This window comes from Coffea arabica, chromosome 1e (genome assembly GCF_036785885.1).
Source record: "Coffea arabica cultivar ET-39 chromosome 1e, Coffea Arabica ET-39 HiFi, whole genome shotgun sequence".
NCBI classification, from domain to species: domain Eukaryota; kingdom Viridiplantae; phylum Streptophyta; class Magnoliopsida; order Gentianales; family Rubiaceae; genus Coffea; species Coffea arabica.
The window spans coordinates 31,075,849-31,147,937 of NC_092311.1; positions in this window are offsets into that span (position 1 = coordinate 31,075,849).

Genomic DNA, 72,089 nt, shown 5'->3' on the forward strand with positions numbered 1-72,089 from the left:
TATGGAGTAGAAACAAATTTCAGCACTTGGGTTGGATGATTTGAGCTAGATGTTAGCTAAAATGGTGAAGAGCTCTCTTCCTTTCTTCCTTAAGGTTGGTCGGCCAAAGAAGAGAAAGAAATGGTGATTTTTGTGGTAAATTTGAGATATTTAATCAACAATTGGTAAGAAAGGTCAAAAGTCAAATAAGTCAAATAAGTGGCAACCTCTCTTAAAGTGACACATGTCACTCCATTTAAAGCATCTCTATCCTTTTTCTCTCTCACATCAATCACATCACAACCTCTACTTATCTCTTAACACCCGATAAATTTCACCCAGTGTCCGGAACTTAACCTAATTGGCCGAATTTTTCCGAACATTTCGCACTAGCGGGTCGCACGTCCGTTATATATCCTTAATTTCTCAAAAACTAACCGATACTAGAAAAATCATCTAAAACCTATATTTACTCATAAGAATTATCTGGGAAAAGTTCTAGTAAAGAAAAATGTAGAAAAGGCGGGCGATTTAATAAAATAAACCCTAGAAAATTAGAAAATTTCTGGGTTCACACACTTATACTTTTCGGGGCGTCACAATCTCCCCTCCTCAAAAGAATGTCGTCCTCGACATTCCCTCTTGTACCAAATCAAGTCGAGACATCCCGCAAGAATCACTAATAACCAAACCCACAGTCCGGCATCCTAAACTTGAAGCCTAGGATACACTACAGAGATCTGAAGCCTAAGCTCTGATACCAATTGTGACAGCCCCACCTCCCCCTAAGGCGAACCAGAGGGTTCGGCGGGCCGCCTGCCCGGCTCTCGCCGGGACTCAGTCGTTCACTACATCCCTCAAACAAATACAAGATAAAACTCAAATATTACATCAAATTCTCCAATAAATAATTACATATCAAAAGCGAAGCGGAAACAATTCCCAACTATACATAAAATGATTCCAAATCCAAACGGTACAAGATATATGCGCCTTCCTTCGTCATGAGCCCTGTGGAGGGGAATAAAACATTTTGGGGTGAGCTAGAAGCTCAGCGAGTAACCAGTAAAATCAGTAATCAAATCTGTTTAACAATAGTTCATTTCAATGATGTCATTTCAATATGGAGTATCAATAATTCACGAAACATTTACAATGGAAAGCGATAGTAACATTCATGAAAAGGATACGTTCGTTCTCCTGTCATTTCATTGCATTTGGTTTCATTCGTGCATTCATTCACCCCGTCCCTGGCTTTTGGCCAGGCTCCACCAACCTACAAGGTAATACTCGAGTATACCGAAACGTTCACCCAAGTCCCTAATCGCCCGACCGAGTCCGTTTCTGGCTCGAGACGACCGGTAACAAGGGGCAATGGCCAGTTCAGCCCAAAAGGCTTACATTCATGCGCAAGTAGCATTTAATCATAATCATTGAAAATTTCATATTTATTTAGGTCGAGTACGATAAAGTACACACTCGCCTAGAAAACTCGTTTTAACAATCATTGAAAGCAATATCAATAATAACAAGACACTCATATGCAAGCACGCATGATATGCAAGAAAACAGTTCAAAAGTAACTTTGAAAACAGTTTAAAGGTAAATAATGCGGGAAAGCGGTTCGAAAGTAACTTTGGAAACAATTCAAAAGTAAATAATGCAGGAAACGATTCATAAGTAACTTTAGAAATAGTTTGAGGTTACTCACCTCAATGGCTCAGAAATCATCCATCATATAACATTGCCTTGCTCAAACCCAAGTCTTAGATCACAAATTCAATGCAATCAAGTCCTTTCAAAGTTCGGACAGCACTTCCCCTGAATTTGCTTACTTTTCCAGCCGTCATGGCTTCATTATATCCTCAGCCAGTCCCAAAGGTACACACACAACAACAAGTTCATCCAATAGCCATTCAGCAAGCTCCAAGTAGTACTAGTACAAGTCAAGTTAGGGAAAAGTCCGGAAATGAAAGTTAAGCTCAAAACCAGAAAAACAGTTTTGACGTCATTTTGCGGTAATGGTACCAAAGGCACATCGAGTATCGGATGAAGGTGAAAGATACACCGTTTCGAAGCTAAAAGACAGGGCTACAAAATTGTAGAAGGTCACTCAGTCCAAATCCCAACACAACTAAGTCAAATATGCCAAATAACAAACCAGAACCGTAATTGCAGGTTTACAAATTACACTATGCTGTAATCAGTACAACTCAGTCTAAACAGGTCCAAATGCAGAAATTCCAAAGGCATATGGTAGCTAGGACATCAAGCTACATTTCATCAGAAGACCTCAAGAACCAAATCCAAAGCAATTCCAGTCAAAACAACCCATTACAGGCGCAGTTCTTACATCCTGATGAACCCAGAACAGCAACAGTAAATTCGGCTTATTTCATTCTACACTACTCCAATTGCCCTGACATTTTACAGGCACCCTTAAAACATCAATACCTACAACTTTCATGTTTTGAGCCAAGGCCAATTCGGCCTCTATCTAGGACCTAAAATTTCGGACAGAATGAAGAACCAAGAACCCTAATTTTCCAGATTTCTTCCAAAACAGAATTTACTTTCAATCTTCCACTTTTTCCACCTTCTAGAATCATTAAACATCAATTCCCATCATCAAGGATAGCCACAACATCACATTCATATTAAACCAGAAAATTCATCAATAAATTGAAAACTTCACCAATTCATCTCAAACCAAGAAATAAACCACAAATTTCAGCACTTTAGCTACCACTAAGCACAACTTAAGCTTCATTAAGTGTAGGAGGAAGTTCAATCACCACTCACCTAGTAAACAAGAGAAGAGGAGTTAATGGACACCTTAGCTTCCTTGAACACTTCCACAAAATCACTTACTAGCACCAAATGGAAGGATCGTATGGAGTAGAAACAAATTTCAGCACTTGGGTTGGATGATTTGAGCTAGATGTTAGCTAAAATGGTGAAGAGCTCTCTTCCTTTCTTCCTTAAGGTTGGTCGGCCAAAGAAGAGAAAGAAATGGTGATTTTTGTGGTAAATTTGAGATATTTAATCAACAATTGGTAAGAAAGGTCAAAAGTCAAATAAGTCAAATAAGTGGCAACCTCTCTTAAAGTGACACATGTCACTCCATTTAAAGCATCTCTATCCTTTTTCTCTCTCACATCAATCACATCACAACCTCTACTTATCTCTTAACACCCGACAAATTTCACCCAGTGTCCGGAACTTAACCTAATTGGCCGAATTTTTCCGAACATTTCGCACTAGCGGGTCCCACGTCCGTTATATATCCTTAATTTCTCAAAAACTAACCGATACTAGAAAAATCATCTAAAACCTATATTTACTCATAAGAATTATCTGGGAAAAGTTCTAGTAAAGAAAAATGTAGAAAAGGCGGGCGATTTAATAAAATAAACCCTAGAAAATTAGAAAATTTCTGGGTTCACACACTTATACTTTTCGGGGCGTCACAATCTCCCCTCCTCAAAAGAATGTCGTCCTCGACATTCCCTCTTGTACCAAATCAAGTCGAGACATCCCGCAAGAATCACTAATAACCAAACCCACAGTCCGGCATCCTAAACTTGAAGCCTAGGATACACTACAGAGATCTGAAGCCTAAGCTCTGATACCAATTGTGACAGCCCCACCTCCCCCTAAGGCGAACCAGAGGGTTCGGCGGGCCGCCTGCCCGGCTCTCGCCGGGACTCAGTCGTTCACTACATCCCTCAAACAAATACAAGATAAAACTCAAATATTACATCAAATTCTCCAATAAATAATTACATATCAAAAGCGAAGCGGAAACAATTCCCAACTATACATAAAATGATTCCAAATCCAAACGGTACAAGATATATGCGCCTTCCTTCGTCATGAGCCCTGTGGAGGGGAATAAAACATTTTGGGGTGAGCTAGAAGCTCAGCGAGTAACCAGTAAAATCAGTAATCAAATCTGTTTAACAATAGTTCATTTCAATGATGTCATTTCAATATGGAGTATCAATAATTCACGAAACATTTACAATGGAAAGCGATAGTAACATTCATGAAAAGGATACGTTCGTTCTCCTGTCATTTCATTGCATTTGGTTTCATTCGTGCATTCATTCACCCCGTCCCTGGCTTTTGGCCAGGCTCCACCAACCTACAAGGTAATACTCGAGTATACCGAAACGTTCACCCAAGTCCCTAATCGCCCGACCGAGTCCGTTTCTGGCTCGAGACGACCGGTAACAAGGGGCAATGGCCAGTTCAGCCCAAAAGGCTTACATTCATGCGCAAGTAGCATTTAATCATAATCATTGAAAATTTCATATTTATTTAGGTCGAGTACGATAAAGTACACACTCGCCTAGAAAACTCGTTTTAACAATCATTGAAAGCAAAATCAATAATAACAAGACACTCATATGCAAGCACGCATGATATGTAAGAAAACAGTTCAAAAGTAACTTTGAATACAGTTTAAAGGTAAATAATGCGGGAAAGCGGTTCGAAAGTAACTTTGGAAACAATTCAAAAGTTCAGCGAGTAACCAGTAAAAGTTCAGCGAGTAACTAGAAGCTCAGCGAGTAACCAGTAAAATCAGTAATCAAATCTGTTTAACAATAGTTCATTTCAATGATGTCATTTCAATATGGAGTATCAATAATTCATGAAACATTTACAATGGAAAGCGATAGTAACATTCATGAAAAGGATACGTTCGTTCTCCTGTCATTTCATTGCATTTGGTTTCATTCGTGCATTCATTCACCCCGTCCCTGGCTTTTGGCCAGGCTCCACCAACCTACAAGGTAATACTCGAGTATACCGAAACGTTCACCCAAGTCCCTAATCGCCCGACCGAGTCCGTTTCTGGCTCGAGACGACCGGTAACAAGGGGCAATGGCCAGTTCAGCCCAAAAGGCTTACATTCATGCGCAAGTAGCATTTAATCATAATCATTGAAAATTTCATATTTATTTAGGTCGAGTACGATAAAGTACACACTCACCTAGAAAACTCGTTTTAACAATCATTGAAAACAAAATCAATAATAACAAGACACTCATATGCAAGCACGCATGATATGCAAGAAAACAGTTCAAAAGTAACTTTGAATACAGTTTAAAGGTGAATAATGCAAGAAACGATTCATAAGTAACTTTAGAAATAGTTTGAGATTACTCACCTCAATGGCTCAGAAATCATCCATCATATAACATTGCCTTGCTCAAACCCAAGTCTTAGATCACAAACTCAATGCAATCAAGTCCTTTCAAAGTTCGGACAGCACTTCCCCTGAATTTGCTTACTTTTCCAGCCGTCATGGCTTCATTATATCCTCAGCCAGTCCCAAAGGTACACACATAACAACAAGTTCATCCAATAGCCATTCAGCAAGCTCCAAGTAGTACTAGTACAAGTCAAGTTAGGGAAAAGTCCGGAAATGAAAGTTAAGCTCAAAACCAGAAAAACAGTTTTGACGTCATTTTGCGGTAATGGTACCAAAGGCACATCGAGTATCGGATGAAGGTGCAAGATACACCGTTTCGAAGCTAAAAGACAGGGCTACAAAATTGTAGAAGGTCACTCAGTCCAAATCCCAACACAACTAAGTCAAATATGCCAAATAACAAACCAAAACCGTAATTGCAGGTTTACAAATTACACTATGCTGTAATCAGTACAACTCAGTCTAAACAGGTCCAAATGCAGAAATTCCAAAGGCATATGGTAGCTAGGACATCAAGCTACATTTCATCAGAAGACCTCAAGAACCAAATCCAAAGCAATTCCAGTCAAAACAACCCATTACAGGCGCAGTTCTTACATCCTGATGAACCCAGAACAGCAACAGTAAATTCGGCTTATCTCATTCTACACTACTCCAATTGCCCTGACATTTTACAGGCACCCTTAAAACATCAATACCTACAACTTTCATGTTTTGAGCCAAGGCCAATTCGGCCTCTATCTAGGACCTAAAATTTCGGACAGAATGAAGAACCAAGAACCCTAATTTTCCAGATTTCTTCCAAAACAGAATTTACTTGCAATCTTCCACTTTTTCCACCTTCTAGAATCATTAAACATCAATTCCCATCATCAAGGATAGCCACAACATCACATTCATATTAAACCAGAAAATTCATCAATAAATTGAAAACTTCACCAATTCATCTCAAACCAAGAAATAAACCACAAATTTCAGCACTTTAGCTACCACTAAGCACAACTTAAGCTTCATTAAGTGTAGGAGGAAGTTCAATCACCACTCACCTAGTAAACAAGAGAAGAGGAGTTAATGGACACCTTAGCTTCCTTGAACACTTCCACAAAATCACTTACTAGCACCAAATGGAAGGATCGTATGGAGTAGAAACAAATTTCAGCACTTGGGTTGGATGATTTGAGCTAGATGTTAGCTAAAATGGTGAAGAGCTCTCTTCCTTTCTTCCTTAAGGTTGGTCGGCCAAAGAAGAGAAAGAAATGGTGATTTTTGTGGTAAATTTGAGATATTTAATCAACAATTGGTAAGAAAGGTCAAAAGTCAAATAAGTCAAATAAGTGGCAACCTCTCTTAAAGTGACACATGTCACTCCATTTAAAGCATCTCTATCCTTTTTCTCTCTCACATCAATCACATCACAACCTCTACTTATCTCTTAACACCCGACAAATTTCACCCAGTGTCCGGAACTTAACCTAATTGGCCGAATTTTTCCGAACATTTCGCACTAGCGGGTCCCACGTCCGTTATATATCCTTAATTTCTCAAAAACTAACCGATACTAGAAAAATCATCTAAAACCTATATTTACTCATAAGAATTATCTGGGAAAAGTTCTAGTAAAGAAAAATGTAGAAAAGGCGGGCGATTTAATAAAATAAACCCTAGAAAATTAGAAAATTTCTGGGTTCACACACTTATACTTTTCGGGGCGTCACAATCTCCCCTCCTCAAAAGAATGTCGTCCTCGACATTCCCTCTTGTACCAAATCAAGTCGAGACATCCCGCAAGAATCACTAATAACCAAACCCACAGTCCGGCATCCTAAACTTGAAGCCTAGGATACACTACAGAGATCTGAAGCCTAAGCTCTGATACCAATTGTGACAGCCCCACCTCCCCCTAAGGCGAACCAGAGGGTTCGGCGGGCCGCCTGCCCGGCTCTCGCCGGGACTCAGTCGTTCACTACATCCCTCAAACAAATACAAGATAAAACTCAAATATTACATCAAATTCTCCAATAAATAATTACATATCAAAAGCGAAGCGGAAACAATTCCCAACTATACATAAAATGATTCCAAATCCAAACGGTACAAGATATATGCGCCTTCCTTCGTCATGAGCCCTGTGGAGGGGAATAAAACATTTTGGGGTGAGCTAGAAGCTCAGCGAGTAACCAGTAAAATCAGTAATCAAATCTGTTTAACAATAGTTCATTTCAATGATGTCATTTCAATATGGAGTATCAATAATTCACGAAACATTTACAATGGAAAGCGATAGTAACATTCATGAAAAGGATACGTTCGTTCTCCTGTCATTTCATTGCATTTGGTTTCATTCGTGCATTCATTCACCCCGTCCCTGGCTTTTGGCCAGGCTCCACCAACCTACAAGGTAATACTCGAGTATACCGAAACGTTCACCCAAGTCCCTAATCGCCCGACCGAGTCCGTTTCTGGCTCGAGACGACCGGTAACAAGGGGCAATGGCCAGTTCAGCCCAAAAGGCTTACATTCATGCGCAAGTAGCATTTAATCATAATCATTGAAAATTTCATATTTATTTAGGTCGAGTACGATAAAGTACACACTCGCCTAGAAAACTCGTTTTAACAATCATTGAAAGCAATATCAATAATAACAAGACACTCATATGCAAGCACGCATGATATGCAAGAAAACAGTTCAAAAGTAACTTTGAAAACAGTTTAAAGGTAAATAATGCGGGAAAGCGGTTCGAAAGTAACTTTGGAAACAATTCAAAAGTAAATAATGCAGGAAACGATTCATAAGTAACTTTAGAAATAGTTTGAGGTTACTCACCTCAATGGCTCAGAAATCATCCATCATATAACATTGCCTTGCTCAAACCCAAGTCTTAGATCACAAATTCAATGCAATCAAGTCCTTTCAAAGTTCGGACAGCACTTCCCCTGAATTTGCTTACTTTTCCAGCCGTCATGGCTTCATTATATCCTCAGCCAGTCCCAAAGGTACACACACAACAACAAGTTCATCCAATAGCCATTCAGCAAGCTCCAAGTAGTACTAGTACAAGTCAAGTTAGGGAAAAGTCCGGAAATGAAAGTTAAGCTCAAAACCAGAAAAACAGTTTTGACGTCATTTTGCGGTAATGGTACCAAAGGCACATCGAGTATCGGATGAAGGTGAAAGATACACCGTTTCGAAGCTAAAAGACAGGGCTACAAAATTGTAGAAGGTCACTCAGTCCAAATCCCAACACAACTAAGTCAAATATGCCAAATAACAAACCAGAACCGTAATTGCAGGTTTACAAATTACACTATGCTGTAATCAGTACAACTCAGTCTAAACAGGTCCAAATGCAGAAATTCCAAAGGCATATGGTAGCTAGGACATCAAGCTACATTTCATCAGAAGACCTCAAGAACCAAATCCAAAGCAATTCCAGTCAAAACAACCCATTACAGGCGCAGTTCTTACATCCTGATGAACCCAGAACAGCAACAGTAAATTCGGCTTATTTCATTCTACACTACTCCAATTGCCCTGACATTTTACAGGCACCCTTAAAACATCAATACCTACAACTTTCATGTTTTGAGCCAAGGCCAATTCGGCCTCTATCTAGGACCTAAAATTTCGGACAGAATGAAGAACCAAGAACCCTAATTTTCCAGATTTCTTCCAAAACAGAATTTACTTTCAATCTTCCACTTTTTCCACCTTCTAGAATCATTAAACATCAATTCCCATCATCAAGGATAGCCACAACATCACATTCATATTAAACCAGAAAATTCATCAATAAATTGAAAACTTCACCAATTCATCTCAAACCAAGAAATAAACCACAAATTTCAGCACTTTAGCTACCACTAAGCACAACTTAAGCTTCATTAAGTGTAGGAGGAAGTTCAATCACCACTCACCTAGTAAACAAGAGAAGAGGAGTTAATGGACACCTTAGCTTCCTTGAACACTTCCACAAAATCACTTACTAGCACCAAATGGAAGGATCGTATGGAGTAGAAACAAATTTCAGCACTTGGGTTGGATGATTTGAGCTAGATGTTAGCTAAAATGGTGAAGAGCTCTCTTCCTTTCTTCCTTAAGGTTGGTCGGCCAAAGAAGAGAAAGAAATGGTGATTTTTGTGGTAAATTTGAGATATTTAATCAACAATTGGTAAGAAAGGTCAAAAGTCAAATAAGTCAAATAAGTGGCAACCTCTCTTAAAGTGACACATGTCACTCCATTTAAAGCATCTCTATCCTTTTTCTCTCTCACATCAATCACATCACAACCTCTACTTATCTCTTAACACCCGACAAATTTCACCCAGTGTCCGGAACTTAACCTAATTGGCCGAATTTTTCCGAACATTTCGCACTAGCGGGTCCCACGTCCGTTATATATCCTTAATTTCTCAAAAACTAACCGATACTAGAAAAATCATCTAAAACCTATATTTACTCATAAGAATTATCTGGGAAAAGTTCTAGTAAAGAAAAATGTAGAAAAGGCGGGCGATTTAATAAAATAAACCCTAGAAAATTAGAAAATTTCTGGGTTCACACACTTATACTTTTCGGGGCGTCACAATCTCCCCTCCTCAAAAGAATGTCGTCCTCGACATTCCCTCTTGTACCAAATCAAGTCGAGACATCCCGCAAGAATCACTAATAACCAAACCCACAGTCCGGCATCCTAAACTTGAAGCCTAGGATACACTACAGAGATCTGAAGCCTAAGCTCTGATACCAATTGTGACAGCCCCACCTCCCCCTAAGGCGAACCAGAGGGTTCGGCGGGCCGCCTGCCCGGCTCTCGCCGGGACTCAGTCGTTCACTACATCCCTCAAACAAATACAAGATAAAACTCAAATATTACATCAAATTCTCCAATAAATAATTACATATCAAAAGCGAAGCGGAAACAATTCCCAACTATACATAAAATGATTCCAAATCCAAACGGTACAAGATATATGCGCCTTCCTTCGTCATGAGCCCTGTGGAGGGGAATAAAACATTTTGGGGTGAGCTAGAAGCTCAGCGAGTAACCAGTAAAATCAGTAATCAAATCTGTTTAACAATAGTTCATTTCAATGATGTCATTTCAATATGGAGTATCAATAATTCACGAAACATTTACAATGGAAAGCGATAGTAACATTCATGAAAAGGATACGTTCGTTCTCCTGTCATTTCATTGCATTTGGTTTCATTCGTGCATTCATTCACCCCGTCCCTGGCTTTTGGCCAGGCTCCACCAACCTACAAGGTAATACTCGAGTATACCGAAACGTTCACCCAAGTCCCTAATCGCCCGACCGAGTCCGTTTCTGGCTCGAGACGACCGGTAACAAGGGGCAATGGCCAGTTCAGCCCAAAAGGCTTACATTCATGCGCAAGTAGCATTTAATCATAATCATTGAAAATTTCATATTTATTTAGGTCGAGTACGATAAAGTACACACTCGCCTAGAAAACTCGTTTTAACAATCATTGAAAGCAAAATCAATAATAACAAGACACTCATATGCAAGCACGCATGATATGTAAGAAAACAGTTCAAAAGTAACTTTGAATACAGTTTAAAGGTAAATAATGCGGGAAAGCGGTTCGAAAGTAACTTTGGAAACAATTCAAAAGTTCAGCGAGTAACCAGTAAAAGTTCAGCGAGTAACTAGAAGCTCAGCGAGTAACCAGTAAAATCAGTAATCAAATCTGTTTAACAATAGTTCATTTCAATGATGTCATTTCAATATGGAGTATCAATAATTCATGAAACATTTACAATGGAAAGCGATAGTAACATTCATGAAAAGGATACGTTCGTTCTCCTGTCATTTCATTGCATTTGGTTTCATTCGTGCATTCATTCACCCCGTCCCTGGCTTTTGGCCAGGCTCCACCAACCTACAAGGTAATACTCGAGTATACCGAAACGTTCACCCAAGTCCCTAATCGCCCGACCGAGTCCGTTTCTGGCTCGAGACGACCGGTAACAAGGGGCAATGGCCAGTTCAGCCCAAAAGGCTTACATTCATGCGCAAGTAGCATTTAATCATAATCATTGAAAATTTCATATTTATTTAGGTCGAGTACGATAAAGTACACACTCACCTAGAAAACTCGTTTTAACAATCATTGAAAACAAAATCAATAATAACAAGACACTCATATGCAAGCACGCATGATATGCAAGAAAACAGTTCAAAAGTAACTTTGAATACAGTTTAAAGGTGAATAATGCAAGAAACGATTCATAAGTAACTTTAGAAATAGTTTGAGATTACTCACCTCAATGGCTCAGAAATCATCCATCATATAACATTGCCTTGCTCAAACCCAAGTCTTAGATCACAAACTCAATGCAATCAAGTCCTTTCAAAGTTCGGACAGCACTTCCCCTGAATTTGCTTACTTTTCCAGCCGTCATGGCTTCATTATATCCTCAGCCAGTCCCAAAGGTACACACATAACAACAAGTTCATCCAATAGCCATTCAGCAAGCTCCAAGTAGTACTAGTACAAGTCAAGTTAGGGAAAAGTCCGGAAATGAAAGTTAAGCTCAAAACCAGAAAAACAGTTTTGACGTCATTTTGCGGTAATGGTACCAAAGGCACATCGAGTATCGGATGAAGGTGCAAGATACACCGTTTCGAAGCTAAAAGACAGGGCTACAAAATTGTAGAAGGTCACTCAGTCCAAATCCCAACACAACTAAGTCAAATATGCCAAATAACAAACCAAAACCGTAATTGCAGGTTTACAAATTACACTATGCTGTAATCAGTACAACTCAGTCTAAACAGGTCCAAATGCAGAAATTCCAAAGGCATATGGTAGCTAGGACATCAAGCTACATTTCATCAGAAGACCTCAAGAACCAAATCCAAAGCAATTCCAGTCAAAACAACCCATTACAGGCGCAGTTCTTACATCCTGATGAACCCAGAACAGCAACAGTAAATTCGGCTTATCTCATTCTACACTACTCCAATTGCCCTGACATTTTACAGGCACCCTTAAAACATCAATACCTACAACTTTCATGTTTTGAGCCAAGGCCAATTCGGCCTCTATCTAGGACCTAAAATTTCGGACAGAATGAAGAACCAAGAACCCTAATTTTCCAGATTTCTTCCAAAACAGAATTTACTTGCAATCTTCCACTTTTTCCACCTTCTAGAATCATTAAACATCAATTCCCATCATCAAGGATAGCCACAACATCACATTCATATTAAACCAGAAAATTCATCAATAAATTGAAAACTTCACCAATTCATCTCAAACCAAGAAATAAACCACAAATTTCAGCACTTTAGCTACCACTAAGCACAACTTAAGCTTCATTAAGTGTAGGAGGAAGTTCAATCACCACTCACCTAGTAAACAAGAGAAGAGGAGTTAATGGACACCTTAGCTTCCTTGAACACTTCCACAAAATCACTTACTAGCACCAAATGGAAGGATCGTATGGAGTAGAAACAAATTTCAGCACTTGGGTTGGATGATTTGAGCTAGATGTTAGCTAAAATGGTGAAGAGCTCTCTTCCTTTCTTCCTTAAGGTTGGTCGGCCAAAGAAGAGAAAGAAATGGTGATTTTTGTGGTAAATTTGAGATATTTAATCAACAATTGGTAAGAAAGGTCAAAAGTCAAATAAGTCAAATAAGTGGCAACCTCTCTTAAAGTGACACATGTCACTCCATTTAAAGCATCTCTATCCTTTTTCTCTCTCACATCAATCACATCACAACCTCTACTTATCTCTTAACACCCGACAAATTTCACCCAGTGTCCGGAACTTAACCTAATTGGCCGAATTTTTCCGAACATTTCGCACTAGCGGGTCCCACGTCCGTTATATATCCTTAATTTCTCAAAAACTAACCGATACTAGAAAAATCATCTAAAACCTATATTTACTCATAAGAATTATCTGGGAAAAGTTCTAGTAAAGAAAAATGTAGAAAAGGCGGGCGATTTAATAAAATAAACCCTAGAAAATTAGAAAATTTCTGGGTTCACACACTTATACTTTTCGGGGCGTCACAATCTCCCCTCCTCAAAAGAATGTCGTCCTCGACATTCCCTCTTGTACCAAATCAAGTCGAGACATCCCGCAAGAATCACTAATAACCAAACCCACAGTCCGGCATCCTAAACTTGAAGCCTAGGATACACTACAGAGATCTGAAGCCTAAGCTCTGATACCAATTGTGACAGCCCCACCTCCCCCTAAGGCGAACCAGAGGGTTCGGCGGGCCGCCTGCCCGGCTCTCGCCGGGACTCAGTCGTTCACTACATCCCTCAAACAAATACAAGATAAAACTCAAATATTACATCAAATTCTCCAATAAATAATTACATATCAAAAGCGAAGCGGAAACAATTCCCAACTATACATAAAATGATTCCAAATCCAAACGGTACAAGATATATGCGCCTTCCTTCGTCATGAGCCCTGTGGAGGGGAATAAAACATTTTGGGGTGAGCTAGAAGCTCAGCGAGTAACCAGTAAAATCAGTAATCAAATCTGTTTAACAATAGTTCATTTCAATGATGTCATTTCAATATGGAGTATCAATAATTCACGAAACATTTACAATGGAAAGCGATAGTAACATTCATGAAAAGGATACGTTCGTTCTCCTGTCATTTCATTGCATTTGGTTTCATTCGTGCATTCATTCACCCCGTCCCTGGCTTTTGGCCAGGCTCCACCAACCTACAAGGTAATACTCGAGTATACCGAAACGTTCACCCAAGTCCCTAATCGCCCGACCGAGTCCGTTTCTGGCTCGAGACGACCGGTAACAAGGGGCAATGGCCAGTTCAGCCCAAAAGGCTTACATTCATGCGCAAGTAGCATTTAATCATAATCATTGAAAATTTCATATTTATTTAGGTCGAGTACGATAAAGTACACACTCGCCTAGAAAACTCGTTTTAACAATCATTGAAAGCAATATCAATAATAACAAGACACTCATATGCAAGCACGCATGATATGCAAGAAAACAGTTCAAAAGTAACTTTGAAAACAGTTTAAAGGTAAATAATGCGGGAAAGCGGTTCGAAAGTAACTTTGGAAACAATTCAAAAGTAAATAATGCAGGAAACGATTCATAAGTAACTTTAGAAATAGTTTGAGGTTACTCACCTCAATGGCTCAGAAATCATCCATCATATAACATTGCCTTGCTCAAACCCAAGTCTTAGATCACAAACTCAATGCAATCAAGTCCTTTCAAAGTTCGGACAGCACTTCCCCTGAATTTGCTTACTTTTCCAGCCGTCATGGCTTCATTATATCCTCAGCCAGTCCCAAAGGTACACACACAACAACAAGTTCATCCAATAGCCATTCAGCAAGCTCCAAGTAGTACTAGTACAAGTCAAGTTAGGGAAAAGTCCGGAAATGAAAGTTAAGCTCAAAACCAGAAAAACAGTTTTGACGTCATTTTGCGGTAATGGTACCAAAGGCACATCGAGTATCGGATGAAGGTGAAAGATACACCGTTTCGAAGCTAAAAGACAGGGCTACAAAATTGTAGAAGGTCACTCAGTCCAAATCCCAACACAACTAAGTCAAATATGCCAAATAACAAACCAGAACCGTAATTGCAGGTTTACAAATTACACTATGCTGTAATCAGTACAACTCAGTCTAAACAGGTCCAAATGCAGAAATTCCAAAGGCATATGGTAGCTAGGACATCAAGCTACATTTCATCAGAAGACCTCAAGAACCAAATCCAAAGCAATTCCAGTCAAAACAACCCATTACAGGCGCAGTTCTTACATCCTGATGAACCCAGAACAGCAACAGTAAATTCGGCTTATTTCATTCTACACTACTCCAATTGCCCTGACATTTTACAGGCACCCTTAAAACATCAATACCTACAACTTTCATGTTTTGAGCCAAGGCCAATTCGGCCTCTATCTAGGACCTAAAATTTCGGACAGAATGAAGAACCAAGAACCCTAATTTTCCAGATTTCTTCCAAAACAGAATTTACTTGCAATCTTCCACTTTTTCCACCTTCTAGAATCATTAAACATCAATTCCCATCATCAAGGATAGCCACAACATCACATTCATATTAAACCAGAAAATTCATCAATAAATTGAAAACTTCACCAATTCATCTCAAACCAAGAAATAAACCACAAATTTCAGCACTTTAGCTACCACTAAGCACAACTTAAGCTTCATTAAGTGTAGGAGGAAGTTCAATCACCACTCACCTAGTAAACAAGAGAAGAGGAGTTAATGGACACCTTAGCTTCCTTGAACACTTCCACAAAATCACTTACTAGCACCAAATGGAAGGATCGTATGGAGTAGAAACAAATTTCAGCACTTGGGTTGGATGATTTGAGCTAGATGTTAGCTAAAATGGTGAAGAGCTCTCTTCCTTTCTTCCTTAAGGTTGGTCGGCCAAAGAAGAGAAAGAAATGGTGATTTTTGTGGTAAATTTGAGATATTTAATCAACAATTGGTAAGAAAGGTCAAAAGTCAAATAAGTCAAATAAGTGGCAACCTCTCTTAAAGTGACACATGTCACTCCATTTAAAGCATCTCTATCCTTTTTCTCTCTCACATCAATCACATCACAACCTCTACTTATCTCTTAACACCCGACAAATTTCACCCAGTGTCCGGAACTTAACCTAATTGGCCGAATTTTTCCGAACATTTCGCACTAGCGGGTCCCACGTCCGTTATATATCCTTAATTTCTCAAAAACTAACCGATACTAGAAAAATCATCTAAAACCTATATTTACTCATAAGAATTATCTGGGAAAAGTTCTAGTAAAGAAAAATGTAGAAAAGGCGGGCGATTTAATAAAATAAACCCTAGAAAATTAGAAAATTTCTGGGTTCACACACTTATACTTTTCGGGGCGTCACAATCTCCCCTCCTCAAAAGAATGTCGTCCTCGACATTCCCTCTTGTACCAAATCAAGTCGAGACATCCCGCAAGAATCACTAATAACCAAACCCACAGTCCGGCATCCTAAACTTGAAGCCTAGGATACACTACAGAGATCTGAAGCCTAAGCTCTGATACCAATTGTGACAGCCCCACCTCCCCCTAAGGCGAACCAGAGGGTTCGGCGGGCCGCCTGCCCGGCTCTCGCCGGGACTCAGTCGTTCACTACATCCCTCAAACAAATACAAGATAAAACTCAAATATTACATCAAATTCTCCAATAAATAATTACATATCAAAAGCGAAGCGGAAACAATTCCCAACTATACATAAAATGATTCCAAATCCAAACGGTACAAGATATATGCGCCTTCCTTCGTCATGAGCCCTGTGGAGGGGAATAAAACATTTTGGGGTGAGCTAGAAGCTCAGCGAGTAACCAGTAAAATCAGTAATCAAATCTGTTTAACAATAGTTCATTTCAATGATGTCATTTCAATATGGAGTATCAATAATTCACGAAACATTTACAATGGAAAGCGATAGTAACATTCATGAAAAGGATACGTTCGTTCTCCTGTCATTTCATTGCATTTGGTTTCATTCGTGCATTCATTCACCCCGTCCCTGGCTTTTGGCCAGGCTCCACCAACCTACAAGGTAATACTCGAGTATACCGAAACGTTCACCCAAGTCCCTAATCGCCCGACCGAGTCCGTTTCTGGCTCGAGACGACCGGTAACAAGGGGCAATGGCCAGTTCAGCCCAAAAGGCTTACATTCATGCGCAAGTAGCATTTAATCATAATCATTGAAAATTTCATATTTATTTAGGTCGAGTACGATAAAGTACACACTCGCCTAGAAAACTCGTTTTAACAATCATTGAAAGCAATATCAATAATAACAAGACACTCATATGCAAGCACGCATGATATGCAAGAAAACAGTTCAAAAGTAACTTTGAAAACAGTTTAAAGGTAAATAATGCGGGAAAGCGGTTCGAAAGTAACTTTGGAAACAATTCAAAAGTAAATAATGCAGGAAACGATTCATAAGTAACTTTAGAAATAGTTTGAGGTTACTCACCTCAATGGCTCAGAAATCATCCATCATATAACATTGCCTTGCTCAAACCCAAGTCTTAGATCACAAATTCAATGCAATCAAGTCCTTTCAAAGTTCGGACAGCACTTCCCCTGAATTTGCTTACTTTTCCAGCCGTCATGGCTTCATTATATCCTCAGCCAGTCCCAAAGGTACACACACAACAACAAGTTCATCCAATAGCCATTCAGCAAGCTCCAAGTAGTACTAGTACAAGTCAAGTTAGGGAAAAGTCCGGAAATGAAAGTTAAGCTCAAAACCAGAAAAACAGTTTTGACGTCATTTTGCGGTAATGGTACCAAAGGCACATCGAGTATCGGATGAAGGTGAAAGATACACCGTTTCGAAGCTAAAAGACAGGGCTACAAAATTGTAGAAGGTCACTCAGTCCAAATCCCAACACAACTAAGTCAAATATGCCAAATAACAAACCAGAACCGTAATTGCAGGTTTACAAATTACACTATGCTGTAATCAGTACAACTCAGTCTAAACAGGTCCAAATGCAGAAATTCCAAAGGCATATGGTAGCTAGGACATCAAGCTACATTTCATCAGAAGACCTCAAGAACCAAATCCAAAGCAATTCCAGTCAAAACAACCCATTACAGGCGCAGTTCTTACATCCTGATGAACCCAGAACAGCAACAGTAAATTCGGCTTATTTCATTCTACACTACTCCAATTGCCCTGACATTTTACAGGCACCCTTAAAACATCAATACCTACAACTTTCATGTTTTGAGCCAAGGCCAATTCGGCCTCTATCTAGGACCTAAAATTTCGGACAGAATGAAGAACCAAGAACCCTAATTTTCCAGATTTCTTCCAAAACAGAATTTACTTTCAATCTTCCACTTTTTCCACCTTCTAGAATCATTAAACATCAATTCCCATCATCAAGGATAGCCACAACATCACATTCATATTAAACCAGAAAATTCATCAATAAATTGAAAACTTCACCAATTCATCTCAAACCAAGAAATAAACCACAAATTTCAGCACTTTAGCTACCACTAAGCACAACTTAAGCTTCATTAAGTGTAGGAGGAAGTTCAATCACCACTCACCTAGTAAACAAGAGAAGAGGAGTTAATGGACACCTTAGCTTCCTTGAACACTTCCACAAAATCACTTACTAGCACCAAATGGAAGGATCGTATGGAGTAGAAACAAATTTCAGCACTTGGGTTGGATGATTTGAGCTAGATGTTAGCTAAAATGGTGAAGAGCTCTCTTCCTTTCTTCCTTAAGGTTGGTCGGCCAAAGAAGAGAAAGAAATGGTGATTTTTGTGGTAAATTTGAGATATTTAATCAACAATTGGTAAGAAAGGTCAAAAGTCAAATAAGTCAAATAAGTGGCAACCTCTCTTAAAGTGACACATGTCACTCCATTTAAAGCATCTCTATCCTTTTTCTCTCTCACATCAATCACATCACAACCTCTACTTATCTCTTAACACCCGACAAATTTCACCCAGTGTCCGGAACTTAACCTAATTGGCCGAATTTTTCCGAACATTTCGCACTAGCGGGTCCCACGTCCGTTATATATCCTTAATTTCTCAAAAACTAACCGATACTAGAAAAATCATCTAAAACCTATATTTACTCATAAGAATTATCTGGGAAAAGTTCTAGTAAAGAAAAATGTAGAAAAGGCGGGCGATTTAATAAAATAAACCCTAGAAAATTAGAAAATTTCTGGGTTCACACACTTATACTTTTCGGGGCGTCACAATCTCCCCTCCTCAAAAGAATGTCGTCCTCGACATTCCCTCTTGTACCAAATCAAGTCGAGACATCCCGCAAGAATCACTAATAACCAAACCCACAGTCCGGCATCCTAAACTTGAAGCCTAGGATACACTACAGAGATCTGAAGCCTAAGCTCTGATACCAATTGTGACAGCCCCACCTCCCCCTAAGGCGAACCAGAGGGTTCGGCGGGCCGCCTGCCCGGCTCTCGCCGGGACTCAGTCGTTCACTACATCCCTCAAACAAATACAAGATAAAACTCAAATATTACATCAAATTCTCCAATAAATAATTACATATCAAAAGCGAAGCGGAAACAATTCCCAACTATACATAAAATGATTCCAAATCCAAACGGTACAAGATATATGCGCCTTCCTTCGTCATGAGCCCTGTGGAGGGGAATAAAACATTTTGGGGTGAGCTAGAAGCTCAGCGAGTAACCAGTAAAATCAGTAATCAAATCTGTTTAACAATAGTTCATTTCAATGATGTCATTTCAATATGGAGTATCAATAATTCACGAAACATTTACAATGGAAAGCGATAGTAACATTCATGAAAAGGATACGTTCGTTCTCCTGTCATTTCATTGCATTTGGTTTCATTCGTGCATTCATTCACCCCGTCCCTGGCTTTTGGCCAGGCTCCACCAACCTACAAGGTAATACTCGAGTATACCGAAACGTTCACCCAAGTCCCTAATCGCCCGACCGAGTCCGTTTCTGGCTCGAGACGACCGGTAACAAGGGGCAATGGCCAGTTCAGCCCAAAAGGCTTACATTCATGCGCAAGTAGCATTTAATCATAATCATTGAAAATTTCATATTTATTTAGGTCGAGTACGATAAAGTACACACTCGCCTAGAAAACTCGTTTTAACAATCATTGAAAGCAAAATCAATAATAACAAGACACTCATATGCAAGCACGCATGATATGTAAGAAAACAGTTCAAAAGTAACTTTGAATACAGTTTAAAGGTAAATAATGCGGGAAAGCGGTTCGAAAGTAACTTTGGAAACAATTCAAAAGTTCAGCGAGTAACCAGTAAAAGTTCAGCGAGTAACTAGAAGCTCAGCGAGTAACCAGTAAAATCAGTAATCAAATCTGTTTAACAATAGTTCATTTCAATGATGTCATTTCAATATGGAGTATCAATAATTCATGAAACATTTACAATGGAAAGCGATAGTAACATTCATGAAAAGGATACGTTCGTTCTCCTGTCATTTCATTGCATTTGGTTTCATTCGTGCATTCATTCACCCCGTCCCTGGCTTTTGGCCAGGCTCCACCAACCTACAAGGTAATACTCGAGTATACCGAAACGTTCACCCAAGTCCCTAATCGCCCGACCGAGTCCGTTTCTGGCTCGAGACGACCGGTAACAAGGGGCAATGGCCAGTTCAGCCCAAAAGGCTTACATTCATGCGCAAGTAGCATTTAATCATAATCATTGAAAATTTCATATTTATTTAGGTCGAGTACGATAAAGTACACACTCACCTAGAAAACTCGTTTTAACAATCATTGAAAACAAAATCAATAATAACAAGACACTCATATGCAAGCACGCATGATATGCAAGAAAACAGTTCAAAAGTAACTTTGAATACAGTTTAAAGGTGAATAATGCAAGAAACGATTCATAAGTAACTTTAGAAATAGTTTGAGATTACTCACCTCAATGGCTCAGAAATCATCCATCATATAACATTGCCTTGCTCAAACCCAAGTCTTAGATCACAAACTCAATGCAATCAAGTCCTTTCAAAGTTCGGACAGCACTTCCCCTGAATTTGCTTACTTTTCCAGCCGTCATGGCTTCATTATATCCTCAGCCAGTCCCAAAGGTACACACATAACAACAAGTTCATCCAATAGCCATTCAGCAAGCTCCAAGTAGTACTAGTACAAGTCAAGTTAGGGAAAAGTCCGGAAATGAAAGTTAAGCTCAAAACCAGAAAAACAGTTTTGACGTCATTTTGCGGTAATGGTACCAAAGGCACATCGAGTATCGGATGAAGGTGCAAGATACACCGTTTCGAAGCTAAAAGACAGGGCTACAAAATTGTAGAAGGTCACTCAGTCCAAATCCCAACACAACTAAGTCAAATATGCCAAATAACAAACCAAAACCGTAATTGCAGGTTTACAAATTACACTATGCTGTAATCAGTACAACTCAGTCTAAACAGGTCCAAATGCAGAAATTCCAAAGGCATATGGTAGCTAGGACATCAAGCTACATTTCATCAGAAGACCTCAAGAACCAAATCCAAAGCAATTCCAGTCAAAACAACCCATTACAGGCGCAGTTCTTACATCCTGATGAACCCAGAACAGCAACAGTAAATTCGGCTTATCTCATTCTACACTACTCCAATTGCCCTGACATTTTACAGGCACCCTTAAAACATCAATACCTACAACTTTCATGTTTTGAGCCAAGGCCAATTCGGCCTCTATCTAGGACCTAAAATTTCGGACAGAATGAAGAACCAAGAACCCTAATTTTCCAGATTTCTTCCAAAACAGAATTTACTTGCAATCTTCCACTTTTTCCACCTTCTAGAATCATTAAACATCAATTCCCATCATCAAGGATAGCCACAACATCACATTCATATTAAACCAGAAAATTCATCAATAAATTGAAAACTTCACCAATTCATCTCAAACCAAGAAATAAACCACAAATTTCAGCACTTTAGCTACCACTAAGCACAACTTAAGCTTCATTAAGTGTAGGAGGAAGTTCAATCACCACTCACCTAGTAAACAAGAGAAGAGGAGTTAATGGACACCTTAGCTTCCTTGAACACTTCCACAAAATCACTTACTAGCACCAAATGGAAGGATCGTATGGAGTAGAAACAAATTTCAGCACTTGGGTTGGATGATTTGAGCTAGATGTTAGCTAAAATGGTGAAGAGCTCTCTTCCTTTCTTCCTTAAGGTTGGTCGGCCAAAGAAGAGAAAGAAATGGTGATTTTTGTGGTAAATTTGAGATATTTAATCAACAATTGGTAAGAAAGGTCAAAAGTCAAATAAGTCAAATAAGTGGCAACCTCTCTTAAAGTGACACATGTCACTCCATTTAAAGCATCTCTATCCTTTTTCTCTCTCACATCAATCACATCACAACCTCTACTTATCTCTTAACACCCGACAAATTTCACCCAGTGTCCGGAACTTAACCTAATTGGCCGAATTTTTCCGAACATTTCGCACTAGCGGGTCCCACGTCCGTTATATATCCTTAATTTCTCAAAAACTAACCGATACTAGAAAAATCATCTAAAACCTATATTTACTCATAAGAATTATCTGGGAAAAGTTCTAGTAAAGAAAAATGTAGAAAAGGCGGGCGATTTAATAAAATAAACCCTAGAAAATTAGAAAATTTCTGGGTTCACACACTTATACTTTTCGGGGCGTCACAATCTCCCCTCCTCAAAAGAATGTCGTCCTCGACATTCCCTCTTGTACCAAATCAAGTCGAGACATCCCGCAAGAATCACTAATAACCAAACCCACAGTCCGGCATCCTAAACTTGAAGCCTAGGATACACTACAGAGATCTGAAGCCTAAGCTCTGATACCAATTGTGACAGCCCCACCTCCCCCTAAGGCGAACCAGAGGGTTCGGCGGGCCGCCTGCCCGGCTCTCGCCGGGACTCAGTCGTTCACTACATCCCTCAAACAAATACAAGATAAAACTCAAATATTACATCAAATTCTCCAATAAATAATTACATATCAAAAGCGAAGCGGAAACAATTCCCAACTATACATAAAATGATTCCAAATCCAAACGGTACAAGATATATGCGCCTTCCTTCGTCATGAGCCCTGTGGAGGGGAATAAAACATTTTGGGGTGAGCTAGAAGCTCAGCGAGTAACCAGTAAAATCAGTAATCAAATCTGTTTAACAATAGTTCATTTCAATGATGTCATTTCAATATGGAGTATCAATAATTCACGAAACATTTACAATGGAAAGCGATAGTAACATTCATGAAAAGGATACGTTCGTTCTCCTGTCATTTCATTGCATTTGGTTTCATTCGTGCATTCATTCACCCCGTCCCTGGCTTTTGGCCAGGCTCCACCAACCTACAAGGTAATACTCGAGTATACCGAAACGTTCACCCAAGTCCCTAATCGCCCGACCGAGTCCGTTTCTGGCTCGAGACGACCGGTAACAAGGGGCAATGGCCAGTTCAGCCCAAAAGGCTTACATTCATGCGCAAGTAGCATTTAATCATAATCATTGAAAATTTCATATTTATTTAGGTCGAGTACGATAAAGTACACACTCGCCTAGAAAACTCGTTTTAACAATCATTGAAAGCAATATCAATAATAACAAGACACTCATATGCAAGCACGCATGATATGCAAGAAAACAGTTCAAAAGTAACTTTGAAAACAGTTTAAAGGTAAATAATGCGGGAAAGCGGTTCGAAAGTAACTTTGGAAACAATTCAAAAGTAAATAATGCAGGAAACGATTCATAAGTAACTTTAGAAATAGTTTGAGGTTACTCACCTCAATGGCTCAGAAATCATCCATCATATAACATTGCCTTGCTCAAACCCAAGTCTTAGATCACAAATTCAATGCAATCAAGTCCTTTCAAAGTTCGGACAGCACTTCCCCTGAATTTGCTTACTTTTCCAGCCGTCATGGCTTCATTATATCCTCAGCCAGTCCCAAAGGTACACACACAACAACAAGTTCATCCAATAGCCATTCAGCAAGCTCCAAGTAGTACTAGTACAAGTCAAGTTAGGGAAAAGTCCGGAAATGAAAGTTAAGCTCAAAACCAGAAAAACAGTTTTGACGTCATTTTGCGGTAATGGTACCAAAGGCACATCGAGTATCGGATGAAGGTGAAAGATACACCGTTTCGAAGCTAAAAGACAGGGCTACAAAATTGTAGAAGGTCACTCAGTCCAAATCCCAACACAACTAAGTCAAATATGCCAAATAACAAACCAGAACCGTAATTGCAGGTTTACAAATTACACTATGCTGTAATCAGTACAACTCAGTCTAAACAGGTCCAAATGCAGAAATTCCAAAGGCATATGGTAGCTAGGACATCAAGCTACATTTCATCAGAAGACCTCAAGAACCAAATCCAAAGCAATTCCAGTCAAAACAACCCATTACAGGCGCAGTTCTTACATCCTGATGAACCCAGAACAGCAACAGTAAATTCGGCTTATTTCATTCTACACTACTCCAATTGCCCTGACATTTTACAGGCACCCTTAAAACATCAATACCTACAACTTTCATGTTTTGAGCCAAGGCCAATTCGGCCTCTATCTAGGACCTAAAATTTCGGACAGAATGAAGAACCAAGAACCCTAATTTTCCAGATTTCTTCCAAAACAGAATTTACTTTCAATCTTCCACTTTTTCCACCTTCTAGAATCATTAAACATCAATTCCCATCATCAAGGATAGCCACAACATCACATTCATATTAAACCAGAAAATTCATCAATAAATTGAAAACTTCACCAATTCATCTCAAACCAAGAAATAAACCACAAATTTCAGCACTTTAGCTACCACTAAGCACAACTTAAGCTTCATTAAGTGTAGGAGGAAGTTCAATCACCACTCACCTAGTAAACAAGAGAAGAGGAGTTAATGGACACCTTAGCTTCCTTGAACACTTCCACAAAATCACTTACTAGCACCAAATGGAAGGATCGTATGGAGTAGAAACAAATTTCAGCACTTGGGTTGGATGATTTGAGCTAGATGTTAGCTAAAATGGTGAAGAGCTCTCTTCCTTTCTTCCTTAAGGTTGGTCGGCCAAAGAAGAGAAAGAAATGGTGATTTTTGTGGTAAATTTGAGATATTTAATCAACAATTGGTAAGAAAGGTCAAAAGTCAAATAAGTCAAATAAGTGGCAACCTCTCTTAAAGTGACACATGTCACTCCATTTAAAGCATCTCTATCCTTTTTCTCTCTCACATCAATCACATCACAACCTCTACTTATCTCTTAACACCCGACAAATTTCACCCAGTGTCCGGAACTTAACCTAATTGGCCGAATTTTTCCGAACATTTCGCACTAGCGGGTCCCACGTCCGTTATATATCCTTAATTTCTCAAAAACTAACCGATACTAGAAAAATCATCTAAAACCTATATTTACTCATAAGAATTATCTGGGAAAAGTTCTAGTAAAGAAAAATGTAGAAAAGGCGGGCGATTTAATAAAATAAACCCTAGAAAATTAGAAAATTTCTGGGTTCACACACTTATACTTTTCGGGGCGTCACAATCTCCCCTCCTCAAAAGAATGTCGTCCTCGACATTCCCTCTTGTACCAAATCAAGTCGAGACATCCCGCAAGAATCACTAATAACCAAACCCACAGTCCGGCATCCTAAACTTGAAGCCTAGGATACACTACAGAGATCTGAAGCCTAAGCTCTGATACCAATTGTGACAGCCCCACCTCCCCCTAAGGCGAACCAGAGGGTTCGGCGGGCCGCCTGCCCGGCTCTCGCCGGGACTCAGTCGTTCACTACATCCCTCAAACAAATACAAGATAAAACTCAAATATTACATCAAATTCTCCAATAAATAATTACATATCAAAAGCGAAGCGGAAACAATTCCCAACTATACATAAAATGATTCCAAATCCAAACGGTACAAGATATATGCGCCTTCCTTCGTCATGAGCCCTGTGGAGGGGAATAAAACATTTTGGGGTGAGCTAGAAGCTCAGCGAGTAACCAGTAAAATCAGTAATCAAATCTGTTTAACAATAGTTCATTTCAATGATGTCATTTCAATATGGAGTATCAATAATTCACGAAACATTTACAATGGAAAGCGATAGTAACATTCATGAAAAGGATACGTTCGTTCTCCTGTCATTTCATTGCATTTGGTTTCATTCGTGCATTCATTCACCCCGTCCCTGGCTTTTGGCCAGGCTCCACCAACCTACAAGGTAATACTCGAGTATACCGAAACGTTCACCCAAGTCCCTAATCGCCCGACCGAGTCCGTTTCTGGCTCGAGACGACCGGTAACAAGGGGCAATGGCCAGTTCAGCCCAAAAGGCTTACATTCATGCGCAAGTAGCATTTAATCATAATCATTGAAAATTTCATATTTATTTAGGTCGAGTACGATAAAGTACACACTCGCCTAGAAAACTCGTTTTAACAATCATTGAAAGCAAAATCAATAATAACAAGACACTCATATGCAAGCACGCATGATATGTAAGAAAACAGTTCAAAAGTAACTTTGAATACAGTTTAAAGGTAAATAATGCGGGAAAGCGGTTCGAAAGTAACTTTGGAAACAATTCAAAAGTTCAGCGAGTAACCAGTAAAAGTTCAGCGAGTAACTAGAAGCTCAGCGAGTAACCAGTAAAATCAGTAATCAAATCTGTTTAACAATAGTTCATTTCAATGATGTCATTTCAATATGGAGTATCAATAATTCATGAAACATTTACAATGGAAAGCGATAGTAACATTCATGAAAAGGATACGTTCGTTCTCCTGTCATTTCATTGCATTTGGTTTCATTCGTGCATTCATTCACCCCGTCCCTGGCTTTTGGCCAGGCTCCACCAACCTACAAGGTAATACTCGAGTATACCGAAACGTTCACCCAAGTCCCTAATCGCCCGACCGAGTCCGTTTCTGGCTCGAGACGACCGGTAACAAGGGGCAATGGCCAGTTCAGCCCAAAAGGCTTACATTCATGCGCAAGTAGCATTTAATCATAATCATTGAAAATTTCATATTTATTTAGGTCGAGTACGATAAAGTACACACTCACCTAGAAAACTCGTTTTAACAATCATTGAAAACAAAATCAATAATAACAAGACACTCATATGCAAGCACGCATGATATGCAAGAAAACAGTTCAAAAGTAACTTTGAATACAGTTTAAAGGTGAATAATGCAAGAAACGATTCATAAGTAACTTTAGAAATAGTTTGAGATTACTCACCTCAATGGCTCAGAAATCATCCATCATATAACATTGCCTTGCTCAAACCCAAGTCTTAGATCACAAACTCAATGCAATCAAGTCCTTTCAAAGTTCGGACAGCACTTCCCCTGAATTTGCTTACTTTTCCAGCCGTCATGGCTTCATTATATCCTCAGCCAGTCCCAAAGGTACACACATAACAACAAGTTCATCCAATAGCCATTCAGCAAGCTCCAAGTAGTACTAGTACAAGTCAAGTTAGGGAAAAGTCCGGAAATGAAAGTTAAGCTCAAAACCAGAAAAACAGTTTTGACGTCATTTTGCGGTAATGGTACCAAAGGCACATCGAGTATCGGATGAAGGTGCAAGATACACCGTTTCGAAGCTAAAAGACAGGGCTACAAAATTGTAGAAGGTCACTCAGTCCAAATCCCAACACAACTAAGTCAAATATGCCAAATAACAAACCAAAACCGTAATTGCAGGTTTACAAATTACACTATGCTGTAATCAGTACAACTCAGTCTAAACAGGTCCAAATGCAGAAATTCCAAAGGCATATGGTAGCTAGGACATCAAGCTACATTTCATCAGAAGACCTCAAGAACCAAATCCAAAGCAATTCCAGTCAAAACAACCCATTACAGGCGCAGTTCTTACATCCTGATGAACCCAGAACAGCAACAGTAAATTCGGCTTATCTCATTCTACACTACTCCAATTGCCCTGAAATTTTACAGGCACCCTTAAAACATCAATACCTACAACTTTCATGTTTTGAGCCAAGGCCAATTCGGCCTCTATCTAGGACCTAAAATTTCGGACAGAATGAAGAACCAAGAACCCTAATTTTCCAGATTTCTTCCAAAACAGAATTTACTTGCAATCTTCCACTTTTTCCACCTTCTAGAATCATTAAACATCAATTCCCATCATCAAGGATAGCCACAACATCACATTCATATTAAACCAGAAAATTCATCAATAAATTGAAAACTTCACCAATTCATCTCAAACCAAGAAATAAACCACAAATTTCAGCACTTTAGCTACCACTAAGCACAACTTAAGCTTCATTAAGTGTAGGAGGAAGTTCAATCACCACTCACCTAGTAAACAAGAGAAGAGGAGTTAATGGGCACCTTAGCTTCCTTGAACACTTCCACAAAATCACTTACTAGCACCAAATGGAAGGATTGTATGGAGTAGAAACAAATTTCAGCACTTGGGTTGGATGATTTGAGCTAGATGTTAGCTAAAATGGTGAAGAGCTCTCTTCCTTTCTTCCTTAAGGTTGGTCGGCCAAAGAAGAGAAAGAAATGGTGATTTTTGTGGTAAATTTGAGATATTTAATCAACAATTGGTAAGAAAGGTCAAAAGTCAAATAAGTCAAATAAGTGGCAACCTCTCTTAAAGTGACACATGTCACTCCATTTAAAGCATCTCTATCCTTTTTCTCTCTCACATCAATCACATCACAACCTCTACTTATCTCTTAACACCCGATAAATTTCACCCAGTGTCCGGAATTTAACCTAATTGGCCGAATTTTTCCGAACATTTCGCACTAGCGGGTCGCACGTCCGTTATATATCCTTAATTTCTCAAAAACTAACCGATACTAGAAAAATCATCTAAAACCTAGATTTACTCATAAGAATTATCTGGGAAAAGTTCTAGTAAAGAAAAATGTAGAAAAGGCGGGCGATTTAATAAAATAAACCCTAGAAAATTAGAAAATTTCTGGGTTCACACACTTATACTTTTCGGGGCGTCACAATCTCCCCTCCTCAAAAGAATGTCGTCCTCGACATTCCCTCTTGTACCAAATCAAGTCGAGACATCCCGCAAGAATCACTAATAACCAAACCCACAGTCCGGCATCCTAAACTTGAAGCCTAGGATACACTACAGAGATCTGAAGCCTAAGCTCTGATACCAATTGTGACAGCCCCACCTCCCCCTAAGGCGAACCAGAGGGTTCGGCGGGCCGCCTGCCCGGCTCTCGCCGGGACTCAGTCGTTCACTACATCCCTCAAACAAATACAAGATAAAACTCAAATATTACATCAAATTCTCCAATAAATAATTACATATCAAAAGCGAAGCGGAAACAATTCCCAACTATACATAAAATGATTCCAAATCCAAACGGTACAAGATATATGCGCCTTCCTTCGTCATGAGCCCTGTGGAGGGGAATAAAACATTTTGGGGTGAGCTAGAAGCTCAGCGAGTAACCAGTAAAATCAGTAATCAAATCTGTTTAACAATAGTTCATTTCAATGATGTCATTTCAATATGGAGTATCAATAATTCACGAAACATTTACAATGGAAAGCGATAGTAACATTCATGAAAAGGATACGTTCGTTCTCCTGTCATTTCATTGCATTTGGTTTCATTCGTGCATTCATTCACCCCGTCCCTGGCTTTTGGCCAGGCTCCACCAACCTACAAGGTAATACTCGAGTATACCGAAACGTTCACCCAAGTCCCTAATCGCCCGACCGAGTCCGTTTCTGGCTCGAGACGACCGGTAACAAGGGGCAATGGCCAGTTCAGCCCAAAAGGCTTACATTCATGCGCAAGTAGCATTTAATCATAATCATTGAAAATTTCATATTTATTTAGGTCGAGTACGATAAAGTACACACTCGCCTAGAAAACTCGTTTTAACAATCATTGAAAGCAAAATCAATAATAACAAGACACTCATATGCAAGCACGCATGATATGCAAGAAAACAGTTCAAAAGTAACTTTGAAAACAGTTTAAAGGTAAATAATGCGGGAAAGCGGTTCGAAAGTAACTTTGGAAACAATTCAAAAGTAAATAATGCAGGAAACGATTCATAAGTAACTTTAGAAATAGTTTGAGGTTACTCACCTCAATGGCTCAGAAATCATCCATCATATAACATTGCCTTGCTCAAACCCAAGTCTTAGATCACAAACTCAATGCAATCAAGTCCTTTCAAAGTTCGGACAGCACTTCCCCTGAATTTGCTTACTTTTCCAGCCGTCATGGCTTCATTATATCCTCAGCCAGTCCCAAAGGTACACACACAACAACAAGTTCATCCAATAGCCATTCAGCAAGCTCCAAGTAGTACTAGTACAAGTCAAGTTAGGGAAAAGTCCGGAAATGAAAGTTAAGCTCAAAACCAGAAAAACAGTTTTGACGTCATTTTGCGGTAATGGTACCAAAGGCACATCGAGTATCGGATGAAGGTGAAAGATACACCGTTTCGAAGCTAAAAGACAGGGCTACAAAATTGTAGAAGGTCACTCAGTCCAAATCCCAACACAACTAAGTCAAATATGCCAAATAACAAACCAGAACCGTAATTGCAGGTTTACAAATTACACTATGCTGTAATCAGTACAACTCAGTCTAAACAGGTCCAAATGCAGAAATTCCAAAGGCATATGGTAGCTAGGACATCAAGCTACATTTCATCAGAAGACCTCAAGAACCAAATCCAAAGCAATTCCAGTCAAAACAACCCATTACAGGCGCAGTTCTTACATCCTGATGAACCCAGAACAGCAACAGTAAATTCGGCTTATTTCATTCTACACTACTCCAATTGCCCTGAAATTTTACAGGCACCCTTAAAACATCAATACCTACAACTTTCATGTTTTGAGCCAAGGCCAATTCGGCCTCTATCTAGGACCTAAAATTTCGGACAGAATGAAGAACCAAGAACCCTAATTTTCCAGATTTCTTCCAAAACAGAATTTACTTGCAATCTTCCACTTTTTCCACCTTCTAGAATCATTAAACATCAATTCCCATCATCAAGGATAGCCACAACATCACATTCATATTAAACCAGAAAATTCATCAATAAATTGAAAACTTCACCAATTCATCTCAAACCAAGAAATAAACCACAAATTTCAGCACTTTAGCTACCACTAAGCACAACTTAAGCTTCATTAAGTGTAGGAGGAAGTTCAATCACCACTCACCTAGTAAACAAGAGAAGAGGAGTTAATGGGCACCTTAGCTTCCTTGAACACTTCCACAAAATCACTTACTAGCACCAAATGGAAGGATTGTATGGAGTAGAAACAAATTTCAGCACTTGGGTTGGATGATTTGAGCTAGATGTTAGCTAAAATGGTGAAGAGCTCTCTTCCTTTCTTCCTTAAGGTTGGTCGGCCAAAGAAGAGAAAGAAATGGTGATTTTTGTGGTAAATTTGAGATATTTAATCAACAATTGGTAAGAAAGGTCAAAAGTCAAATAAGTCAAATAAGTGGCAACCTCTCTTAAAGTGACACATGTCACTCCATTTAAAGCATCTCTATCCTTTTTCTCTCTCACATCAATCACATCACAACCTCTACTTATCTCTTAACACCCGATAAATTTCACCCAGTGTCCGGAATTTAACCTAATTGGCCGAATTTTTCCGAACATTTCGCACTAGCGGGTCGCACGTCCGTTATATATCCTTAATTTCTCAAAAACTAACCGATACTAGAAAAATCATCTAAAACCTAGATTTACTCATAAGAATTATCTGGGAAAAGTTCTAGTAAAGAAAAATGTAGAAAAGGCGGGCGATTTAATAAAATAAACCCTAGAAAATTAGAAAATTTCTGGGTTCACACACTTATACTTTTCGGGGCGTCACAATCTCCCCTCCTCAAAAGAATGTCGTCCTCGACATTCCCTCTTGTACCAAATCAAGTCGAGACATCCCGCAAGAATCACTAATAACCAAACCCACAGTCTGGCATCCTAAACTTGAAGCCTAGGATACACTACAGAGATCTGAAGCCTAAGCTCTGATACCAATTGTGACAGCCCCACCTCCCCCTAAGGCGAACCAGAGGGTTCGGCGGGCCGCCTGCCCGGCTCTCGCCGGGACTCAGTCGTTCACTACATCCCTCAAACAAATACAAGATAAAACTCAAATATTACATCAAATTCTCCAATAAATAATTACATATCAAAAGCGAAGCGGAAACAATTCCCAACTATACATAAAATGATTCCAAATCCAAACGGTACAAGATATATGCGCCTTCCTTCGTCATGAGCCCTGTGGAGGGGAATAAAACATTTTGGGGTGAGCTAGAAGCTCAGCGAGTAACCAGTAAAATCAGTAATCAAATCTGTTTAACAATAGTTCATTTCAATGATGTCATTTCAATATGGAGTATCAATAATTCACGAAACATTTACAATGGAAAGCGATAGTAACATTCATGAAAAGGATACGTTCGTTCTCCTGTCATTTCATTGCATTTGGTTTCATTCGTGCATTCATTCACCCCGTCCCTGGCTTTTGGCCAGGCTCCACCAACCTACAAGGTAATACTCGAGTATACCGAAACGTTCACCCAAGTCCCTAATCGCCCGACCGAGTCCGTTTCTGGCTCGAGACGACCGGTAACAAGGGGCAATGGCCAGTTCAGCCCAAAAGGCTTACATTCATGCGCAAGTAGCATTTAATCATAATCATTGAAAATTTCATATTTATTTAGGTCGAGTACGATAAAGTACACACTCGCCTAGAAAACTCGTTTTAATAATCATTGAAAGAAAAATCAATAATAACAAGACACTCATATGCAAGCACGCATGATATGCAAGAAAACAGTTCAAAAGTAACTTTGAAAACAGTTTAAAGGTAAATAATGCGGGAAAGCGGTTCGAAAGTAACTTTGGAAACAATTCAAAAGTAAATAATGCAGGAAACGATTCATAAGTAACTTTAGAAATAGTTTGAGGTTACTCACCTCAATGGCTCAGAAATCATCCATCATATAACATTGCCTTGCTCAAACCCAAGTCTTAGATCACAAACTCAATGCAATCAAGTCCTTTCAAAGTTCGGACAGCACTTCCCCTGAATTTGCTTACTTTTCCAGCCGTCATGGCTTCATTATATCCTCAGCCAGTCCCAAAGGTACACACACAACAACAAGTTCATCCAATAGCCATTCAGCAAGCTCCAAGTAGTACTAGTACAAGTCAAGTTAGGGAAAAGTCCGGAAATGAAAGTTAAGCTCAAAATCAGAAAAACAGTTTTGACGTCATTTTGCGGTAATGGTACCAAAGGCACATCGAGTATCGGATGAAGGTGAAAGATACACCGTTTCGAAGCTAAAAGACAGGGCTACAAAATTGTAGAAGGTCACTCAGTCCAAATCCCAACACAACTAAGTCAAATATGCCAAATAACAAACCAGAACCGTAATTGCAGGTTTACAAATTACACTATGCTGTAATCAGTACAACTCAGTCTAAACAGGTCCAAATGCAGAAATTCCAAAGGCATATGGTAGCTAGGACATCAAGCTACATTTCATCAGAAGACCTCAAGAACCAAATCCAAAGCAATTCCAGTCAAAATAACCCATTACAGGCGCAGTTCTTACATCCTGATGAACCCAGAACAGCAACAGTAAATTCGGCTTATTTCATTCTACACTACTCCAATTTCCCTGACATTTTACAGGCACCCATAAAACATCAATACCTACAACTTTCATGTTTTGAGCCAAGGCCAATTCGGCCTCTATCTAGGACCTAAAATTTCGGACAGAATGAAGAACCAAGAACCCTAATTTTCCAGATTTCTTCCAAAACAGAATTTACTTGCAATCTTCCACTTTTTCCACCTTCTAGAATCATTAAACATCAATTCCCATCATCAAGGATAGCCACAACATCACATTCATATTAAACCAGAAAATTCATCAATAAATTGAAAACTTCACCAATTCATCTCAAACCAAGAAATAAACCACAAATTTCAGCACTTTAGCTACCACTAAGCACAACTTAAGCTTCATTAAGTGTAGGAGGAAGTTCAATCACCACTCACCTAGTAAACAAGAGAAGAGGAGTTAATGGGCACCTTAGCTTCCTTGAACACTTCCACAAAATCACTTACTAGCACCAAATGGAAGGATTGTATGGAGTAGAAACAAATTTCAGCACTTGGGTTGGATGATTTGAGCTAGATGTTAGCTAAAATGGTGAAGAGCTCTCTTCCTTTCTTCCTTAAGGTTGGTCGGCCAAAGAAGAGAAAGAAATGGTGATTTTTGTGGTAAATTTGAGATATTTAATCAACAATTGGTAAGAAAGGTCAAAAGTCAAATAAGTCAAATAAGTGGCAACCTCTCTTAAAGTGACACATGTCACTCCATTTAAAGCATCTCTATCCTTTTTCTCTCTCACATCAATCACATCACAACCTCTACTTATCTCTTAACACCCGATAAATTTCACCCAGTGTCCGGAACTTAACCTAATTGGCCGAATTTTTCCGAACATTTCGCACTAGCGGGTCGCACGTCCGTTATATATCCTTAATTTCTCAAAAACTAACCGATACTAGAAAAATCATCTAAAACCTATATTTACTCATAAGAATTATCTGGGAAAAGTTCTAGTAAAGAAAAATGTAGAAAAGGCGGGCGATTTAATAAAATAAACCCTAGAAAATTAGAAAATTTCTGGGTTCACACACTTATACTTTTCGGGGCGTCACAATCTCCCCTCCTCAAAAGAATGTCGTCCTCGACATTCCCTCTTGTACCAAATCAAGTCGAGACATCCCGCAAGAATCACTAATAACCAAACCCACAGTCCGGCATCCTAAACTTGAAGCCTAGGATACACTACAGAGATCTGAAGCCTAAGCTCTGATACCAATTGTGACAGCCCCACCTCCCCCTAAGGCGAACCAGAGGGTTCGGCGGGCCGCCTGCCCGGCTCTCGCCGGGACTCAGTCGTTCACTACATCCCTCAAACAAATACAAGATAAAACTCAAATATTACATCAAATTCTCCAATAAATAATTACATATCAAAAGCGAAGCGGAAACAATTCCCAACTATACATAAAATGATTCCAAATCCAAACGGTACAAGATATATGCGCCTTCCTTCGTCATGAGCCCTGTGGAGGGGAATAAAACATTTTGGGGTGAGCTAGAAGCTCAGCGAGTAACCAGTAAAATCAGTAATCAAATCTGTTTAACAATAGTTCATTTCAATGATGTCATTTCAATATGGAGTATCAATAATTCACGAAACATTTACAATGGAAAGCGATAGTAACATTCATGAAAAGGATACGTTCGTTCTCCTGTCATTTCATTGCATTTGGTTTCATTCGTGCATTCATTCACCCCGTCCCTGGCTTTTGGCCAGGCTCCACCAACCTACAAGGTAATACTCGAGTATACCGAAACGTTCACCCAAGTCCCTAATCGCCCGACCGAGTCCGTTTCTGGCTCGAGACGACCGGTAACAAGGGGCAATGGCCAGTTCAGCCCAAAAGGCTTACATTCATGCGCAAGTAGCATTTAATCATAATCATTGAAAATTTCATATTTATTTAGGTCGAGTACGATAAAGTACACACTCGCCTAGAAAACTCGTTTTAACAATCATTGAAAGCAAAATCAATAATAACAAGACACTCATATGCAAGCACGCATGATATGCAAGAAAACAGTTCAAAAGTAACTTTGAAAACAGTTTAAAGGTAAATAATGCGGGAAAGCGGTTCGAAAGTAACTTTGGAAACAATTCAAAAGTAAATAATGCAGGAAACGATTCATAAGTAACTTTAGAAATAGTTTGAGGTTACTCACCTCAATGGCTCAGAAATCATCCATCATATAACATTGCCTTGCTCAAACCCAAGTCTTAGATCACAAACTCAATGCAATCAAGTCCTTTCAAAGTTCGGACAGCACTTCCCCTGAATTTGCTTACTTTTCCAGCCGTCATGGCTTCATTATATCCTCAGCCAGTCCCAAAGGTACACACACAACAACAAGTTCATCCAATAGCCATTCAGCAAGCTCCAAGTAGTACTAGTACAAGTCAAGTTAGGGAAAAGTCCGGAAATGAAAGTTAAGCTCAAAACCAGAAAAACAGTTTTGACGTCATTTTGCGGTAATGGTACCAAAGGCACATCGAGTATCGGATGAAGGTGCAAGATACACCGTTTCGAAGCTAAAAGACAGGGCTACAAAATTGTAGAAGGTCACTCAGTCCAAATCCCAACACAACTAAGTCAAATATGCCAAATAACAAACCAGAACCGTAATTGCAGGTTTACAAATTACACTATGCTGTAATCAGTACAACTCAGTCTAAACAGGTCCAAATGCAGAAATTCCAAAGGCATATGGTAGCTAGGACATCAAGCTACATTTCATCAGAAGACCTCAAGAACCAAATCCAAAGCAATTCCAGTCAAAACAACCCATTACAGGCGCAGTTCTTACATCCTGATGAACCCAGAACAGCAACAGTAAATTCGGCTTATCTCATTCTACACTACTCCAATTGCCCTGAAATTTTACAGGCACCCTTAAAACATCAATACCTACAACTTTCATGTTTTGAGCCAAGGCCAATTCGGCCTCTATCTAGGACCTAAAATTTCGGACAGAATGAAGAACCAAGAACCCTAATTTTCCAGATTTCTTCCAAAACAGAATTTACTTGCAATCTTCCACTTTTTCCACCTTCTAGAATCATTAAACATCAATTCCCATCATCAAGGATAGCCACAACATCACATTCATATTAAACCAGAAAATTCATCAATAAATTGAAAACTTCACCAATTCATCTCAAACCAAGAAATAAACCACAAATTTCAGCACTTTAGCTACCACTAAGCACAACTTAAGCTTCATTAAGTGTAGGAGGAAGTTCAATCACCACTCACCTAGTAAACAAGAGAAGAGGAGTTAATGGGCACCTTAGCTTCCTTGAACACTTCCACAAAATCACTTACTAGCACCAAATGGAAGGATTGTATGGAGTAGAAACAAATTTCAGCACTTGGGTTGGATGATTTGAGCTAGATGTTAGCTAAAATGGTGAAGAGCTCTCTTCCTTTCTTCCTTAAGGTTGGTCGGCCAAAGAAGAGAAAGAAATGGTGATTTTTGTGGTAAATTTGAGATATTTAATCAACAATTGGTAAGAAAGGTCAAAAGTCAAATAAGTCAAATAAGTGGCAACCTCTCTTAAAGTGACACATGTCACTCCATTTAAAGCATCTCTATCCTTTTTCTCTCTCACATCAATCACATCACAACCTCTACTTATCTCTTAACACCCGATAAATTTCACCCAGTGTCCGGAATTTAACCTAATTGGCCGAATTTTTCCGAACATTTCGCACTAGCGGGTCGCACGTCCGTTATATATCCTTAATTTCTCAAAAACTAACCGATACTAGAAAAATCATCTAAAACCTAGATTTACTCATAAGAATTATCTGGGAAAAGTTCTAGTAAAGAAAAATGTAGAAAAGGCGGGCGATTTAATAAAATAAACCCTAGAAAATTAGAAAATTTCTGGGTTCACACACTTATACTTTTCGGGGCGTCACAATCTCCCCTCCTCAAAAGAATGTCGTCCTCGACATTCCCTCTTGTACCAAATCAAGTCGAGACATCCCGCAAGAATCACTAATAACCAAACCCACAGTCTGGCATCCTAAACTTGAAGCCTAGGATACACTACAGAGATCTGAAGCCTAAGCTCTGATACCAATTGTGACAGCCCCACCTCCCCCTAAGGCGAACCAGAGGGTTCGGCGGGCCGCCTGCCCGGCTCTCGCCGGGACTCAGTCGTTCACTACATCCCTCAAACAAATACAAGATAAAACTCAAATATTACATCAAATTCTCCAATAAATAATTACATATCAAAAGCGAAGCGGAAACAATTCCCAACTATACATAAAATGATTCCAAATCCAAACGGTACAAGATATATGCGCCTTCCTTCGTCATGAGCCCTGTGGAGGGGAATAAAACATTTTGGGGTGAGCTAGAAGCTCAGCGAGTAACCAGTAAAATCAGTAATCAAATCTGTTTAACAATAGTTCATTTCAATGATGTCATTTCAATATGGAGTATCAATAATTCACGAAACATTTACAATGGAAAGCGATAGTAACATTCATGAAAAGGATACGTTCGTTCTCCTGTCATTTCATTGCATTTGGTTTCATTCGTGCATTCATTCACCCCGTCCCTGGCTTTTGGCCAGGCTCCACCAACCTACAAGGTAATACTCGAGTATACCGAAACGTTCACCCAAGTCCCTAATCGCCCGACCGAGTCCGTTTCTGGCTCGAGACGACCGGTAACAAGGGGCAATGGCCAGTTCAGCCCAAAAGGCTTACATTCATGCGCAAGTAGCATTTAATCATAATCATTGAAAATTTCATATTTATTTAGGTCGAGTACGATAAAGTACACACTCGCCTAGAAAACTCGTTTTAACAATCATTGAAAGCAAAATCAATAATAACAAGACACTCATATGCAAGCACGCATGATATGCAAGAAAACAGTTCAAAAGTAACTTTGAAAACAGTTTAAAGGTAAATAATGCGGGAAAGCGGTTCGAAAGTAACTTTGGAAACAATTCAAAAGTAAATAATGCAGGAAACGATTCATAAGTAACTTTAGAAATAGTTTGAGGTTACTCACCTCAATGGCTCAGAAATCATCCATCATATAACATTGCCTTGCTCAAACCCAAGTCTTAGATCACAAACTCAATGCAATCAAGTCCTTTCAAAGTTCGGACAGCACTTCCCCTGAATTTGCTTACTTTTCCAGCCGTCATGGCTTCATTATATCCTCAGCCAGTCCCAAAGGTACACACACAACAACAAGTTCATCCAATAGCCATTCAGCAAGCTCCAAGTAGTACTAGTACAAGTCAAGTTAGGGAAAAGTCCGGAAATGAAAGTTAAGCTCAAAACCAGAAAAACAGTTTTGACGTCATTTTGCGGTAATGGTACCAAAGGCACATCGAGTATCGGATGAAGGTGCAAGATACACCGTTTCGAAGCTAAAAGACAGGGCTACAAAATTGTAGAAGGTCACTCAGTCCAAATCCCAACACAACTAAGTCAAATATGCCAAATAACAAACCAGAACCGTAATTGCAGGTTTACAAATTACACTATGCTGTAATCAGTACAACTCAGTCTAAACAGGTCCAAATGCAGAAATTCCAAAGGCATATGGTAGCTAGGACATCAAGCTACATTTCATCAGAAGACCTCAAGAACCAAATCCAAAGCAATTCCAGTCAAAACAACCCATTACAGGCGCAGTTCTTACATCCTGATGAACCCAGAACAGCAACAGTAAATTCGGCTTATCTCATTCTACACTACTCCAATTGCCCTGACATTTTACAGGCACCCTTAAAACATCAATACCTACAACTTTCATGTTTTGAGCCAAGGCCAATTCGGCCTCTATCTAGGACCTAAAATTTCGGACAGAATGAAGAACCAAGAACCCTAATTTTCCAGATTTCTTCCAAAACAGAATTTACTTGCAATCTTCCACTTTTTCCACCTTCTAGAATCATTAAACATCAATTCCCATCATCAAGGATAGCCACAACATCACATTCATATTAAACCAGAAAATTCATCAATAAATTGAAAACTTCACCAATTCATCTCAAACCAAGAAATAAACCACAAATTTCAGCACTTTAGCTACCACTAAGCACAACTTAAGCTTCATTAAGTGTAGGAGGAAGTTCAATCACCACTCACCTAGTAAACAAGAGAAGAGGAGTTAATGGGCACCTTAGCTTCCTTGAACACTTCCACAAAATCACTTACTAGCACCAAATGGAAGGATTGTATGGAGTAGAAACAAATTTCAGCACTTGGGTTGGATGATTTGAGCTAGATGTGAGCTAAAATGGTGAAGAGCTCTCTTCCTTTCTTCCTTAAGGTTGGTCGGCCAAAGAAGAGAAAGAAATGGTGATTTTTGTGGTAAATTTGAGATATTTAATCAACAATTGGTAAGAAAGGTCAAAAGTCAAATAAGTCAAATAAGTGGCAACCTCTCTTAAAGTGACACATGTCACTCCATTTAAAGCATCTCTATCCTTTTTCTCTCTCACATCAATCACATCACAACCTCTACTTATCTCTTAACACCCGATAAATTTCACCCAGTGTCCGGAATTTAACCTAATTGGCCGAATTTTTCCGAACATTTCGCACTAGCGGGTCGCACGTCCGTTATATATCCTTAATTTCTCAAAAACTAACCGATACTAGAAAAATCATCTAAAACCTAGATTTACTCATAAGAATTATCTGGGAAAAGTTCTAGTAAAGAAAAATGTAGAAAAGGCGGGCGATTTAATAAAATAAACCCTAGAAAATTAGAAAATTTCTGGGTTCACACACTTATACTTTTCGGGGCGTCACAATCTCCCCTCCTCAAAAGAATGTCGTCCTCGACATTCCCTCTTGTACCAAATCAAGTCGAGACATCCCGCAAGAATCACTAATAACCAAACCCACAGTCTGGCATCCTAAACTTGAAGCCTAGGATACACTACAGAGATCTGAAGCCTAAGCTCTGATACCAATTGTGACAGCCCCACCTCCCCCTAAGGCGAACCAGAGGGTTCGGCGGGCCGCCTGCCCGGCTCTCGCCGGGACTCAGTCGTTCACTACATCCCTCAAACAAATACAAGATAAAACTCAAATATTACATCAAATTCTCCAATAAATAATTACATATCAAAAGCGAAGCGGAAACAATTCCCAACTATACATAAAATGATTCCAAATCCAAACGGTACAAGATATATGCGCCTTCCTTCGTCATGAGCCCTGTGGAGGGGAATAAAACATTTTGGGGTGAGCTAGAAGCTCAGCGAGTAACCAGTAAAATCAGTAATCAAATCTGTTTAACAATAGTTCATTTCAATGATGTCATTTCAATATGGAGTATCAATAATTCACGAAACATTTACAATGGAAAGCGATAGTAACATTCATGAAAAGGATACGTTCGTTCTCCTGTCATTTCATTGCATTTGGTTTCATTCGTGCATTCATTCACCCCGTCCCTGGCTTTTGGCCAGGCTCCACCAACCTACAAGGTAATACTCGAGTATACCGAAACGTTCACCCAAGTCCCTAATCGCCCGACCGAGTCCGTTTCTGGCTCGAGACGACCGGTAACAAGGGGCAATGGCCAGTTCAGCCCAAAAGGCTTACATTCATGCGCAAGTAGCATTTAATCATAATCATTGAAAATTTCATATTTATTTAGGTCGAGTACGATAAAGTACACACTCGCCTAGAAAACTCGTTTTAATAATCATTGAAAGAAAAATCAATAATAACAAGACACTCATATGCAAGCACGCATGATATGCAAGAAAACAGTTCAAAAGTAACTTTGAAAACAGTTTAAAGGTAAATAATGCGGGAAAGCGGTTCGAAAGTAACTTTGGAAACAATTCAAAAGTAAATAATGCAGGAAACGATTCATAAGTAACTTTAGAAATAGTTTGAGGTTACTCACCTCAATGGCTCAGAAATCATCCATCATATAACATTGCCTTGCTCAAACCCAAGTCTTAGATCACAAACTCAATGCAATCAAGTCCTTTCAAAGTTCGGACAGCACTTCCCCTGAATTTGCTTACTTTTCCAGCCGTCATGGCTTCATTATATCCTCAGCCAGTCCCAAAGGTACACACACAACAACAAGTTCATCCAATAGCCATTCAGCAAGCTCCAAGTAGTACTAGTACAAGTCAAGTTAGGGAAAAGTCCGGAAATGAAAGTTAAGCTCAAAATCAGAAAAACAGTTTTGACGTCATTTTGCGGTAATGGTACCAAAGGCACATCGAGTATCGGATGAAGGTGCAAGATACACCGTTTCGAAGCTAAAAGACAGGGCTACAAAATTGTAGAAGGTCACTCAGTCCAAATCCCAACACAACTAAGTCAAATATGCCAAATAACAAACCAGAACCGTAATTGCAGGTTTACAAATTACACTATGCTGTAATCAGTACAACTCAGTCTAAACAGGTCCAAATGCAGAAATTCCAAAGGCATATGGTAGCTAGGACATCAAGCTACATTTCATCAGAAGACCTCAAGAACCAAATCCAAAGCAATTCCAGTCAAAATAACCCATTACAGGCGCAGTTCTTACATCCTGATGAACCCAGAACAGCAACAGTAAATTCGGCTTATTTCATTCTACACTACTCCAATTTCCCTGACATTTTACAGGCACCCATAAAACATCAATACCTACAACTTTCATGTTTTGAGCCAAGGCCAATTCGGCCTCTATCTAGGACCTAAAATTTCGGACAGAATGAAGAACCAAGAACCCTAATTTTCCAGATTTCTTCCAAAACAGAATTTACTTGCAATCTTCCACTTTTTCCACCTTCTAGAATCATTAAACATCAATTCCCATCATCAAGGATAGCCACAACATCACATTCATATTAAACCAGAAAATTCATCAATAAATTGAAAACTTCACCAATTCATCTCAAACCAAGAAATAAACCACAAATTTCAGCACTTTAGCTACCACTAAGCACAACTTAAGCTTCATTAAGTGTAGGAGGAAGTTCAATCACCACTCACCTAGTAAACAAGAGAAGAGGAGTTAATGGGCACCTTAGCTTCCTTGAACACTTCCACAAAATCACTTACTAGCACCAAATGGAAGGATTGTATGGAGTAGAAACAAATTTCAGCACTTGGGTTGGATGATTTGAGCTAGATGTTAGCTAAAATGGTGAAGAGCTCTCTTCCTTTCTTCCTTAAGGTTGGTCGGCCAAAGAAGAGAAAGAAATGGTGATTTTTGTGGTAAATTTGAGATATTTAATCAACAATTGGTAAGAAAGGTCAAAAGTCAAATAAGTCAAATAAGTGGCAACCTCTCTTAAAGTGACACATGTCACTCCATTTAAAGCATCTCTATCCTTTTTCTCTCTCACATCAATCACATCACAACCTCTACTTATCTCTTAACACCCGATAAATTTCACCCAGTGTCCGGAACTTAACCTAATTGGCCGAATTTTTCCGAACATTTCGCACTAGCGGGTCGCACGTCCGTTATATATCCTTAATTTCTCAAAAACTAACCGATACTAGAAAAATCATCTAAAACCTATATTTACTCATAAGAATTATCTGGGAAAAGTTCTAGTAAAGAAAAATGTAGAAAAGGCGGGCGATTTAATAAAATAAACCCTAGAAAATTAGAAAATTTCTGGGTTCACACACTTATACTTTTCGGGGCGTCACAATCTCCCCTCCTCAAAAGAATGTCGTCCTCGACATTCCCTCTTGTACCAAATCAAGTCGAGACATCCCGCAAGAATCACTAATAACCAAACCCACAGTCCGGCATCCTAAACTTGAAGCCTAGGATACACTACAGAGATCTGAAGCCTAAGCTCTGATACCAATTGTGACAGCCCCACCTCCCCCTAAGGCGACCCAGAGGGTTCGGCGGGCCGCCTGCCCGGCTCTCGCCGGGACTCAGTCGTTCACTACATCCCTCAAACAAATACAAGATAAAACTCAAATATTACATCAAATTCTCCAATAAATAATTACATATCAAAAGCGAAGCGGAAACAATTCCCAACTATACATAAAATGATTCCAAATCCAAACGGTACAAGATATATGCGCCTTCCTTCGTCATGAGCCCTGTGGAGGGGAATAAAACATTTTGGGGTGAGCTAGAAGCTCAGCGAGTAACCAGTAAAATCAGTAATCAAATCTGTTTAACAATAGTTCATTTCAATGATGTCATTTCAATATGGAGTATCAATAATTCACGAAACATTTACAATGGAAAGCGATAGTAACATTCATGAAAAGGATACGTTCGTTCTCCTGTCATTTCATTGCATTTGGTTTCATTCGTGCATTCATTCACCCCGTCCCTGGCTTTTGGCCAGGCTCCACCAACCTACAAGGTAATACTCGAGTATACCGAAACGTTCACCCAAGTCCCTAATCGCCCGACCGAGTCCGTTTCTGGCTCGAGACGACCGGTAACAAGGGGCAATGGCCAGTTCAGCCCAAAAGGCTTACATTCATGCGCAAGTAGCATTTAATCATAATCATTGAAAATTTCATATTTATTTAGGTCGAGTACGATAAAGTACACACTCGCCTAGAAAACTCGTTTTAACAATCATTGAAAGCAAAATCAATAATAACAAGACACTCATATGCAAGCACGCATGATATGCAAGAAAACAGTTCAAAAGTAACTTTGAAAACAGTTTAAAGGTAAATAATGCGGGAAAGCGGTTCGAAAGTAACTTTGGAAACAATTCAAAAGTAAATAATGCAGGAAACGATTCATAAGTAACTTTAGAAATAGTTTGAGGTTACTCACCTCAATGGCTCAGAAATCATCCATCATATAACATTGCCTTGCTCAAACCCAAGTCTTAGATCACAAACTCAATGCAATCAAGTCCTTTCAAAGTTCGGACAGCACTTCCCCTGAATTTGCTTACTTTTCCAGCCGTCATGGCTTCATTATATCCTCAGCCAGTCCCAAAGGTACACACACAACAACAAGTTCATCCAATAGCCATTCAGCAAGCTCCAAGTAGTACTAGTACAAGTCAAGTTAGGGAAAAGTCCGGAAATGAAAGTTAAGCTCAAAACCAGAAAAACAGTTTTGACGTCATTTTGCGGTAATGGTACCAAAGGCACATCGAGTATCGGATGAAGGTGCAAGATACACCGTTTCGAAGCTAAAAGACAGGGCTACAAAATTGTAGAAGGTCACTCAGTCCAAATCCCAACACAACTAAGTCAAATATGCCAAATAACAAACCAGAACCGTAATTGCAGGTTTACAAATTACACTATGCTGTAATCAGTACAACTCAGTCTAAAAAGGTCCAAATGCAGAAATTCCAAAGGCATATGGTAGCTAGGACATCAAGCTACATTTCATCAGAAGACCTCAAGAACCAAATCCAAAGCAATTCCAGTCAAAACAACCCATTACAGGCGCAGTTCTTACATCCTGATGAACCCAGAACAGCAACAGTAAATTCGGCTTATCTCATTCTACACTACTCCAATTGCCCTGAAATTTTACAGGCACCCTTAAAACATCAATACCTACAACTTTCATGTTTTGAGCCAAGGCCAATTCGGCCTCTATCTAGGACCTAAAATTTCGGACAGAATGAAGAACCAAGAACCCTAATTTTCCAGATTTCTTCCAAAACAGAATTTACTTGCAATCTTCCACTTTTTCCACCTTCTAGAATCATTAAACATCAATTCCCATCATCAAGGATAGCCACAACATCACATTCATATTAAACCAGAAAATTCATCAATAAATTGAAAACTTCACCAATTCATCTCAAACCAAGAAATAAACCACAAATTTCAGCACTTTAGCTACCACTAAGCACAACTTAAGCTTCATTAAGTGTAGGAGGAAGTTCAATCACCACTCACCTAGTAAACAAGAGAAGAGGAGTTAATGGGCACCTTAGCTTCCTTGAACACTTCCACAAAATCACTTACTAGCACCAAATGGAAGGATTGTATGGAGTAGAAACAAATTTCAGCACTTGGGTTGGATGATTTGAGCTAGATGTTAGCTAAAATGGTGAAGAGCTCTCTTCCTTTCTTCCTTAAGGTTGGTCGGCCAAAGAAGAGAAAGAAATGGTGATTTTTGTGGTAAATTTGAGATATTTAATCAACAATTGGTAAGAAAGGTCAAAAGTCAAATAAGTCAAATAAGTGGCAACCTCTCTTAAAGTGACACATGTCACTCCATTTAAAGCATCTCTATCCTTTTTCTCTCTCACATCAATCATATCACAACCTCTACTTATCTCTTAACACCCGATAAATTTCACCCAGTGTCCGGAACTTAACCTAATTGGCCGAATTTTTCCGAACATTTCGCACTAGCGGGTCGCACGTCCGTTATATATCCTTAATTTCTCAAAAACTAACCGATACTAGAAAAATCATCTAAAACCTATATTTACTCATAAGAATTATCTGGGAAAAGTTCTAGTAAAGAAAAATGTAGAAAAGGCGGGCGATTTAATAAAATAAACCCTAGAAAATTAGAAAATTTCTGGGTTCACACACTTATACTTTTCGGGGCGTCACAATCTCCCCTCCTCAAAAGAATGTCGTCCTCGACATTCCCTCTTGTACCAAATCAAGTCGAGACATCCCGCAAGAATCACTAATAACCAAACCCACAGTCCGGCATCCTAAACTTGAAGCCTAGGATACACTACAGAGATCTGAAGCCTAAGCTCTGATACCAATTGTGACAGCCCCACCTCCCCCTAAGGCGAACCAGAGGGTTCGGCGGGCCGCCTGCCCGGCTCTCGCCGGGACTCAGTCGTTCACTACATCCCTCAAACAAATACAAGATAAAACTCAAATATTACATCAAATTCTCCAATAAATAATTACATATCAAAAGCGAAGCGGAAACAATTCCCAACTATACATAAAATGATTCCAAATCCAAACGGTACAAGATATATGCGCCTTCCTTCGTCATGAGCCCTGTGGAGGGGAATAAAACATTTTGGGGTGAGCTAGAAGCTCAGCGAGTAACCAGTAAAATCAGTAATCAAATCTGTTTAACAATAGTTCATTTCAATGATGTCATTTCAATATGGAGTATCAATAATTCACGAAACATTTACAATGGAAAGCGATAGTAACATTCATGAAAAGGATACGTTCGTTCTCCTGTCATTTCATTGCATTTGGTTTCATTCGTGCATTCATTCACCCCGTCCCTGGCTTTTGGCCAGGCTCCACCAACCTACAAGGTAATACTCGAGTATACCGAAACGTTCACCCAAGTCCCTAATCGCCCGACCGAGTCCGTTTCTGGCTCGAGACGACCGGTAACAAGGGGCAATGGCCAGTTCAGCCCAAAAGGCTTACATTCATGCGCAAGTAGCATTTAATCATAATCATTGAAAATTTCATATTTATTTAGGTCGAGTACGATAAAGTACACACTCGCCTAGAAAACTCGTTTTAACAATCATTGAAAGCAAAATCAATAATAACAAGACACTCATATGCAAGCACGCATGATATGCAAGAAAACAGTTCAAAAGTAACTTTGAAAACAGTTTAAAGGTAAATAATGCGGGAAAGCGGTTCGAAAGTAACTTTGGAAACAATTCAAAAGTAAATAATGCAGGAAACGATTCATAAGTAACTTTAGAAATAGTTTGAGGTTACTCACCTCAATGGCTCAGAAATCATCCATCATATAACATTGCCTTGCTCAAACCCAAGTCTTAGATCACAAACTCAATGCAATCAAGTCCTTTCAAAGTTCGGACAGCACTTCCCCTGAATTTGCTTACTTTTCCAGCCGTCATGGCTTCATTATATCCTCAGCCAGTCCCAAAGGTACACACACAACAACAAGTTCATCCAATAGCCATTCAGCAAGCTCCAAGTAGTACTAGTACAAGTCAAGTTAGGGAAAAGTCCGGAAATGAAAGTTAAGCTCAAAACCAGAAAAACAGTTTTGACGTCATTTTGCGGTAATGGTACCAAAGGCACATCGAGTATCGGATGAAGGTGCAAGATACACCGTTTCGAAGCTAAAAGACAGGGCTACAAAATTGTAGAAGGTCACTCAGTCCAAATCCCAACACAACTAAGTCAAATATGCCAAATAACAAACCAGAACCGTAATTGCAGGTTTACAAATTACACTATGCTGTAATCAGTACAACTCAGTCTAAAAAGGTCCAAATGCAGAAATTCCAAAGGCATATGGTAGCTAGGACATCAAGCTACATTTCATCAGAAGACCTCAAGAACCAAATCCAAAGCAATTCCAGTCAAAACAACCCATTACAGGCGCAGTTCTTACATCCTGATGAACCCAGAACAGCAACAGTAAATTCGGCTTATCTCATTCTACACTACTCCAATTGCCCTGAAATTTTACAGGCACCCTTAAAACATCAATACCTACAACTTTCATGTTTTGAGCCAAGGCCAATTCGGCCTCTATCTAGGACCTAAAATTTCGGACAGAATGAAGAACCAAGAACCCTAATTTTCCAGATTTCTTCCAAAACAGAATTTACTTGCAATCTTCCACTTTTTCCACCTTCTAGAATCATTAAACATCAATTCCCATCATCAAGGATAGCCACAACATCACATTCATATTAAACCAGAAAATTCATCAATAAATTGAAAACTTCACCAATTCATCTCAAACCAAGAAATAAACCACAAATTTCAGCACTTTAGCTACCACTAAGCACAACTTAAGCTTCATTAAGTGTAGGAGGAAGTTCAATCACCACTCACCTAGTAAACAAGAGAAGAGGAGTTAATGGGCACCTTAGCTTCCTTGAACACTTCCACAAAATCACTTACTAGCACCAAATGGAAGGATTGTATGGAGTAGAAACAAATTTCAGCACTTGGGTTGGATGATTTGAGCTAGATGTTAGCTAAAATGGTGAAGAGCTCTCTTCCTTTCTTCCTTAAGGTTGGTCGGCCAAAGAAGAGAAAGAAATGGTGATTTTTGTGGTAAATTTGAGATATTTAATCAACAATTGGTAAGAAAGGTCAAAAGTCAAATAAGTCAAATAAGTGGCAACCTCTCTTAAAGTGACACATGTCACTCCATTTAAAGCATCTCTATCCTTTTTCTCTCTCACATCAATCATATCACAACCTCTACTTATCTCTTAACACCCGATAAATTTCACCCAGTGTCCGGAACTTAACCTAATTGGCCGAATTTTTCCGAACATTTCGCACTAGCGGGTCGCACGTCCGTTATATATCCTTAATTTCTCAAAAACTAACCGATACTAGAAAAATCATCTAAAACCTATATTTACTCATAAGAATTATCTGGGAAAAGTTCTAGTAAAGAAAAATGTAGAAAAGGCGGGCGATTTAATAAAATAAACCCTAGAAAATTAGAAAATTTCTGGGTTCACACACTTATACTTTTCGGGGCGTCACAATCTCCCCTCCTCAAAAGAATGTCGTCCTCGACATTCCCTCTTGTACCAAATCAAGTCGAGACATCCCGCAAGAATCACTAATAACCAAACCCACAGTCCGGCATCCTAAACTTGAAGCCTAGGATACACTACAGAGATCTGAAGCCTAAGCTCTGATACCAATTGTGACAGCCCCACCTCCCCCTAAGGCGAACCAGAGGGTTCGGCGGGCCGCCTGCCCGGCTCTCGCCGGGACTCAGTCGTTCACTACATCCCTCAAACAAATACAAGATAAAACTCAAATATTACATCAAATTCTCCAATAAATAATTACATATCAAAAGCGAAGCGGAAACAATTCCCAACTATACATAAAATGATTCCAAATCCAAACGGTACAAGATATATGCGCCTTCCTTCGTCATGAGCCCTGTGGAGGGGAATAAAACATTTTGGGGTGAGCTAGAAGCTCAGCGAGTAACCAGTAAAATCAGTAATCAAATCTGTTTAACAATAGTTCATTTCAATGATGTCATTTCAATATGGAGTATCAATAATTCACGAAACATTTACAATGGAAAGCGATAGTAACATTCATGAAAAGGATACGTTCGTTCTCCTGTCATTTCATTGCATTTGGTTTCATTCGTGCATTCATTCACCCCGTCCCTGGCTTTTGGCCAGGCTCCACCAACCTACAAGGTAATACTCGAGTATACCGAAACGTTCACCCAAGTCCCTAATCGCCCGACCGAGTCCGTTTCTGGCTCGAGACGACCGGTAACAAGGGGCAATGGCCAGTTCAGCCCAAAAGGCTTACATTCATGCGCAAGTAGCATTTAATCATAATCATTGAAAATTTCATATTTATTTAGGTCGAGTACGATAAAGTACACACTCGCCTAGAAAACTCGTTTTAACAATCATTGAAAGCAAAATCAATAATAACAAGACACTCATATGCAAGCACGCATGATATGCAAGAAAACAGTTCAAAAGTAACTTTGAAAACAGTTTAAAGGTAAATAATGCGGGAAAGCGGTTCGAAAGTAACTTTGGAAACAATTCAAAAGTAAATAATGCAGGAAACGATTCATAAGTAACTTTAGAAATAGTTTGAGGTTACTCACCTCAATGGCTCAGAAATCATCCATCATATAACATTGCCTTGCTCAAACCCAAGTCTTAGATCACAAACTCAATGCAATCAAGTCCTTTCAAAGTTCGGACAGCACTTCCCCTGAATTTGCTTACTTTTCCAGCCGTCATGGCTTCATTATATCCTCAGCCAGTCCCAAAGGTACACACACAACAACAAGTTCATCCAATAGCCATTCAGCAAGCTCCAAGTAGTACTAGTACAAGTCAAGTTAGGGAAAAGTCCGGAAATGAAAGTTAAGCTCAAAACCAGAAAAACAGTTTTGACGTCATTTTGCGGTAATGGTACCAAAGGCACATCGAGTATCGGATGAAGGTGCAAGATACACCGTTTCGAAGCTAAAAGACAGGGCTACAAAATTGTAGAAGGTCACTCAGTCCAAATCCCAACACAACTAAGTCAAATATGCCAAATAACAAACCAGAACCGTAATTGCAGGTTTACAAATTACACTATGCTGTAATCAGTACAACTCAGTCTAAAAAGGTCCAAATGCAGAAATTCCAAAGGCATATGGTAGCTAGGACATCAAGCTACATTTCATCAGAAGACCTCAAGAACCAAATCCAAAGCAATTCCAGTCAAAACAACCCATTACAGGCGCAGTTCTTACATCCTGATGAACCCAGAACAGCAACAGTAAATTCGGCTTATCTCATTCTACACTACTCCAATTGCCCTGAAATTTTACAGGCACCCTTAAAACATCAATACCTACAACTTTCATGTTTTGAGCCAAGGCCAATTCGGCCTCTATCTAGGACCTAAAATTTCGGACAGAATGAAGAACCAAGAACCCTAATTTTCCAGATTTCTTCCAAAACAGAATTTACTTGCAATCTTCCACTTTTTCCACCTTCTAGAATCATTAAACATCAATTCCCATCATCAAGGATAGCCACAACATCACATTCATATTAAACCAGAAAATTCATCAATAAATTGAAAACTTCACCAATTCATCTCAAACCAAGAAATAAACCACAAATTTCAGCACTTTAGCTACCACTAAGCACAACTTAAGCTTCATTAAGTGTAGGAGGAAGTTCAATCACCACTCACCTAGTAAACAAGAGAAGAGGAGTTAATGGGCACCTTAGCTTCCTTGAACACTTCCACAAAATCACTTACTAGCACCAAATGGAAGGATTGTATGGAGTAGAAACAAATTTCAGCACTTGGGTTGGATGATTTGAGCTAGATGTTAGCTAAAATGGTGAAGAGCTCTCTTCCTTTCTTCCTTAAGGTTGGTCGGCCAAAGAAGAGAAAGAAATGGTGATTTTTGTGGTAAATTTGAGATATTTAATCAACAATTGGTAAGAAAGGTCAAAAGTCAAATAAGTCAAATAAGTGGCAACCTCTCTTAAAGTGACACATGTCACTCCATTTAAAGCATCTCTATCCTTTTTCTCTCTCACATCAATCATATCACAACCTCTACTTATCTCTTAACACCCGATAAATTTCACCCAGTGTCCGGAACTTAACCTAATTGGCCGAATTTTTCCGAACATTTCGCACTAGCGGGTCGCACGTCCGTTATATATCCTTAATTTCTCAAAAACTAACCGATACTAGAAAAATCATCTAAAACCTATATTTACTCATAAGAATTATCTGGGAAAAGTTCTAGTAAAGAAAAATGTAGAAAAGGCGGGCGATTTAATAAAATAAACCCTAGAAAATTAGAAAATTTCTGGGTTCACACACTTATACTTTTCGGGGCGTCACAATCTCCCCTCCTCAAAAGAATGTCGTCCTCGACATTCCCTCTTGTACCAAATCAAGTCGAGACATCCCGCAAGAATCACTAATAACCAAACCCACAGTCCGGCATCCTAAACTTGAAGCCTAGGATACACTACAGAGATCTGAAGCCTAAGCTCTGATACCAATTGTGACAGCCCCACCTCCCCCTAAGGCGAACCAGAGGGTTCGGCGGGCCGCCTGCCCGGCTCTCGCCGGGACTCAGTCGTTCACTACATCCCTCAAACAAATACAAGATAAAACTCAAATATTACATCAAATTCTCCAATAAATAATTACATATCAAAAGCGAAGCGGAAACAATTCCCAACTATACATAAAATGATTCCAAATCCAAACGGTACAAGATATATGCGCCTTCCTTCGTCATGAGCCCTGTGGAGGGGAATAAAACATTTTGGGGTGAGCTAGAAGCTCAGCGAGTAACCAGTAAAATCAGTAATCAAATCTGTTTAACAATAGTTCATTTCAATGATGTCATTTCAATATGGAGTATCAATAATTCACGAAACATTTACAATGGAAAGCGATAGTAACATTCATGAAAAGGATACGTTCGTTCTCCTGTCATTTCATTGCATTTGGTTTCATTCGTGCATTCATTCACCCCGTCCCTGGCTTTTGGCCAGGCTCCACCAACCTACAAGGTAATACTCGAGTATACCGAAACGTTCACCCAAGTCCCTAATCGCCCGACCGAGTCCGTTTCTGGCTCGAGACGACCGGTAACAAGGGGCAATGGCCAGTTCAGCCCAAAAGGCTTACATTCATGCGCAAGTAGCATTTAATCATAATCATTGAAAATTTCATATTTATTTAGGTCGAGTACGATAAAGTACACACTCGCCTAGAAAACTCGTTTTAACAATCATTGAAAGCAAAATCAATAATAACAAGACACTCATATGCAAGCACGCATGATATGCAAGAAAACAGTTCAAAAGTAACTTTGAAAACAGTTTAAAGGTAAATAATGCGGGAAAGCGGTTCGAAAGTAACTTTGGAAACAATTCAAAAGTAAATAATGCAGGAAACGATTCATAAGTAACTTTAGAAATAGTTTGAGGTTACTCACCTCAATGGCTCAGAAATCATCCATCATATAACATTGCCTTGCTCAAACCCAAGTCTTAGATCACAAACTCAATGCAATCAAGTCCTTTCAAAGTTCGGACAGCACTTCCCCTGAATTTGCTTACTTTTCCAGCCGTCATGGCTTCATTATATCCTCAGCCAGTCCCAAAGGTACACACACAACAACAAGTTCATCCAATAGCCATTCAGCAAGCTCCAAGTAGTACTAGTACAAGTCAAGTTAGGGAAAAGTCCGGAAATGAAAGTTAAGCTCAAAACCAGAAAAACAGTTTTGACGTCATTTTGCGGTAATGGTACCAAAGGCACATCGAGTATCGGATGAAGGTGCAAGATACACCGTTTCGAAGCTAAAAGACAGGGCTACAAAATTGTAGAAGGTCACTCAGTCCAAATCCCAACACAACTAAGTCAAATATGCCAAATAACAAACCAGAACCGTAATTGCAGGTTTACAAATTACACTATGCTGTAATCAGTACAACTCAGTCTAAAAAGGTCCAAATGCAGAAATTCCAAAGGCATATGGTAGCTAGGACATCAAGCTACATTTCATCAGAAGACCTCAAGAACCAAATCCAAAGCAATTCCAGTCAAAACAACCCATTACAGGCGCAGTTCTTACATCCTGATGAACCCAGAACAGCAACAGTAAATTCGGCTTATCTCATTCTACACTACTCCAATTGCCCTGAAATTTTACAGGCACCCTTAAAACATCAATACCTACAACTTTCATGTTTTGAGCCAAGGCCAATTCGGCCTCTATCTAGGACCTAAAATTTCGGACAGAATGAAGAACCAAGAACCCTAATTTTCCAGATTTCTTCCAAAACAGAATTTACTTGCAATCTTCCACTTTTTCCACCTTCTAGAATCATTAAACATCAATTCCCATCATCAAGGATAGCCACAACATCACATTCATATTAAACCAGAAAATTCATCAATAAATTGAAAACTTCACCAATTCATCTCAAACCAAGAAATAAACCACAAATTTCAGCACTTTAGCTACCACTAAGCACAACTTAAGCTTCATTAAGTGTAGGAGGAAGTTCAATCACCACTCACCTAGTAAACAAGAGAAGAGGAGTTAATGGGCACCTTAGCTTCCTTGAACACTTCCACAAAATCACTTACTAGCACCAAATGGAAGGATTGTATGGAGTAGAAACAAATTTCAGCACTTGGGTTGGATGATTTGAGCTAGATGTTAGCTAAAATGGTGAAGAGCTCTCTTCCTTTCTTCCTTAAGGTTGGTCGGCCAAAGAAGAGAAAGAAATGGTGATTTTTGTGGTAAATTTGAGATATTTAATCAACAATTGGTAAGAAAGGTCAAAAGTCAAATAAGTCAAATAAGTGGCAACCTCTCTTAAAGTGACACATGTCACTCCATTTAAAGCATCTCTATCCTTTTTCTCTCTCACATCAATCACATCACAACCTCTACTTATCTCTTAACACCCGATAAATTTCACCCAGTGTCCGGAACTTAACCTAATTGGCCGAATTTTTCCGAACATTTCGCACTAGCGGGTCGCACGTCCGTTATATATCCTTAATTTCTCAAAAACTAACCGATACTAGAAAAATCATCTAAAACCTATATTTACTCATAAGAATTATCTGGGAAAAGTTCTAGTAAAGAAAAATGTAGAAAAGGCGGGCGATTTAATAAAATAAACCCTAGAAAATTAGAAAATTTCTGGGTTCACACACTTATACTTTTCGGGGCGTCACAATCTCCCCTCCTCAAAAGAATGTCGTCCTCGACATTCCCTCTTGTACCAAATCAAGTCGAGACATCCCGCAAGAATCACTAATAACCAAACCCACAGTCCGGCATCCTAAACTTGAAGCCTAGGATACACTACAGAGATCTGAAGCCTAAGCTCTGATACCAATTGTGACAGCCCCACCTCCCCCTAAGGCGAACCAGAGGGTTCGGCGGGCCGCCTGCCCGGCTCTCGCCGGGACTCAGTCGTTCACTACATCCCTCAAACAAATACAAGATAAAACTCAAATATTACATCAAATTCTCCAATAAATAATTACATATCAAAAGCGAAGCGGAAACAATTCCCAACTATACATAAAATGATTCCAAATCCAAACGGTACAAGATATATGCGCCTTCCTTCGTCATGAGCCCTGTGGAGGGGAATAAAACATTTTGGGGTGAGCTAGAAGCTCAGCGAGTAACCAGTAAAATCAGTAATCAAATCTGTTTAACAATAGTTCATTTCAATGATGTCATTTCAATATGGAGTATCAATAATTCACGAAACATTTACAATGGAAAGCGATAGTAACATTCATGAAAAGGATACGTTCGTTCTCCTGTCATTTCATTGCATTTGGTTTCATTCGTGCATTCATTCACCCCGTCCCTGGCTTTTGGCCAGGCTCCACCAACCTACAAGGTAATACTCGAGTATACCGAAACGTTCACCCAAGTCCCTAATCGCCCGACCGAGTCCGTTTCTGGCTCGAGACGACCGGTAACAAGGGGCAATGGCCAGTTCAGCCCAAAAGGCTTACATTCATGCGCAAGTAGCATTTAATCATAATCATTGAAAATTTCATATTTATTTAGGTCGAGTACGATAAAGTACACACTCGCCTAGAAAACTCGTTTTAACAATCATTGAAAGCAAAATCAATAATAACAAGACACTCATATGCAAGCACGCATGATATGCAAGAAAACAGTTCAAAAGTAACTTTGAAAACAGTTTAAAGGTAAATAATGCGGGAAAGCGGTTCGAAAGTAACTTTGGAAACAATTCAAAAGTAAATAATGCAGGAAACGATTCATAAGTAACTTTAGAAATAGTTTGAGGTTACTCACCTCAATGGCTCAGAAATCATCCATCATATAACATTGCCTTGCTCAAACCCAAGTCTTAGATCACAAACTCAATGCAATCAAGTCCTTTCAAAGTTCGGACAGCACTTCCCCTGAATTTGCTTACTTTTCCAGCCGTCATGGCTTCATTATATCCTCAGCCAGTCCCAAAGGTACACACACAACAACAAGTTCATCCAATAGCCATTCAGCAAGCTCCAAGTAGTACTAGTACAAGTCAAGTTAGGGAAAAGTCCGGAAATGAAAGTTAAGCTCAAAACCAGAAAAACAGTTTTGACGTCATTTTGCGGTAATGGTACCAAAGGCACATCGAGTATCGGATGAAGGTGCAAGATACACCGTTTCGAAGCTAAAAGACAGGGCTACAAAATTGTAGAAGGTCACTCAGTCCAAATCCCAACACAACTAAGTCAAATATGCCAAATAACAAACCAGAACCGTAATTGCAGGTTTACAAATTACACTATGCTGTAATCAGTACAACTCAGTCTAAAAAGGTCCAAATGCAGAAATTCCAAAGGCATATGGTAGCTAGGACATCAAGCTACATTTCATCAGAAGACCTCAAGAACCAAATCCAAAGCAATTCCAGTCAAAACAACCCATTACAGGCGCAGTTCTTACATCCTGATGAACCCAGAACAGCAACAGTAAATTCGGCTTATCTCATTCTACACTACTCCAATTGCCCTGAAATTTTACAGGCACCCTTAAAACATCAATACCTACAACTTTCATGTTTTGAGCCAAGGCCAATTCGGCCTCTATCTAGGACCTAAAATTTCGGACAGAATGAAGAACCAAGAACCCTAATTTTCCAGATTTCTTCCAAAACAGAATTTACTTGCAATCTTCCACTTTTTCCACCTTCTAGAATCATTAAACATCAATTCCCATCATCAAGGATAGCCACAACATCACATTCATATTAAACCAGAAAATTCATCAATAAATTGAAAACTTCACCAATTCATCTCAAACCAAGAAATAAACCACAAATTTCAGCACTTTAGCTACCACTAAGCACAACTTAAGCTTCATTAAGTGTAGGAGGAAGTTCAATCACCACTCACCTAGTAAACAAGAGAAGAGGAGTTAATGGGCACCTTAGCTTCCTTGAACACTTCCACAAAATCACTTACTAGCACCAAATGGAAGGATTGTATGGAGTAGAAACAAATTTCAGCACTTGGGTTGGATGATTTGAGCTAGATGTTAGCTAAAATGGTGAAGAGCTCTCTTCCTTTCTTCCTTAAGGTTGGTCGGCCAAAGAAGAGAAAGAAATGGTGATTTTTGTGGTAAATTTGAGATATTTAATCAACAATTGGTAAGAAAGGTCAAAAGTCAAATAAGTCAAATAAGTGGCAACCTCTCTTAAAGTGACACATGTCACTCCATTTAAAGCATCTCTATCCTTTTTCTCTCTCACATCAATCACATCACAACCTCTACTTATCTCTTAACACCCGATAAATTTCACCCAGTGTCCGGAATTTAACCTAATTGGCCGAATTTTTCCGAACATTTCGCACTAGCGGGTCGCACGTCCGTTATATATCCTTAATTTCTCAAAAACTAACCGATACTAGAAAAATCATCTAAAACCTAGATTTACTCATAAGAATTATCTGGGAAAAGTTCTAGTAAAGAAAAATGTAGAAAAGGCGGGCGATTTAATAAAATAAACCCTAGAAAATTAGAAAATTTCTGGGTTCACACACTTATACTTTTCGGGGCGTCACAATCTCCCCTCCTCAAAAGAATGTCGTCCTCGACATTCCCTCTTGTACCAAATCAAGTCGAGACATCCCGCAAGAATCACTAATAACCAAACCCACAGTCTGGCATCCTAAACTTGAAGCCTAGGATACACTACAGAGATCTGAAGCCTAAGCTCTGATACCAATTGTGACAGCCCCACCTCCCCCTAAGGCGAACCAGAGGGTTCGGCGGGCCGCCTGCCCGGCTCTCGCCGGGACTCAGTCGTTCACTACATCCCTCAAACAAATACAAGATAAAACTCAAATATTACATCAAATTCTCCAATAAATAATTACATATCAAAAGCGAAGCGGAAACAATTCCCAACTATACATAAAATGATTCCAAATCCAAACGGTACAAGATATATGCGCCTTCCTTCGTCATGAGCCCTGTGGAGGGGAATAAAACATTTTGGGGTGAGCTAGAAGCTCAGCGAGTAACCAGTAAAATCAGTAATCAAATCTGTTTAACAATAGTTCATTTCAATGATGTCATTTCAATATGGAGTATCAATAATTCACGAAACATTTACAATGGAAAGCGATAGTAACATTCATGAAAAGGATACGTTCGTTCTCCTGTCATTTCATTGCATTTGGTTTCATTCGTGCATTCATTCACCCCGTCCCTGGCTTTTGGCCAGGCTCCACCAACCTACAAGGTAATACTCGAGTATACCGAAACGTTCACCCAAGTCCCTAATCGCCCGACCGAGTCCGTTTCTGGCTCGAGACGACCGGTAACAAGGGGCAATGGCCAGTTCAGCCCAAAAGGCTTACATTCATGCGCAAGTAGCATTTAATCATAATCATTGAAAATTTCATATTTATTTAGGTCGAGTACGATAAAGTACACACTCGCCTAGAAAACTCGTTTTAACAATCATTGAAAGCAAAATCAATAATAACAAGACACTCATATGCAAGCACGCATGATATGCAAGAAAACAGTTCAAAAGTAACTTTGAAAACAGTTTAAAGGTAAATAATGCGGGAAAGCGGTTCGAAAGTAACTTTGGAAACAATTCAAAAGTAAATAATGCAGGAAACGATTCATAAGTAACTTTAGAAATAGTTTGAGGTTACTCACCTCAATGGCTCAGAAATCATCCATCATATAACATTGCCTTGCTCAAACCCAAGTCTTAGATCACAAACTCAATGCAATCAAGTCCTTTCAAAGTTCGGACAGCACTTCCCCTGAATTTGCTTACTTTTCCAGCCGTCATGGCTTCATTATATCCTCAGCCAGTCCCAAAGGTACACACACAACAACAAGTTCATCCAATAGCCATTCAGCAAGCTCCAAGTAGTACTAGTACAAGTCAAGTTAGGGAAAAGTCCGGAAATGAAAGTTAAGCTCAAAATCAGAAAAACAGTTTTGACGTCATTTTGCGGTAATGGTACCAAAGGCACATCGAGTATCGGATGAAGGTGCAAGATACACCGTTTCGAAGCTAAAAGACAGGGCTACAAAATTGTAGAAGGTCACTCAGTCCAAATCCCAACACAACTAAGTCAAATATGCCAAATAACAAACCAGAACCGTAATTGCAGGTTTACAAATTACACTATGCTGTAATCAGTACAACTCAGTCTAAACAGGTCCAAATGCAGAAATTCCAAAGGCATATGGTAGCTAGGACATCAAGCTACATTTCATCAGAAGACCTCAAGAACCAAATCCAAAGCAATTCCAGTCAAAACAACCCATTACAGGCGCAGTTCTTACATCCTGATGAACCCAGAACAGCAACAGTAAATTCGGCTTATCTCATTCTACACTACTCCAATTGCCCTGACATTTTACAGGCACCCTTAAAACATCAATACCTACAACTTTCATGTTTTGAGCCAAGGCCAATTCGGCCTCTATCTAGGACCTAAAATTTCGGACAGAATGAAGAACCAAGAACCCTAATTTTCCAGATTTCTTCCAAAACAGAATTTACTTGCAATCTTCCACTTTTTCCACCTTCTAGAATCATTAAACATCAATTCCCATCATCAAGGATAGCCACAACATCACATTCATATTAAACCAGAAAATTCATCAATAAATTGAAAACTTCACCAATTCATCTCAAACCAAGAAATAAACCACAAATTTCAGCACTTTAGCTACCACTAAGCACAACTTAAGCTTCATTAAGTGTAGGAGGAAGTTCAATCACCACTCACCTAGTAAACAAGAGAAGAGGAGTTAATGGGCACCTTAGCTTCCTTGAACACTTCCACAAAATCACTTACTAGCACCAAATGGAAGGATTGTATGGAGTAGAAACAAATTTCAGCACTTGGGTTGGATGATTTGAGCTAGATGTTAGCTAAAATGGTGAAGAGCTCTCTTCCTTTCTTCCTTAAGGTTGGTCGGCCAAAGAAGAGAAAGAAATGGTGATTTTTGTGGTAAATTTGAGATATTTAATCAACAATTGGTAAGAAAGGTCAAAAGTCAAATAAGTCAAATAAGTGGCAACCTCTCTTAAAGTGACACATGTCACTCCATTTAAAGCATCTCTATCCTTTTTCTCTCTCACATCAATCATATCACAACCTCTACTTATCTCTTAACACCCGATAAATTTCACCCAGTGTCCGGAACTTAACCTAATTGGCCGAATTTTTCCGAACATTTCGCACTAGCGGGTCGCACGTCCGTTATATATCCTTAATTTCTCAAAAACTAACCGATACTAGAAAAATCATCTAAAACCTATATTTACTCATAAGAATTATCTGGGAAAAGTTCTAGTAAAGAAAAATGTAGAAAAGGCGGGCGATTTAATAAAATAAACCCTAGAAAATTAGAAAATTTCTGGGTTCACACACTTATACTTTTCGGGGCGTCACAATCTCCCCTCCTCAAAAGAATGTCGTCCTCGACATTCCCTCTTGTACCAAATCAAGTCGAGACATCCCGCAAGAATCACTAATAACCAAACCCACAGTCCGGCATCCTAAACTTGAAGCCTAGGATACACTACAGAGATCTGAAGCCTAAGCTCTGATACCAATTGTGACAGCCCCACCTCCCCCTAAGGCGAACCAGAGGGTTCGGCGGGCCGCCTGCCCGGCTCTCGCCGGGACTCAGTCGTTCACTACATCCCTCAAACAAATACAAGATAAAACTCAAATATTACATCAAATTCTCCAATAAATAATTACATATCAAAAGCGAAGCGGAAACAATTCCCAACTATACATAAAATGATTCCAAATCCAAACGGTACAAGATATATGCGCCTTCCTTCGTCATGAGCCCTGTGGAGGGGAATAAAACATTTTGGGGTGAGCTAGAAGCTCAGCGAGTAACCAGTAAAATCAGTAATCAAATCTGTTTAACAATAGTTCATTTCAATGATGTCATTTCAATATGGAGTATCAATAATTCACGAAACATTTACAATGGAAAGCGATAGTAACATTCATGAAAAGGATACGTTCGTTCTCCTGTCATTTCATTGCATTTGGTTTCATTCGTGCATTCATTCACCCCGTCCCTGGCTTTTGGCCAGGCTCCACCAACCTACAAGGTAATACTCGAGTATACCGAAACGTTCACCCAAGTCCCTAATCGCCCGACCGAGTCCGTTTCTGGCTCGAGACGACCGGTAACAAGGGGCAATGGCCAGTTCAGCCCAAAAGGCTTACATTCATGCGCAAGTAGCATTTAATCATAATCATTGAAAATTTCATATTTATTTAGGTCGAGTACGATAAAGTACACACTCGCCTAGAAAACTCGTTTTAACAATCATTGAAAGCAAAATCAATAATAACAAGACACTCATATGCAAGCACGCATGATATGCAAGAAAACAGTTCAAAAGTAACTTTGAAAACAGTTTAAAGGTAAATAATGCGGGAAAGCGGTTCGAAAGTAACTTTGGAAACAATTCAAAAGTAAATAATGCAGGAAACGATTCATAAGTAACTTTAGAAATAGTTTGAGGTTACTCACCTCAATGGCTCAGAAATCATCCATCATATAACATTGCCTTGCTCAAACCCAAGTCTTAGATCACAAACTCAATGCAATCAAGTCCTTTCAAAGTTCGGACAGCACTTCCCCTGAATTTGCTTACTTTTCCAGCCGTCATGGCTTCATTATATCCTCAGCCAGTCCCAAAGGTACACACACAACAACAAGTTCATCCAATAGCCATTCAGCAAGCTCCAAGTAGTACTAGTACAAGTCAAGTTAGGGAAAAGTCCGGAAATGAAAGTTAAGCTCAAAACCAGAAAAACAGTTTTGACGTCATTTTGCGGTAATGGTACCAAAGGCACATCGAGTATCGGATGAAGGTGCAAGATACACCGTTTCGAAGCTAAAAGACAGGGCTACAAAATTGTAGAAGGTCACTCAGTCCAAATCCCAACACAACTAAGTCAAATATGCCAAATAACAAACCAGAACCGTAATTGCAGGTTTACAAATTACACTATGCTGTAATCAGTACAACTCAGTCTAAAAAGGTCCAAATGCAGAAATTCCAAAGGCATATGGTAGCTAGGACATCAAGCTACATTTCATCAGAAGACCTCAAGAACCAAATCCAAAGCAATTCCAGTCAAAACAACCCATTACAGGCGCAGTTCTTACATCCTGATGAACCCAGAACAGCAACAGTAAATTCGGCTTATCTCATTCTACACTACTCCAATTGCCCTGAAATTTTACAGGCACCCTTAAAACATCAATACCTACAACTTTCATGTTTTGAGCAAAGGCCAATTCGGCCTCTATCTAGGACCTAAAATTTCGGACAGAATGAAGAACCAAGAACCCTAATTTTCCAGATTTCTTCCAAAACAGAATTTACTTGCAATCTTCCACTTTTTCCACCTTCTAGAATCATTAAACATCAATTCCCATCATCAAGGATAGCCACAACATCACATTCATATTAAACCAGAAAATTCATCAATAAATTGAAAACTTCACCAATTCATCTCAAACCAAGAAATAAACCACAAATTTCAGCACTTTAGCTACCACTAAGCACAACTTAAGCTTCATTAAGTGTAGGAGGAAGTTCAATCACCACTCACCTAGTAAACAAGAGAAGAGGAGTTAATGGGCACCTTAGCTTCCTTGAACACTTCCACAAAATCACTTACTAGCACCAAATGGAAGGATTGTATGGAGTAGAAACAAATTTCAGCACTTGGGTTGGATGATTTGAGCTAGATGTTAGCTAAAATGGTGAAGAGCTCTCTTCCTTTCTTCCTTAAGGTTGGTCGGCCAAAGAAGAGAAAGAAATGGTGATTTTTGTGGTAAATTTGAGATATTTAATCAACAATTGGTAAGAAAGGTCAAAAGTCAAATAAGTCAAATAAGTGGCAACCTCTCTTAAAGTGACACATGTCACTCCATTTAAAGCATCTCTATCCTTTTTCTCTCTCACATCAATCATATCACAACCTCTACTTATCTCTTAACACCCGATAAATTTCACCCAGTGTCCGGAACTTAACCTAATTGGCCGAATTTTTCCGAACATTTCGCACTAGCGGGTCGCACGTCCGTTATATATCCTTAATTTCTCAAAAACTAACCGATACTAGAAAAATCATCTAAAACCTATATTTACTCATAAGAATTATCTGGGAAAAGTTCTAGTAAAGAAAAATGTAGAAAAGGCGGGCGATTTAATAAAATAAACCCTAGAAAATTAGAAAATTTCTGGGTTCACACACTTATACTTTTCGGGGCGTCACAATCTCCCCTCCTCAAAAGAATGTCGTCCTCGACATTCCCTCTTGTACCAAATCAAGTCGAGACATCCCGCAAGAATCACTAATAACCAAACCCACAGTCCGGCATCCTAAACTTGAAGCCTAGGATACACTACAGAGATCTGAAGCCTAAGCTCTGATACCAATTGTGACAGCCCCACCTCCCCCTAAGGCGAACCAGAGGGTTCGGCGGGCCGCCTGCCCGGCTCTCGCCGGGACTCAGTCGTTCACTACATCCCTCAAACAAATACAAGATAAAACTCAAATATTACATCAAATTCTCCAATAAATAATTACATATCAAAAGCGAAGCGGAAACAATTCCCAACTATACATAAAATGATTCCAAATCCAAACGGTACAAGATATATGCGCCTTCCTTCGTCATGAGCCCTGTGGAGGGGAATAAAACATTTTGGGGTGAGCTAGAAGCTCAGCGAGTAACCAGTAAAATCAGTAATCAAATCTGTTTAACAATAGTTCATTTCAATGATGTCATTTCAATATGGAGTATCAATAATTCACGAAACATTTACAATGGAAAGCGATAGTAACATTCATGAAAAGGATACGTTCGTTCTCCTGTCATTTCATTGCATTTGGTTTCATTCGTGCATTCATTCACCCCGTCCCTGGCTTTTGGCCAGGCTCCACCAACCTACAAGGTAATACTCGAGTATACCGAAACGTTCACCCAAGTCCCTAATCGCCCGACCGAGTCCGTTTCTGGCTCGAGACGACCGGTAACAAGGGGCAATGGCCAGTTCAGCCCAAAAGGCTTACATTCATGCGCAAGTAGCATTTAATCATAATCATTGAAAATTTCATATTTATTTAGGTCGAGTACGATAAAGTACACACTCGCCTAGAAAACTCGTTTTAACAATCATTGAAAGCAAAATCAATAATAACAAGACACTCATATGCAAGCACGCATGATATGCAAGAAAACAGTTCAAAAGTAACTTTGAAAACAGTTTAAAGGTAAATAATGCGGGAAAGCGGTTCGAAAGTAACTTTGGAAACAATTCAAAAGTAAATAATGCAGGAAACGATTCATAAGTAACTTTAGAAATAGTTTGAGGTTACTCACCTCAATGGCTCAGAAATCATCCATCATATAACATTGCCTTGCTCAAACCCAAGTCTTAGATCACAAACTCAATGCAATCAAGTCCTTTCAAAGTTCGGACAGCACTTCCCCTGAATTTGCTTACTTTTCCAGCCGTCATGGCTTCATTATATCCTCAGCCAGTCCCAAAGGTACACACACAACAACAAGTTCATCCAATAGCCATTCAGCAAGCTCCAAGTAGTACTAGTACAAGTCAAGTTAGGGAAAAGTCCGGAAATGAAAGTTAAGCTCAAAACCAGAAAAACAGTTTTGACGTCATTTTGCGGTAATGGTACCAAAGGCACATCGAGTATCGGATGAAGGTGCAAGATACACCGTTTCGAAGCTAAAAGACAGGGCTACAAAATTGTAGAAGGTCACTCAGTCCAAATCCCAACACAACTAAGTCAAATATGCCAAATAACAAACCAGAACCGTAATTGCAGGTTTACAAATTACACTATGCTGTAATCAGTACAACTCAGTCTAAAAAGGTCCAAATGCAGAAATTCCAAAGGCATATGGTAGCTAGGACATCAAGCTACATTTCATCAGAAGACCTCAAGAACCAAATCCAAAGCAATTCCAGTCAAAACAACCCATTACAGGCGCAGTTCTTACATCCTGATGAACCCAGAACAGCAACAGTAAATTCGGCTTATCTCATTCTACACTACTCCAATTGCCCTGAAATTTTACAGGCACCCTTAAAACATCAATACCTACAACTTTCATGTTTTGAGCAAAGGCCAATTCGGCCTCTATCTAGGACCTAAAATTTCGGACAGAATGAAGAACCAAGAACCCTAATTTTCCAGATTTCTTCCAAAACAGAATTTACTTGCAATCTTCCACTTTTTCCACCTTCTAGAATCATTAAACATCAATTCCCATCATCAAGGATAGCCACAACATCACATTCATATTAAACCAGAAAATTCATCAATAAATTGAAAACTTCACCAATTCATCTCAAACCAAGAAATAAACCACAAATTTCAGCACTTTAGCTACCACTAAGCACAACTTAAGCTTCATTAAGTGTAGGAGGAAGTTCAATCACCACTCACCTAGTAAACAAGAGAAGAGGAGTTAATGGGCACCTTAGCTTCCTTGAACACTTCCACAAAATCACTTACTAGCACCAAATGGAAGGATTGTATGGAGTAGAAACAAATTTCAGCACTTGGGTTGGATGATTTGAGCTAGATGTTAGCTAAAATGGTGAAGAGCTCTCTTCCTTTCTTCCTTAAGGTTGGTCGGCCAAAGAAGAGAAAGAAATGGTGATTTTTGTGGTAAATTTGAGATATTTAATCAACAATTGGTAAGAAAGGTCAAAAGTCAAATAAGTCAAATAAGTGGCAACCTCTCTTAAAGTGACACATGTCACTCCATTTAAAGCATCTCTATCCTTTTTCTCTCTCACATCAATCACATCACAACCTCTACTTATCTCTTAACACCCGATAAATTTCACCCAGTGTCCGGAACTTAACCTAATTGGCCGAATTTTTCCGAACATTTCGCACTAGCGGGTCGCACGTCCGTTATATATCCTTAATTTCTCAAAAACTAACCGATACTAGAAAAATCATCTAAAACCTATATTTACTCATAAGAATTATCTGGGAAAAGTTCTAGTAAAGAAAAATGTAGAAAAGGCGGGCGATTTAATAAAATAAACCCTAGAAAATTAGAAAATTTCTGGGTTCACACACTTATACTTTTCGGGGCGTCACAATCTCCCCTCCTCAAAAGAATGTCGTCCTCGACATTCCCTCTTGTACCAAATCAAGTCGAGACATCCCGCAAGAATCACTAATAACCAAACCCACAGTCCGGCATCCTAAACTTGAAGCCTAGGATACACTACAGAGATCTGAAGCCTAAGCTCTGATACCAATTGTGACAGCCCCACCTCCCCCTAAGGCGAACCAGAGGGTTCGGCGGGCCGCCTGCCCGGCTCTCGCCGGGACTCAGTCGTTCACTACATCCCTCAAACAAATACAAGATAAAACTCAAATATTACATCAAATTCTCCAATAAATAATTACATATCAAAAGCGAAGCGGAAACAATTCCCAACTATACATAAAATGATTCCAAATCCAAACGGTACAAGATATATGCGCCTTCCTTCGTCATGAGCCCTGTGGAGGGGAATAAAACATTTTGGGGTGAGCTAGAAGCTCAGCGAGTAACCAGTAAAATCAGTAATCAAATCTGTTTAACAATAGTTCATTTCAATGATGTCATTTCAATATGGAGTATCAATAATTCACGAAACATTTACAATGGAAAGCGATAGTAACATTCATGAAAAGGATACGTTCGTTCTCCTGTCATTTCATTGCATTTGGTTTCATTCGTGCATTCATTCACCCCGTCCCTGGCTTTTGGCCAGGCTCCACCAACCTACAAGGTAATACTCGAGTATACCGAAACGTTCACCCAAGTCCCTAATCGCCCGACCGAGTCCGTTTCTGGCTCGAGACGACCGGTAACAAGGGGCAATGGCCAGTTCAGCCCAAAAGGCTTACATTCATGCGCAAGTAGCATTTAATCATAATCATTGAAAATTTCATATTTATTTAGGTCGAGTACGATAAAGTACACACTCGCCTAGAAAACTCGTTTTAACAATCATTGAAAGCAAAATCAATAATAACAAGACACTCATATGCAAGCACGCATGATATGCAAGAAAACAGTTCAAAAGTAACTTTGAAAACAGTTTAAAGGTAAATAATGCGGGAAAGCGGTTCGAAAGTAACTTTGGAAACAATTCAAAAGTAAATAATGCAGGAAACGATTCATAAGTAACTTTAGAAATAGTTTGAGGTTACTCACCTCAATGGCTCAGAAATCATCCATCATATAACATTGCCTTGCTCAAACCCAAGTCTTAGATCACAAACTCAATGCAATCAAGTCCTTTCAAAGTTCGGACAGCACTTCCCCTGAATTTGCTTACTTTTCCAGCCGTCATGGCTTCATTATATCCTCAGCCAGTCCCAAAGGTACACACACAACAACAAGTTCATCCAATAGCCATTCAGCAAGCTCCAAGTAGTACTAGTACAAGTCAAGTTAGGGAAAAGTCCGGAAATGAAAGTTAAGCTCAAAACCAGAAAAACAGTTTTGACGTCATTTTGCGGTAATGGTACCAAAGGCACATCGAGTATCGGATGAAGGTGCAAGATACACCGTTTCGAAGCTAAAAGACAGGGCTACAAAATTGTAGAAGGTCACTCAGTCCAAATCCCAACACAACTAAGTCAAATATGCCAAATAACAAACCAGAACCGTAATTGCAGGTTTACAAATTACACTATGCTGTAATCAGTACAACTCAGTCTAAAAAGGTCCAAATGCAGAAATTCCAAAGGCATATGGTAGCTAGGACATCAAGCTACATTTCATCAGAAGACCTCAAGAACCAAATCCAAAGCAATTCCAGTCAAAACAACCCATTACAGGCGCAGTTCTTACATCCTGATGAACCCAGAACAGCAACAGTAAATTCGGCTTATCTCATTCTACACTACTCCAATTGCCCTGAAATTTTACAGGCACCCTTAAAACATCAATACCTACAACTTTCATGTTTTGAGCCAAGGCCAATTCGGCCTCTATCTAGGACCTAAAATTTCGGACAGAATGAAGAACCAAGAACCCTAATTTTCCAGATTTCTTCCAAAACAGAATTTACTTGCAATCTTCCACTTTTTCCACCTTCTAGAATCATTAAACATCAATTCCCATCATCAAGGATAGCCACAACATCACATTCATATTAAACCAGAAAATTCATCAATAAATTGAAAACTTCACCAATTCATCTCAAACCAAGAAATAAACCACAAATTTCAGCACTTTAGCTACCACTAAGCACAACTTAAGCTTCATTAAGTGTAGGAGGAAGTTCAATCACCACTCACCTAGTAAACAAGAGAAGAGGAGTTAATGGGCACCTTAGCTTCCTTGAACACTTCCACAAAATCACTTACTAGCACCAAATGGAAGGATTGTATGGAGTAGAAACAAATTTCAGCACTTGGGTTGGATGATTTGAGCTAGATGTTAGCTAAAATGGTGAAGAGCTCTCTTCCTTTCTTCCTTAAGGTTGGTCGGCCAAAGAAGAGAAAGAAATGGTGATTTTTGTGGTAAATTTGAGATATTTAATCAACAATTGGTAAGAAAGGTCAAAAGTCAAATAAGTCAAATAAGTGGCAACCTCTCTTAAAGTGACACATGTCACTCCATTTAAAGCATCTCTATCCTTTTTCTCTCTCACATCAATCACATCACAACCTCTACTTATCTCTTAACACCCGATAAATTTCACCCAGTGTCCGGAACTTAACCTAATTGGCCGAATTTTTCCGAACATTTCGCACTAGCGGGTCGCACGTCCGTTATATATCCTTAATTTCTCAAAAACTAACCGATACTAGAAAAATCATCTAAAACCTATATTTACTCATAAGAATTATCTGGGAAAAGTTCTAGTAAAGAAAAATGTAGAAAAGGCGGGCGATTTAATAAAATAAACCCTAGAAAATTAGAAAATTTCTGGGTTCACACACTTATACTTTTCGGGGCGTCACAATCTCCCCTCCTCAAAAGAATGTCGTCCTCGACATTCCCTCTTGTACCAAATCAAGTCGAGACATCCCGCAAGAATCACTAATAACCAAACCCACAGTCCGGCATCCTAAACTTGAAGCCTAGGATACACTACAGAGATCTGAAGCCTAAGCTCTGATACCAATTGTGACAGCCCCACCTCCCCCTAAGGCGAACCAGAGGGTTCGGCGGGCCGCCTGCCCGGCTCTCGCCGGGACTCAGTCGTTCACTACATCCCTCAAACAAATACAAGATAAAACTCAAATATTACATCAAATTCTCCAATAAATAATTACATATCAAAAGCGAAGCGGAAACAATTCCCAACTATACATAAAATGATTCCAAATCCAAACGGTACAAGATATATGCGCCTTCCTTCGTCATGAGCCCTGTGGAGGGGAATAAAACATTTTGGGGTGAGCTAGAAGCTCAGCGAGTAACCAGTAAAATCAGTAATCAAATCTGTTTAACAATAGTTCATTTCAATGATGTCATTTCAATATGGAGTATCAATAATTCACGAAACATTTACAATGGAAAGCGATAGTAACATTCATGAAAAGGATACGTTCGTTCTCCTGTCATTTCATTGCATTTGGTTTCATTCGTGCATTCATTCACCCCGTCCCTGGCTTTTGGCCAGGCTCCACCAACCTACAAGGTAATACTCGAGTATACCGAAACGTTCACCCAAGTCCCTAATCGCCCGACCGAGTCCGTTTCTGGCTCGAGACGACCGGTAACAAGGGGCAATGGCCAGTTCAGCCCAAAAGGCTTACATTCATGCGCAAGTAGCATTTAATCATAATCATTGAAAATTTCATATTTATTTAGGTCGAGTACGATAAAGTACACACTCGCCTAGAAAACTCGTTTTAACAATCATTGAAAGCAAAATCAATAATAACAAGACACTCATATGCAAGCACGCATGATATGCAAGAAAACAGTTCAAAAGTAACTTTGAAAACAGTTTAAAGGTAAATAATGCGGGAAAGCGGTTCGAAAGTAACTTTGGAAACAATTCAAAAGTAAATAATGCAGGAAACGATTCATAAGTAACTTTAGAAATAGTTTGAGGTTACTCACCTCAATGGCTCAGAAATCATCCATCATATAACATTGCCTTGCTCAAACCCAAGTCTTAGATCACAAACTCAATGCAATCAAGTCCTTTCAAAGTTCGGACAGCACTTCCCCTGAATTTGCTTACTTTTCCAGCCGTCATGGCTTCATTATATCCTCAGCCAGTCCCAAAGGTACACACACAACAACAAGTTCATCCAATAGCCATTCAGCAAGCTCCAAGTAGTACTAGTACAAGTCAAGTTAGGGAAAAGTCCGGAAATGAAAGTTAAGCTCAAAACCAGAAAAACAGTTTTGACGTCATTTTGCGGTAATGGTACCAAAGGCACATCGAGTATCGGATGAAGGTGCAAGATACACCGTTTCGAAGCTAAAAGACAGGGCTACAAAATTGTAGAAGGTCACTCAGTCCAAATCCCAACACAACTAAGTCAAATATGCCAAATAACAAACCAGAACCGTAATTGCAGGTTTACAAATTACACTATGCTGTAATCAGTACAACTCAGTCTAAAAAGGTCCAAATGCAGAAATTCCAAAGGCATATGGTAGCTAGGACATCAAGCTACATTTCATCAGAAGACCTCAAGAACCAAATCCAAAGCAATTCCAGTCAAAACAACCCATTACAGGCGCAGTTCTTACATCCTGATGAACCCAGAACAGCAACAGTAAATTCGGCTTATCTCATTCTACACTACTCCAATTGCCCTGAAATTTTACAGGCACCCTTAAAACATCAATACCTACAACTTTCATGTTTTGAGCCAAGGCCAATTCGGCCTCTATCTAGGACCTAAAATTTCGGACAGAATGAAGAACCAAGAACCCTAATTTTCCAGATTTCTTCCAAAACAGAATTTACTTGCAATCTTCCACTTTTTCCACCTTCTAGAATCATTAAACATCAATTCCCATCATCAAGGATAGCCACAACATCACATTCATATTAAACCAGAAAATTCATCAATAAATTGAAAACTTCACCAATTCATCTCAAACCAAGAAATAAACCACAAATTTCAGCACTTTAGCTACCACTAAGCACAACTTAAGCTTCATTAAGTGTAGGAGGAAGTTCAATCACCACTCACCTAGTAAACAAGAGAAGAGGAGTTAATGGGCACCTTAGCTTCCTTGAACACTTCCACAAAATCACTTACTAGCACCAAATGGAAGGATTGTATGGAGTAGAAACAAATTTCAGCACTTGGGTTGGATGATTTGAGCTAGATGTTAGCTAAAATGGTGAAGAGCTCTCTTCCTTTCTTCCTTAAGGTTGGTCGGCCAAAGAAGAGAAAGAAATGGTGATTTTTGTGGTAAATTTGAGATATTTAATCAACAATTGGTAAGAAAGGTCAAAAGTCAAATAAGTCAAATAAGTGGCAACCTCTCTTAAAGTGACACATGTCACTCCATTTAAAGCATCTCTATCCTTTTTCTCTCTCACATCAATCACATCACAACCTCTACTTATCTCTTAACACCCGATAAATTTCACCCAGTGTCCGGAACTTAACCTAATTGGCCGAATTTTTCCGAACATTTCGCACTAGCGGGTCCCACGTCCGTTATATATCCTTAATTTCTCAAAAACTAACCGATACTAGAAAAATCATCTAAAACCTATATTTACTCATAAGAATTATCTGGGAAAAGTTCTAGTAAAGAAAAATGTAGAAAAGGCGGGCGATTTAATAAAATAAACCCTAGAAAATTAGAAAATTTCTGGGTTCACACACTTATACTTTTCGGGGCGTCACAATCTCCCCTCCTCAAAAGAATGTCGTCCTCGACATTCCCTCTTGTACCAAATCAAGTCGAGACATCCCGCAAGAATCACTAATAACCAAACCCACAGTCCGGCATCCTAAACTTGAAGCCTAGGATACACTACAGAGATCTGAAGCCTAAGCTCTGATACCAATTGTGACAGCCCCACCTCCCCCTAAGGCGAACCAGAGGGTTCGGCGGGCCGCCTGCCCGGCTCTCG